Genomic DNA, 69,093 nt, shown 5'->3' on the forward strand with positions numbered 1-69,093 from the left:
AGGATACACCAGGGCCCAGCCGGACCCGCACTGCCAGGCGGCTCTGCAAATGACTCAGGGTCCATGGAGTGTTCAGGGTCCCCGGGCACAGCTGCCCTCAAATACCTGCACCAAGCCATCGCCACCTTCGCCAAGAGCCATCCCGGTGCCTCCTGGCACTCTTCCTGCCTGCTGATGGGGTTAGGAAGAGACGTCCCCAGCGGGGTGTTTGCCAGGGGTCCGGGGTGTCAGGAAACAGGGTGTTGGCCATTCTCTGTGTCCAGATGCCTGCACACACCTGCCCTCTAGGGCTCTGCAACGATCATACACCCTTATCCCACCACCTAGATACTTAAGAACTGCACAGGGGAAACTGAGGCACCCCTACACTATTCAGAGGAAACATGAACAGTCCCGCTTCGTCACACGGGGCAGCCAGCTGGTGCCTGCAGCCTATCCCAACCCAGCCCCAGGGGCCTCCTCCTTTCTGCTGCCTGGGCTCTGCTGGGCCCCGTGCAAGGGGCAAGCGCCATCTTCACCTGGCAGCACACGCTGAGCATAGCTGGTGTGACCACTGTGCAGGGATGGGCGTAGAGGGCAGAGACCTGGGCATGCAGTGACCCTCCCCCGCCTACTCAGGGGCAAGGGGAGGGACTCTGCCACACAGCGACCCCCCCCCACCTGCTAAGGGAGGGCCCTTTCCAGCGGAGGCTCAGACACGCCCATGTCTGGTGCCCACATCAGCCCATGTTGCACCCCTGCGATTAGCAAGAGTGCAGGTCTCTGATACACCCAGCCCATGCCAGCGGTGTGCAGAGCTGGGACCTGAGCCCACGCATCCCACTGTGCCAGGGTCCAAGCTCCCCGGGGCTGGGGCTTCTGATCCCAGGGAGAGAGGAGACCAGTGTGTGCTTCAGCAATGGGGCCCGGCCTCTCCTGCTGCCTGGGGCTCGGTTTAAACAAACACTGAGCAGAGAACAATGCAACGCTGCCAGCCAGCTTGGGACACTCTCCTCTCCCGCCGGGGCGTGGTCAGGCAGGGTGCTGGGCTCCTCCACCGCACCACAGGTGCAGGGCATCAGAGCCAGGCCCCCTTTAGCACTGAGCCCCAGACCCTCCTCAGAGACAGAGCCCCTGCAGAGACCGGAATGACTCCCCTGCCTCACCTGGGCCTGCGGGCACCCAGCGCGATGGGGGTATCTGTGCTCAGGGATGGTGGGGGCCTGGGCAAGGGTGGAACTTGTGGGCAGTGGTATTTCTGGGAGTAGCTGGGCAGAGTGGCTGAGAAGGACCAGTGGGCCCCGCAGCTCATCCCTTGGCTGTGAGTCAGACCCTCTGAGGCCAGCCTGGCAAGGGTGGACCTGCTGCCTGGCCCTGGCAGTGCCCAGCCGTGGGGCCGGTGCAGCCCAGCCCTCTGGATGTGGCCCTTGCAGGTGCCAGAGTCGTCTCCATCCCTGTGGTCTGAGGCCTGGGGAGTCCTTTCCCCATGTGGTCAGGGCCCCTGAAGCCCAAGCAAGTGCGAGCCCCCCTCCTGGCAGAAGGGAAGGTGAGGCAAAGCCAGACGTACAGGGGTCAGGACAGCTTGGACGCCTGGAGTCCAGACGGGTCCCCGTGGAACGAGGGAATGAGCAGCAGGTGTCACCTCTCCCTGCAAACGGCTCCTGTGCACACAGAGGCAGGTGGGCACCAAGCCAGCGTGGCTACGTGTGCCCCGGCTGGGCCTGAGATCCAGCCCCGGGGAGAATCACACAGGCAGCGCCCAGCAGGGGAGGGAATGACCAGTCCTGCTCCTGGGGGAACCTGGGCTGCCGGCAGCATCCCTTGGGTGCTCCTGCTGAGCCAGAATCCAGCCCCGTGCAGAGCTCCACAGCCAGGCCGGCCCAGAAAGCCAGCCCTGCCGCCTTTGGGGCCATGCCAGGCTGCTGACAGTGTGGGGCCCCAGGGCATGAGAGGCAGGGCGGGTAACAATGGGAGGGGTTTGGGTTTCCTCATTCCTTTGGCACTGGGTGCTGCTCGCCCTGGCTGGCTCCGTCCTTGGCCCCCTGCTCCCCTGGCTGTTGGCTTGCCCCCAGGAGCAGAACTGCGCGTTCCGCAGGCAGGGCCACCGGCTGTCCCGGGCGGAGGGGCAGGGCAGTGAGTTCCGGGAGTGAGGCACGTGAGGTGTCCTGTGTCGCTGACCAAGCCTGAGACTGGGGCCCAGACCCAGCCCAGCGGGGCCAGCAAAGAGCAGCTCAGGCTCTGCCAAGGCAGGAGTGCGTCTGCCCGCCCCAGGCCCTGGCCGTGGGGAGTCACGCAGCCAGGCAGCGTGCCAGGCCCCGTGGGGCAGGCTGTTCACAAGGAGCTGGAGTTGGGCTGGAAGCTGCAGGGCTGGGTTTTCTGCTGCATTACTTCAGGGCCACTCCACTCGATGGAGCTCCATGGCCCCACTTGGGACTGCTGCAAATGAAGTGCATTTGCCCGAGGGGTGCAAAGAGCCTATGCCGAGGCCGTCCCAGCCCTCGCTGCCCCAGTGTCTTACAACAGAGAGTCGATGCCGGGAACAGCTCCGCCCTCCGACCGTTACTGCCCAGGGGCCGGACAGAGGTTACAGCGCAGGAGGGGGCTGGACAAACTCAGTGCGTGGGGAAGAGCAAGATGCCCAACTGCAACTGCCCTGTCCTAGCCTGGCATGACCAGGAGGGTGACACGGGGCACATTCTCAGCCCCAGCCCTGGATTGTGCACACCGAGCTGCAACTGAGTGTAGCTGTATATTGAGCGTGTACCCATTTTGCAAGACAAACAGCCATTTGCACGGTGCAGATTGCTGGTGAGCACAGGTTTGGACACGTGCAATGTCTGTGGTGAGGCAGGGGTGCAGGACTGGAGCCAACGGGCGAGGCAGGTGTACGGTGGAAACGTGGGCGCAGGATCAGAGCTGGCCAGGTACCTGGCCCAAAGAGCTGGAGAAGATGCAGACACGACCACCAGAGCTGCAGGACGAGGCTGTTTTATTGGGGTCAGGGAGAGACTGGAGTCTGGATGTGCTGGTCCACGAGAGCCCTGGGCAGGGAGCTGGAGAGCAGGGCAGCTCCATGCTGGGGCACTGGGAGTCATGTGCAGAGCGACAGGTGTGTCAGAGAGCTGCTCCCCCTTTGCCTGGTGATGGGCAGATCTAGGAGGCATCTGCAAAGGGAAGGTCAAGCAATGAGGAGGCAGGGAGCGGGCTGTGAGCAGGACTCCTGCCCACCCCAGCACTGGGTGCAGTGATGGTGCCAACAGTGAATCGCCTCTTGGGCACTGCCAGCCCCTGCTGGCCTGCAGGCTGTGTCCTGGGACCCCTGACGAGCCCTACGCAGCGTAGGGAATCTGTATGGAGAGCCCTGCTGGAAGCCTGGGGCCGGCGGACATCTCGGGAGGGTGAGGCTGGCTCGCGGTATCAGCCCTGCTCACAGTGACACTCTGGGCTAGGTCGGGATTGGGGAGATCCTCTCCTCTCCTGGCTCTAGAACGCCCCAGGGACAGGCTGGGCCCACAGGGCAAATGACACTGACTACCTGAGGGGGAGAAGTAGCAGATCTCCCTCCAGGTCTGGCTGTCTGCCCATCCTCGTGGCATCTGGGCTTCTCATATAGCTGTGCAGTGGGAAAGGAGGTCCCACAGTGCCTGGGAGCACTGGCCATGAGACCCTTGCACGGGAGATAGGGCGCGGGGTGCCCTGTCACCTACCTTCCCTGTAAGCGTCCCACCGTGCAGCAGCTCAGGGAACCCATGCCAGGGAACTTCCACAACTGGGGAGGGGCACCCCTCCCCCAGCCCCATCCTAGCCCAGCCACCAAGCTGCCGTGGCCCGGACACCCCTCCCCCAGCCCGCCACGGCCGGGGTGCCCAGACCAGCCAGGGCGCCCCTCCCCCAGGCCAAACCCAGCCCCAGCCCTGGCCCGGACCTGCTGGGGGAGGGGCGCCTATCCTGCGGCCCCAGCCCTGGAGCTGCCACGGCGGAGAAAGGGACCTCTCCCCCCAGCCCAGGTGCTGCTGTGGGGAGAGAGAGCTGGGGGGGCGGGGAGTCCTCTTTCCCCGCCGTAGCCCCAGAGTACCCTCCTGCACCCCAAACCCCTCATCCCCAGCCCCACCCCAGAGCCCACACCCCCAGCCAGAGCACGCACCCCCCCACCCCAACCCTCTGCCCCAGCCCTGAGTCCCCGCCCACACTTCGAACCCCTCAGCCCCACCCACGCCACATGAATTTTGTTCTGTGCACCAACCTGGAGGTGATGTGTCACATAACAAAATTCATTCTGCACATGGGTGGGAAACATTAGAGGGAACACTGCCTGCCACCCCACTCCACGCTGCCACTCCGTCCAGGAGCACACAGGACTGCTGTGCTGTCCACCCCGTGCCCCCGGAGCACACACAGGGATGCTGGACTATCTACCCCGTGCCCCCGGAGCACACACAGGGATGCTGGCTATCTATCCCAGGCTCCAGGAGCACCCATGGGGATTACTCCTGAGGGCATTCTGCACCAAAAAATTAAAAATTCTGCGCCAAAAAAATAAAAAATTCTGCAAGTTTTATTTGTCAATCAATAAATGCAGAGGCTCCAGCATGGCAGTGAGGAGCACAAGCCACTGGCTGAAAGAAGGTGGGAGATCACCCCACCCCCAGGACATGGACTCAGCAGTGAGGCTGTCCCTGACCCTGACACAGCACAAGGCCTGGACCGTCCCCAGAAACACCCTGGAGCCTTGCCCTTCTGCGCCAGGTGCACCAGGTGTGGGGCAGGTAGGCTCAACCAGGGAGAGGATCAGTGTGGGGGGATCCAAGTGTGGGGTGAGAGGGTTCTGTGTGGGAAAATCTGGAGGCAGGCAGCTCAGTGGGGGGTCTTGATGTGGGGGGATCTGGATGCACACAGGCTCGTTGTGGGGTTTCCGGGTGCACGGGCAATCGGACTCTGCAGGGGCTTCCAGGTGAAGGTGGTTGGGGCTCAGCAGGGGGTCTGGGTGCTGGGGGACTGGAGCTCGGTGAGGGTCTGGGTGCAGCTAGCTGGGGGTCAGTGGCGTGGGGGTCTGGATGTGGGAGGTGAAGGTGGTGCAGGGGGTGGGGTATCAGGGTGGGGATTTGAGTGCAGGGAGCTCAGTGGGGGTGGTCTGGCTGCAGGGGTGGGGGTCTGGAGGCAGGGAGGCTCCAGATGCAGGGATTGAGGTTCGGTGGGGTGGGGTTCACGTATGGGGAGGGCTAGGGGAGTTCTGGATGTACCAGGTGAGGCTTGGCAGAGGTGTCTGGGTATGGAAGGTCCAGATGCACAGCGGTTGGGTGGATGGGGGAGCAGTCCCCATACAGTAACCCCCTCCCTCCACATCTGAGGAGCAATGGGGGCAGGAAGCAGGGGAGAATGCTGAGCTTCCTGCAGCTGGGGGAGGTTTCTGGGGTTGGGTCTGACACAGCCCCAGACACTCTTGCAGGGGAAGAGGAAGTCCTGTCCTCTCCTGCCTCCAGCCCAGCCGGGACGAGCAGCTGATCCCAGCTCAGGGTAGGAGCCACTGGCTGGGGTGTCCCCACCCCGTGGCGATTTACCTCTCCCTGGCTGCTCTGGGTGCCTGACATGATGTACCTGTGCTGTTCGGGAGTGGTGCATGGCTGCTCCTGCAGCTTTCCTGAGCTTCCCTGACAGAAAGTCATTTTTCTGCAGGGAACCAAAGAAAAATCTGCAGGGGGCATGAATTCTGCATCCATGCAGTGGCGCAGAATTCCCCCAGGAGTAGGGGATGCTCTGCTATCTAATCCTGTGCCCCAGGAGCACACGCGGGGATGCTGGGCTGTCTGCCCCACGCCCCAGGGGCACACACTGGGATGCTGGGCTGTCTGCCCCATGCCCCAGGGGCACACGCGGGGATGCTGGGCTGTCTGCCCCACGCCCCAGGGGCACACACCGGGATGCTGGGCTGTCTGCCCCATGCCCCAGGGGCACACGCCGGGATGCTGGGCTGTCTGCCCCACGCCCCAGGGGCACACACCGGGATGCTGGGCTGTCTGCCCCATGCCCCAGGGGCACACGCGGGGATGCTGGGCTGTCTGCCCCACGCCCCAGGGGCACACACTGGGATGCTGGGCTGTCTGCCCCGCGCCCCAGGGGCACACGCGGGGATGCTGGGCTGTCTGCCCCACGCCCCAGGGGCACACACCGGGATGCTGGGCTGTCTGCCCCATGCCCCAGGGGCACACGCGGGGATGCTGGGCTGTCTGCCCCACGCCCCAGGGGCACACACCGGGATGCTGGGCTGTCTGCCCCGCGCCCCAGGGGCACACGCGGGGATGCTGGGCTGTTTACCCCGCGCCCCAGGGGCACACGCCGGGATGCTGGGCTGTTTACCCCACGCTCACCTTTAAACATTTGGGCGGACACACGCCTGTTTGCGACAGCCGTTCATGCAGCACTTCATGATCCCTGGGCACTGCGAGTCCACTTTGCATTGGTTCCTGCACAGACCCAGTAAGGGGATTCCACCTGGCACCACTGGGCATGAGCCAGGTTTCACTGAAAGGGCGGGAGACAGTATGAGTTTCGCGTGCGGGTCCCCGGCCCATGGGCTCAGCAGACACACCCACCAGGGGGGTCAGGATTGGGAGCAGCGCTCGCTGCTCTGAAAGGAAAGTGTCTGCACCCAAGGGGCACAGCCTGGCTCCGGGGCTCTGTGTGAAGGAGACGAAGGGCCTCACTTTCCAATCGGCCTCCCTCTGTGCCCCTGCGTTGGCTGTGGGCAGCCCAGCGCCTGTGCGCACATCGTGTGCGTAGGGCCGGGTATGGAGATCTCAGGGCCTGTCTACACTCAAAACCCTGCAGCGATGCAGCTGTACCGCCGGAGTGACGATGCCTAGCCACACGGCCAGCAGGGGCGCGCCGGTTGCTGTAGCTCTTCAGCTCTCCGAGAGACCGAGCACTCTCCCGTCGACCTAGCGCTGTCTACACCAGGGCTAGGTCTAGCTGCTGCTTTCACACCCTGAGAGCTGTAGCCGGACCAAGGGGAATGCCTCGTGGAGAGCAGGCCTCTGAGAAGGCGACGGGCCAGACAGCACCTTGGAGGGCTGCAAAGGGCTGGGCTGCTCCAGTCCCTGTGAGGCCCAGAGGAGAGGCAGAGGCCTGCAGGGGATGAGGGAGGAGCAGGCCAGGAGCTGGGTGCAGGGGAGCAGACTGGCTGGGAACGGGGGTGCAGATAAATGAGGCTGAATCCCCCACTGAGACCCTGCCCCAGCCTGGACAATAATACCTCTCCACAAGAGAGCCACTTCCTGCAGGGAAATGGGGTGCGGCAGCCCCCTGCTCTGGGGGGACAGGGCACTCCCAGCACAGTGGGACTCCATGCTGAGCAGCAGCCCCCAGATACGCACCCACATGGACTGCACCCGGCACAGCCCGCGCTCAGAGCAGCTCCACTGACCCCATCAGCAGGGGGGCAGCTGCTCCGGAGGCTCCCCGGCAATGGCCTGGGGACCAAGGGGATGCACAATGCCCCCTGGAGGGCTGGCCTGTCTCTGTGCCCCTGCAGCAAAGCCATTTCTGCTCAGGATTTCCCCGGCTGATGAGCTGGAGGGGCCCCGTCCCCACAACTCTCCCCAGAACTGGTACAAACAGGCCCTGAGCGTCAGAGCCTGCAGGGCAGCCAAGGGTAGAATTTGCTGTGACCCCGGTGCTCCCCCAGGCCCAGTCTGACTGCGGAGTCACCGACTCCAGACACGCACCGAGCACCTCAGGGGGCTATTACCCGCTATGGCTCTGGAGGCTGGCCCCGACCCCCTCACTGTCACTGAGGGGCTGCAGGCATCAGTGGCGCTCCCAGCAAATTCCAGGAGGGCGTCACACGGCACGTCATTCTCTGGGACCGGCGCCCTGAAGGCCGTACCAGAGCTGGCTCCTAAACTGAGCTGCCCCCCACTGGGAGGCCCGGCTGGGACCTGGGCATGTGCGGGCATGGCTGTGTGCAGAAGGGGACTGGACCCGAGCCAGCTCATCCTTTCTGGCATCGTTCAGTCCCTGACAGAAACAGTAGCTCCAGGACACCTGGTTCCAGGCTGTATCAGCCGCTGGGTGCTTTGTAGGCAGAGACAGGTTGGGGACCCAGTGTGAGGAACTGCGGGGCCACCTCGGCTGTGGGCTGTCAGGGTGGTCGAATATTAGCGAGGGACCTGGGCAGGCTGGGAGGGATAATGTCCAGTCTAGGGCTTCTCCAGACAATAGACTGATCATGGAATCATAGAATATCAGGGTTGGAAGGGACCTCAGGAGGTCATCTAGTCCAACCCCCTGCTCAAAGCAGGACCAACCCCCAACTAAATCATCCCAGCCAGGGCTTTGTCAAGCTTGACCTTAACAAAAATTATCTAAGGAAGATATCTAAGGAAGGAGATTCCACCACCTCCCTAGGTAACACATTCCAGTGTTTCACCACTCTCCTAGTGAAATAGTGTTTCCTAATATCCAACCTAAACCTCCCCCACTGCAACTTGAGATCATTGCTCCTTGTTCTGTCATCTGCCACCACTGAGAACAGCCTAGCTCCATCCTCTTTGGAACCCCCCTTCAGGTAACTGAAGGCTGCTATCAAATCCCCCCTCATTCTTCTCTTCCGCAGACTAAATAACCCCAGTTCCCTCAGCCTCTCCTCATAAGTCATGTGCCCCAGCCCCCTAATCATTTTCGTTGCCCTCCGCTGGACTCTCTCCAATTTGTCCACATCCCTTCTGCAGTGGGGGGACCAAAACTGGATGCAGTACTCCAGGTGTGGCCTCACCAGTGCCGAATAGAGGGGAATAATCACGTCCCTCGATCTGCTGGCAATGCTCCTAGTAATACAGCCCAATATGTTGTTGGCCTTCTTGGCAACAAGGGCACACTGCTGACTCATATCCAGCTTCTCGTCCGCTGCAATCCCCAGGTCCTTTTCTGCAGACCAGTCCCACTTCTGTTGGTTAGAAGGTGTGACGAAGTAGGACTGTTCTTAATGTTTCCTCTGAATATTGTGGAGGTGCCTCAGTTTCCCCTATGCAGTTCTTAAGTATCTAGGGGGTGGGATAAGGGCGTATGATCGTTGCAGAGCCCTAGAGGGCAGGTGTGGGCAGGGGTCTGGACACAGAGAATGGCCGACACCCTGTTTCCTGGCAACTGATGGCCTGGGCCCTACTCCCCCCCCCCCAAGGTGAGAGCTAAAGGGTTGGAGAACAAAGGAATCCGGTGACCTCCTGGCCCGGGAAATGGACAAAGCCCAGAGGAGGAGGGGCTGGAGGGAGTTTCAGTTGGGGGCTGGCTGGGACATGGAGTGAAGGGCAGACGTGGTTGTCTGGCTCACTGCCCCCCAAAATGGACCCAGCTGAGGGGTCCGGTTCTCTGCACCTACAAGCTCTGTGTTAGACTGTGTTCCTGTTGTCTAATAAACCTCTGTTTTACTGGCTGGCTGAGAGTCACGTCTGACTGCGGAGTTGGGGAGCAGGACCCTCTGGCTTCCCCAGGACCCTGCCTGGGCGGACTCGCTGTGGGAAGTGCACGGAGGGGCAGAGGATGCTGAATGCTCCGAGGTCAGACCCAGGAAGGTGGAAGCTGGGTGAGCTGTGTGTCCTGCAGACAGGCTGCTCACAGAAAGGAGACTTCCCCAGAGTCCTGCCTGGCTTCGCAGGGCGCAGCTCCAGAGCATCGCCCGGGGACTCCGTGACAGGGTCCGGTATGGGAAGCTGTTAAAGCCTGTCAGCTCTGGGTTCCAGGCGGTCAGGCCTGGTGGTTGGAGCCAGGTGTGGAGTTGGAACGGGGCTGAGGGCAGTACTGAAACTGGGGTCCAGGGGCAGGCTATGGGTCAGAGTCGGTCAGTCTGCAGATAAGTCAAATCAGGACTGACGCTGGCGTCCGGATGCAGGCCGAAGGTCAAAGGCTGCTTGGAGTGAGTGCGAGGGCTTGGGGGTCAGGCGGTGGGTGGAGCGGGTCCAGTCAGAGCTGGGCCAGGACAAGGCTGGAGGGGCTGGAAGAGGCAATCAAGGCTGGGCAGGACCCGGCACCGCGGGAGCCTGCGAGGCAGCTGGGGGTCTGGCCGGGCAGGGCTGTTGCACAGACGGAGAGTTCTCCGGCGGGGTGAGTGGGACACCTGTGTCTGGCGGTCACATGCCCCAGCCGGGCCCCAGGGTGAATCATGGCACCTGTTGAGGCTCTTGCGCCCGCCCACCTCTAACGGCCCCTTCCCCAGCCTAAGGGGCGGAGCTACGGGACCCGGGTCTCAACTGCATTCGGGGCACAACCAATGGAAAAACAGGGACAGGAGTGAGGGTCACAGGGTCAAAATCAGGGAGCCAGAGCGGGAGACCGAGCAGAGACCCCCGGACAGCGCCCACTGCTCCTCGAAGGCATCTGGGAAGCCAGTGGACGCGGCCCAGAGGGACTCTGCCCGGAGCCGTGACCTGAGGAAAAGGACGTTCAGATGCAGAGTCTATGGCTGGCGGGGGCTATATGTGCTGGGTCTCCCCCCGCCCAGGAAAGGGACTCCTGTCCCCGCCTGCTGAGAGCCCACTCCATGTCCCTGTTGGCCCCTCGGCAGGACTCCCCGCCTCTCTGGGGATTATCCCCAGGCAGAAGGTTTCTCTAGCACTGCAAGTAGCTTGAGTGTTCCCTTTCTTACAGACTCATAGACTTTAATGTCAGAAGGGACAATCCTGATCCCTCTCTGCTCATGGCAATTCCTCGCCTTCAGGCATTGCTCTCCTGGCCTTGCCACCTCTCTTCTCTCACCCACTCCAGCAGCTGCCTCTGTAGCTGTTCTTGGGCCGTAGTTTATTTTCGGCCCACCAGCATTGTGTGTCCCCAGCCTGGAGATGGGACCGAGTCTCACAGAGGTGCAGCGAGCAATGCACATGGGCTGGGGGAGAAGGGACTCCTGGTTTCCCGGAGCCCAAACACGTCCCCGCCGGCCTCCCTTTGGCTGGGAGGAGGCTGCACGGTTTGCTGGGGTACTCTGAAGGGGCTGGGGGTTGGAGGAACAGATATAAGCAGCTCTTGACTCTCTTTCGCCTGCTATGGCGACTGACAGGCAGAGCACAAGGGCTTCCTGCCTCCCCGCGGGGTGTGGGGCGTGGGGCTGCCTGCCTGCCACAGCTTCCAGAGCAAGTGGGGCAAAGAGCAGCTGCCCTGTGCCCACTGGATCTGAACAGTCAGCCTGGCACATTGCGTGTTGGGATCTGTAGGGCCTGACTGGGGGTCTCAGACTAGTTTAACAGCACTGTAACTCCACGCACCTCACTGGGCCCCTCCTGTCCCCCTGCTGCACAGGCTTGTAGGTGACAGAAGAGCTAGCCAGAGCTCAGGCTGCAGTCTGCTTCCCAGCCAAACCGGGCTCAAAACTGAGCGAAGTCTGGGCAACTTCTGCTCAGAATAACTGCAAATCCCCGGGGGCCAGGAGGGGGATTGGGAGCATGGGGCCATGCATCTCTGCACAGGAGAATACAAACTGCCTTCAGACATGCCTGTCTGCCTGAGTCTGAGCCCCACCCAGGGCCCCACCTAATAAGAACATCAGAATGGCCACAGTGGGTCAGACCAATGTCCATCTAGCCCATTATCCTGGCTTCTGACAATGGCCAGTGCCAGATACTTCAGAGGCAGTGAACAGAACAGGGCAATTATCGAGTGATCCACCCCCTGTCATCTACTCCCAGGTTCTGGGAGTCAGGGGTTTAGGGACATAGAATCATAGAATAGAATCATAGAATATCAGGGTTGGAAAGGACCTCAGGAGGTCATCTAGTCCAACCCCTTGCTCAAAGCAGGACCAATCCCCAATTAAATCATCCCAGCCAGGGCTTTGTCAAGCCTGACCTTAAAAACTTCTAAGGAAGGAGATTCCACCACCTCCCTGGGTAACGCATTCCAGTGTTTCACCACCCTCCTAGTGAAAAAGTTTTTCCTAATATCCAACCTAAATCTCCCCCACTGCAACTTGAGACCATTACTCCTTGTCCTGTCCTCTTCTACCACTGAGAATAGTCTAGAACCATCCTCTCTGGAACCACCTCTCAGGTAGTTGAAAACAGCTATCAAATCCCCCCTCATTCTTCTCTTCTGCAGACTAAACAATCCCAGTTCCCTCAGCCTCTCCTCATAAGTCATGTGTTCCAGACGCCTAATCATTTTTGTTGCCCTTCGCTGGACTCTCTCCAATTTATCCACATCCTTCTTGTAGTGTGGGGCCCAAAACTGGACACAGTACTCCAGATGAGGCCTCACCAATGTCGAATAGAGGGGGACGATCACGTCCCTCGATCTGCTGGCAATGCCCCTACTTATACATCCCAAAATGCCATTGGCCTTCTTGGCAACAAGGGCACACTGCTGACTCATATCCAGCTTCTCGTCCACTGTCACCCCTGGGTCCTTTTCCGCAGAACTGCTGCCTAGCCATTCGGTCCCTAGTCTGTAGCTGTGCATTGGGTTCTTCCGTCCTAAGTGCAGGACCCTGCACTTATCCTTATTGAACCTCATCAGATTTCTTTTGGCCCAATCCTCCAATTTGTCTAGATCCCTCTGTATCCTATCCCTGCCCTCCAGCGTATCTACCACTCCTCCCAGTTTAGTATCATCCGCAAATTTGCTGAGAGTGCAATCCACACCATCCTCCAGATCATTAATGAAGATATTGAACAAAACCAGCCCCAGGACCGACCCCTGGGGCACTCCACTTGACACCGGCTGCCAACAAGACATGGAGCCATTGATCACTACCTGTTGAGCCCGACAATCTAGCCAACATCCAGAGCATGGGGTTGCGTCCTTGACCATTGTGACATTATGAGTGTAATATATCTCACTGAAAGGTGACAGGGCCAGAAAGAGTTAATTAACTCACAGACTGACCTGACCTATGGCCAAACTTTAAAGACTGGTTAGGAAGAGATGGAAATGGAGAGAGCTTTGAAATGCAAGTCTGCATTGTTAGAGGTAGAAGGGGAGATGTTTGCTCAGGTCTTGTGATGTCAGCAAACAAGTCTTGTCGATGGCTATAGCTTTGATTCAAAGATCAGTAAAGGACTATTAATATTTAGGAAAACACTGGAGTGAAATAGTACTGTTGTCTATATGTCACTGGGAAGGTTCTGATAGCCGGTATCTGAACTGTTGAATGGATAAATTACCCTGTGCTAATTGCCAGGATGTTTGGAAGAAGGAAAGTTAAGCCGATTGTTTTCTCAGGCCAAAAGGCTGCAGGAAATGTATAAAAACCTTGGGACATGATCCCTCTTCATCTCAGATCTGCTTTGGGTTTCAAGAAGGGGAAACCCTGAGCCCTAAGGATTGAGATCCCCAGTCACTGACTGGAGTCACCCTGAACATGGACATTGGACTATAACCTATGGGCTATTCCTAAAAGGAATTTTGTCCACGACAAGCTCAGCTCTGCTCTGTATCTGAACCTCAAGAATTGAACTCAAGTCTGTCTGTATATTGATCTTTTAACCAGCACGCTCTCTCTTTTCTTTTTTAATAAATTTTAGTTTAGTTAATAAGAATTGACTATAAGCGTGTATTTGGGGTAAGATCTGAGTTATTATTTGACCTGCGTCTGGGGCTTGGTCCTTTGGGGTCAGGAGAACCTTTTCTTTTCTATGATGAAATAAGATTTTCAGAATTTATCATTCTATGTTTGACAGGTGTGTCTGGATGGAGCCAGAGGCTGGGCACTTTAAGAGAACTGCGTTGTTTGGACGTCTGAGTACCCAGGGAGGGGCTATAGAAGCTGTTTTGTGCTGGTTTGGTAAATCTAAGTACTGGAATATCCACCAGCATTTGGGGTTTGTCTGCCCCGTTCTGTTTGCAGTTCACCCTGATTGAGTGACCTCAGCAGGCTCCCACGGGCAGCCCCGTCACAACCATCTTGACTAATATTGATGGACCTAACGTCCAGGAACGTATCTAATTCTTTGTTGAACCCAGTTATGCTTTTGGCCTCCATAACATCCCCTGGCAACGAGTTCCACAGGGTGACTGTGCGTTGGGTGAAGACATACTTCCTTTTGTTTGTTTTAAACCTGCTGCCTATTCATTTCATTGGGTGATCCTGGTTCTTGTGTTATATGTAAAGGTAAATAACACTTCACTTCCTCCACTCCAGCCATGATTTTATAGATCTCTGTCACATCCCCCCACAGTCGTCTCTTCTCCAAGCTGGACAGTGCCAGTCTTTTTAATCTCTCATAAATCGAAGCTGTTCCAGTCAGGCGGAAGCTGAATTGAAGCTGTTCTATACCCCCAATCTTTTTTTTGCTGTTTTCTGAACCTTTTCCAGTTTTAATATCTCTTTGGTAAGATGGAGGCAACCAGAACCGCACGCAGTATTCAAGGTGTGGGCATACCACGGACTTATATAGTGGCATCATGATATTTACTTTCTTATTATCTATCCCTTTCCTAATGGTTCCTAACACTGTTCGCTTTTTTGACTGCCGCTGCACATCGGGTGGTAACAGCTAATTTAGACCCCATCGTTTTTATGTAGAGTAGGGATGATGTTTTCCAATGCGCCTTACTTTGGATTTATCAACATTAAATTTCATCTGCCACTTTTTGTAAGATCCCTTGGTAACTCTTCGCAGTCTGCTTTCGACTTCACGCTCCTCAGTAATTTTGTATCATCTACAAATTTTGCCACCTCACTGTTTACCCCTTTTTCCAGATCATTTATGAACATGATGAACAGCACCGGTCCCAGTACAGATCCCTGGGGGACCCCACTATTTATCTCTCTCCACTGTGAAAACTGACCATTGATTCCTACCCTTTGTTTCCTATCTTTAACGAGTTACTTATCCCATGACAGCTTACTTTGCTTAAGAGCCTTTGGTGAGGGACATTTGTCAAAGGCTTTCTGAAAGTCCAAATACATTATATCCACTGGATCATCCTTTTCCACTTGTTTGTTGACCCCCTCAAATAATTGTAACAGATTGGTGAGGCATGGTTTCCTCTTACAAAATCCGTGTTGACTCTTCCTCACGAAATCTTGTTCATTTGTGTGTCTGATAATTCTGTTCTTTACTATAGTTTCAACCAATTTGCCTGGTACTGAAGTTAGGCTTACAGGCCTGTAATTGCCGGGTGTTACATTTGCTACCTGGTGCAGCTCCAACCCGGAGCCCCAGCTCAGGAACTGGGCAGCACCCAGCGCAGCCACACCCGGGCCCTCAGCTCAGGAACTGGGCAGCACCCGGCGCAGCCCCCACCCGGGCCCTCAGCTCAGGAACTGTGCAGCGCCCGGCGCAGCCCCCACTTGGGGCCCCAGCTCAGGAACTGTGCAGCGCCCGGCGCAGCCCCCACTTGGGGCCCCAGCTCAGGAACTGTGCAGCACCCGGCGCAGCCCCCACTTGGGGCCCCAGCTCAGGAACTGTGCAGCGCCCGGCACAGCCCCCACTTGGGGTCCCAGCTCAGGAACTGTGCAGCGCCCAGCACAGCCCCCACCCGGGCCCCCAGCTCAGGAACTACAGTGCCCGGCCTGGTGGGGGCCCTCCCCCCACCTGGGACCTGCAGGCACCGCCACTTAGCACAGGTGCTGACCAGACGCCCAGCACGGTGGAGCTGAGCTGCACACAGCAATCCCTGCGTGTTGGAGAGACGTCCCGCAGCTCCCTTCACACACCCCGGCCTGTGCCACCTGCTACTTCAGCACGACCCGGCCACTCAACACACCTGGCAGTGTCAGGTGGAGCCCAGGTCAAAGTGCTCCCAGCCAGTTGCCCCTGGGCAGGGCAGTGGCGGGGACAGTGGGCCGGGCGACCCACAGGAGCGCTAAGGGGGCGCGTTACCGTTGGGGATCTGACAGGACCAGCCGCAGCCTGTCTGGCAGCACTTGAGGTTCTCCTCGCAGTCGCTGTCGGTCTGGCATTCCTCCGTGCAGTTAGCCGCCTCCACCACTGTGTCTGGGCACACGCCCTCTTTCTCTGAAACAGGAAAGGCCAGGGTCACGCTGGTCCCAGGGAGAGGGCCAGGCTGTGGGCCCAGAGTCCCCGAGGACCAGAGCCCATGGACATTGTTCATGGTGAGAGCTCTGGAGCACCCGAAAGCTAGAGCGTGTGGGGCCAGGTCCTGGCTCCATCCTGGTTCTTGATGCACCAGACCCCCTCCCCCCCCGGGGTCCCTCCAGCCAAAGCGCTGCGTACATAGGACCGGTGCCCTCGGCGGGGACATGGGCTGGGGCGTGGCGTTCCTACTCACTTGTAACGTTGTGGCCAGATGCAGACGACAGCTCGGCCCAGAGAGCCAAGAGCCCCACGAGGAGGACGATGCTGCTGGACTTCACCATGGTGCTGTGGGGAGCCAGCTCCGACTGTCCAGACCTACCCAGGCTGGGCTTTAAGCTTTCCCACAGGTGGGGCTGCAGCCAGGGAGGGAGGGGACTGGTTCCCAGGTGATTTATAGGGAAGGGGAGAGTTGCGCTCCCTCTTCATTCCATTGCACAATCCGCGGGTATCAGGTATCTGCTCTGGCCCGCCTGCGAACCAGGAAGTGAGAGCTCGGAAGGGACCCAGCATCTTCTGTACACAGTGGGCAGGCTGACAGCAAGTTGCTGCAGCTCCTGGGCAGCCCCCTGTGGCCACCGCCGGCCCCAGACAGGTGGAGGCCAGGGCAATTCAAGAACTTGCTTCTCATGCAGGTTTCCTGGGAGCAGCTGGGGTTTGCAGCTCCCCAGGGGTGTTTCTGTGGGTGACACATCTCAGGGGCTGCTGCATCCTGGTGAGCGGGAGAATCACAGGCTGAACATGCTCCGTGCGTCGCCGAGCGTGGCTCTGAATAGCTGTGCCCTCGTGGCCCATCGGGGCAGATGGCTCAGTGTCTGAGAGCTGGGGCAGTGGGAGCAGCCTGGGTCCCCCCAAACTGCAGCAGGTTGGACACAGAAACCCAAGGACTGTGGTTTCATAGAGTCACAGAACTTAAGGCAAAAAGAGACCCTTAGATCATCCAGTCTGGCCTCCTGTAACTCACAGGCCACCGAATTTCTCCTGGCCCTCTGGTACTGAGCCCAATCACCTGTGTTTGACTAAAGCACCTCCCAGAAAGGCTCCAGCCTGCATTGGAAGCATCAAGAGAAGGAGACTTCACATTTCCTGGGGGAGTTTGGTCCAGTGGCTGATCCTGCACTGTTAACAGTTTGTGCCCTCTGCCTGACTGGAACGAGTCCGGGTCTAGCTTCCAGCCACTGGCTCCTGTCCTGCCTTTCCCCTGCAATACCTGGGAGTTTCTCTCCATGGAGGGAGGTAACTGAGGACACTGTTGAATGGCGTCGGGCCTAGAACTGATCCCTTAGCAACCCCCTTAGAAACGCCCCCCTGCACTGACGCTTCCCTGGTTGGGTTGTGGCAGGGGTGCATTGACCCCCGACGGCTTGCGGAAATCACTCCCCCACAGCTCCACTGTGCAGCCTCCGGGGTGGAAAGCAGCTGCCACTGTGCTAGCAACACTCCCGCCTCCTGTTTGGGAGGGGACAGGAGGAATCCGCTCTGCGGCTGAGACTGCAAAACCTGTACGAGCTAAAGGCGTGACGGGGCGCAAGAGAGCTGACATGATCGCAGGCCCTCGGAGAACACGGTGATGGACTCACCCGCCAAGAGCTCAGCGCAGCTCCCGCTGTCCCAGCTCAGGGGAAGTGGGGCAGTTTATCTGAACCAAAAGCCTGTGAACACTGGGCTGGGAGTAGCAGCCGCTGCACCCATCCCTGTAGCCACCCAGAAGCAGCGTCCTTTCACAGACCTGAATGAATTCAGCTTTTCAGTGCTCTCAAGAGGGAAGGGAGGGTGTTGTCACCCCATGTTATGGAGCGTGGCAGGTGAATGTCCATGTCTTCTTATCCCCATGTCTCAGGTGGGGAAACTGAGGCACAGCCAGAGACTGACTTGCTCCAGGCAACATTGGACACGGAAGCAGCATCTGCTGCAGGCAGACGTGTCCGTGTCACAGGGACATGGCACAGGCTTTGGGCACACGTCTAGGCTCTGGGCGAGCTCTCGAGGCTCTGAGGTCACACGGAGTTTGGCAGCACTGTCCCTGTGCATACTGCCAAGTAATTTTAAGTCCAGAGTCAACAATGAGGCAAGGTGTGGAGCAGCTGTAAATCAGTGGGCTGTTTGCTCTCGCACACACTGCTCGGGGAGTGAGGGAGCGTTTATGGAATAACAAAGCCAGGGTTGACACCCAGAAGCACCGCAGGAGAGGGTGAGGAGAGGGCGCTTTCACATAACCTGCACCGTACCGGGACTCCGTCAGAGCAGAGGGAAGGGGAGGACAAAGCAGGGATGAACCCCATAAATCCTTCCCCATGGCCCCATGGGGAGGGGCAGCAGCCAAGTGGTGATCCATGTGTGGGGAGCATGCCAGCGGAGGCATGCTCCCAGATTACCTAGGTGTGCAATTGAGTATCTGATCTACACACAGTCCCAGCGATGTCATGCACAGGCCGGAGACCTACATGCCCAGCTGGGGTAGCTGATTGCGGCGCTGAGGCGCACAGATTGCATGTCTTTGTCTGATGTCTGGAGCAAGCGTCAACACCAGGCAACGGTGAGGTCCTTACACCAGGACTTGGGCCGTGGGGAAGAGCGACGCCTCAGCACCATTCAGCTGCATCATGCAGATCCCCACGGCTTCACGCCTGCAATAGGGTAACACTGTCCAGCCCTCGTACCCCACAGCAGCCAATGACAGTTACCTTGGACGATGTAATGCTTCTAGCTTTGGTTTCTATTGGCTGGGTGCTGTCGTCACTCAATAGCCTTGCTCGAGAGCTGCGTGGATGGTGCTCCGGTTTCTCTAGCTTGGAGCAGACTCTGGTTCTACTGGTGAAGCTGAAGCAAGGGCTCTCTCTGAACTAGCCAAGTGGTGCCCGTTCACGTCCCCCTCCAGGCACAACAGCACCTGGGGCTGGACTGGAGCACAGCAGCTCCTGGAGGGCTCTCCGCATCCCCATGCTGGGGAGGATGGCGGGGGGCCCGTTTCCACCAGAGGGACTGGTGTAGGTACATGGACATCACCCTGTGGCATCTGGGGGAGCCTAAGGTGACCTGAGACAATCCCCAGGAGTGGCAGGCAGGCAGGTTGTCAGTTCTTGTGGCAGGGAGCAGCTTGTGTTCTGTTTGTACAGCGCCTAGCGCCGCGGGGCTGTGGCCCATGATAGGGGCTCCGAGGTGCTCTGACCATACAGATATCAGATAATACCAGGCAACATGCTAAATGGTGTTTCCTCTTCCACCGCAGCCAGGAAATCCTGGAAGCATCATTGTTTGGCTGCCCGCCTGCCAAGGTCCCCGTGTGCTGCCCACACATGGGACACAGGAACTGACCAGTTACAAGTTGCCAGCATCAAACCCCTCCCCATGGCTGACTCAGGCCTGTTAGATGGGTTTGGGAGAGTTGGCTTCGGGAGGGCTGAAGACAGCCACAGAGAGCCCCGCTGAGCAAGGGGGCTGCACCCCTAGCCCTAATCAGACTTCCCCTTGCGAAGGAGAACCCGCTGTCCCATCTGCCTTGGCAGGAGAGAGTCCAAGCTGGCCCTGCGAGGCCCATGGCCTCGGTGCTAAGGGCTTGGGAGATCAACAGCAGAACCTCAAAGTGTCTCCAAGGGGATCGGAGCCAATTGCCCTCTGCCCGGCTCAGCCCGCGGGACACAGCTGTCTGCTCAAGAAGCACTTGGAACCGTACTGACGGCTGAGCTCTAAAGAGAGAGAAATTGGCCCCTCTGCTTCCCCTTGGCTGTTGGGAGCAGCCCGTGTTCTAGCTACTGGCCAGCATCCGCTAAACTGCCTCCCTCCCCTTGGCCGGCCCGGAGGGGTGAGTCCTGTCAGCTACCGACACGTCGTCTTTACCGGTTTGCCTGGCGTGGTGGATTGCGTCCTGGCTCTTCTCCTCCCTTCGGCTCAGAAGGACTCTGGCCTGGAGGCTTTTCCTCGCTCTGGAGGCAGTCAGAGACCCAGCCTTGCTGCTATTTCTGTTACCATAGCGCCCGGGAGCCCCAGGGTGTCCGGTGCTGTTCAAACACAGAACAGGCCAGGCCCTGCCCCAAAGAGCTGACCGCCTCCGTATGAGACAGGAGACAACGGGTGGTGCAAGGGGAGAGCACAAGGAAACAAGGAGACAACAGTGATCTGCATGGTCAGCCATGGTACCCGATGGGGCACATGTGCTGGACATCAGCACCCACACTTCACAGCAGAGCAGAGGCACCGAGGAGGGGGTAATGTCCCTGTGAGTAACGCCTGTTGCTGTTACAGAGAGGTTCGCCCTGGGCGAATCGGCCCCTCATCATCTCACCGCACTCGAGCACCCTCAGGCCTGCAATGCCTGGTCCAGATACGTGGGATCTTCCACCTTACGGAGCCCAGGAGAGTGGAGTAACCTGGACTCATAACTCCAGGCACAGCCAGCCTGAGAGCAGTGCTGCTGGGGCGTTGTCTGATGGTACTGATGTACCCGCAGCAAATCTATCCTCCCCTTCCTGTTTCGGGCTTCCCCTCTGTTCCCCTTGTGTCACAGGGTCCGGGGATGCAATGCTCTGGAACTGCGCCCTACGAAGCCAGTCAGGACCCTGGTGAGGTCTCCTCTCTGGGAGCAGCCTGTCTTCAGGACACACAGCTCACACAGCTTCCACCTTCCTGGGTCTGACCTCGGAGCATTCAGCCTCCTCTGCCCCTCCGTGCGCTTCCCACAGCGAGTCCGCCCAGGTGGGGTCTTGGGGAAGCCAGAGGGTCCTGCACCCAACTCCGCAGTCAGATGTGACTCTCAGCCAGCCAGTAAAACAGAGGTTTATTAGACGACAGGAACATGGTCTAACACAAAGCTTGTAGGTACAGAGAACAGGGCCCCTGTCACAGAGTCTGGGGGAGTCCAGGCCCTGCACCCCTCTTCCTGGGAATCATGGTGACTCTCAACCAGCCAGTAAAACAGAAGGTTTATTGGACAATAGGAACACGGTCTAAAACAGAGCTTGTGGGTACAACCAGGACCCCTCAGTCAAGTCCTTCTGGGGGACAGGGAGCTTAGACCCCAGCCCTGGGGTTCCCTGCGTTCCTCCACCCAGCAACAAACTGAAACTAAACCCCCCCCAGCAGGCTCCCTTCTGCAGCCTCTGTTCACATTCCTCCGCAGAGGTGTTACCTTCCCCGCCCCCTCCTGGCTCAGGTTACAGGCTCTCAGGTCTCCCACTGAAACTCCCCTGCCACATTCCCAGATCAACACTCCCCCCTCCCTGCTGCGTCCCATCTCTCCCCCCTTCGAGACTGAACTCAGCAGGGTCACTCTGACCAGTGACCTGGGAAAGTTTGGGGCCCCCTCTCCGGGACAGCACATCCACTATCAGGTTGGCACTTCCCTTCACGCGGACCACGTTCATGTCGTAATCCTGCAGGAGCAGGCTCCACCTCAGGAATTTGGCGTTGGCTCCTCTCATCTGGTGCAGCCAGGTCAGGGGAGAGTGGTCGGTGTATACGGTGAAGTGTCGCCCGAAGAGATAGGGCTCTAGTTTCTTGAGGGCCCACACCATGGCCAGGCACTCCCTTCTCGATGGCCGCGTAGTGTTGCTCCCGGGGTAGCAACTTCTTGCTCAGGTACACGATGGGGTGTCTCTCCCCCTTTTCATCCTCCTGCCCAGTCCCGTGTCTGAGGCGTCGGTGAACACCATAAAGGGCTTGTCAAAGTCTGGGTTTGCCAGAACTGGGCCACTGACCAGAGCCTCCTTCAGCGCCCGGAAAGCCACCTGGCACTGCTCGGTCCAGACCACCTTGTCTGGCTTCCCCTTCTTGCATAGCTCATTGATGAGGCCGGCTATGGCGCTAAAGTGGGGCACAAACCTTCAATAGTATCCTGCCAACCCAATAAAGTCGAAACCTGCTTTCTGATGTGGGGAGCAGGCCAGTCTCTGATCACCTCCACCTTAGCTGGTTCCAGCTTTAGGCGGCCGCTCCCCACCCGATGGCCCAGGTAAGATACTTCAGCCATCCCCACCTTGCACTTCTCTGCTTTTACAGTCAGCCCAGCCCCCTGGAGTCGGTCTAGCACTTGTCTAACCTGGGACACATGGTCCTCCCAGGTCTGGCTAAAGACACAGATGTCATCAATATATGCCACAGCAAATCTCTCCATCTCCCTCAGTAGCTGGTCCACCAGGTGCTGGAAGGTGGCCGGCGCTCCCTTGAGGCCGAAAGGCAGGGTCAGGAACTCGTAGAGCCCCAGAGGGGTGATAAAGGCAGATTTCAGCCTGGCATCTGCATCCAGCGGCACTTGCCAGTAGCCCTTTGTAAGATCCATGGTGGTAAGGTAGCGAGCTCCTCCCAATTTGTGTAGGAGCTCATCAGGCCTGGGCATGGGGTAGGCATCCGATACACTGATGGCATTGAAAGATTCCGATAGTTCACACAGAACCGGATCAACCTGCCCTTTTTGGGGACCAGCACCACCGGCAAGGCCCAAGGGCTGGCAGATGGCTGGATCACCGCCAAAGCCAGCATGTCCCTGACCTCTCTTTCCAGGTCCTGAGCAGTTTTCCCTGTGACTCGGAACGGGGAGCATCTTATCGGCGGGTGCGATCATGTCTGCACCCGGTGGACAGTCAGATTAGTGAGTCCAGGCTGGTTGGAAAACAGCTGTGGGTCCAGATGCAGCACCCCCCTGACCTCAGCTTGCTGGGCAGGGGTTAGGTGATCCGAGAGGGGAATTGTTTCCAGGGGGGAACCAGCTCTGGTCCCAGGGAATAGATCTACTAAAGGGTCATCTCCCTGCTCCTCCCACTGTCCACACATGGCCAACACCACATTCCCCCTGGCATAATATGGCTTCATCATATTCACATGGTACACCCGGCGGTGGTGCGCCCAGTTCGACAGCTCCGCCACATAGTTTACCTCATTGAGCTGCTTGACGACCTTGAAAGGGCCCTCCCAGGCGGCCTGTAGTTTGTTCTTTCTCACGGGGATGAGAACCATCACCGGATCCCCGGTGGCGTAGGCACGGGCCCGCGCCGTGCGGTCATACCAGACCTTCTGCTTCTTCTGGGCTCTGGCCAGATTCTCCCTGGCCAGGCCCATGAGTTCAGCAAGTCTCTCTCAGAAGATCAGGACATACTCCACCACTGACTCTCCATCGGGAGTGGCCTTCCCCTCCCATTCGTCTCTCATCAGGTCCAGGGGGCCCCTCACCCTTCTGCCATATAACAGTTCAAATGGCAAGAATCCGGTAGACTCAACCCCTCCCCCAGGCCTAGGTAGGAAGGGTCTTGGGATGTCCTCGGCAGCAGTATGGCCCCTCCCAGCCCGGTCAGGCCCCAGGGCCCACGCTGCGTCCGCCGGGCGGCTTACCTCAGGGACAGGGATCGGGTCATCCAAGCGATCGCTCTCCTCCAACTGGGCAATCAGCTGTTCCTTGGTGAACCTCCCGATGCGCAGCCCCCTCTGCCTGCACAGCTCCACCAGGTCGCTCTTAAGGCGTTTAGCGTACATCTCACTGCTGGCCACTCGCAGGCCTGGGCAGCTTTCCACGGTTTCCAGGGAAAATCCCTTGTGTGCCAGTCCTTCTTGAGGTCACCACCTCTTTGCCAGGGTCAAGCTGCAGACTCCTCCGCCCCTGGGACCGCTCACTGCAATCCCCCGGGGGACCCTGTTACTGCAAAAGTCCTTCTCTCTGATCACACACTCCCAGGCGTTAACCGCCCCCTGAAACCGTCTCTCTCTGAATCTTCAGCACGCCTGGTCCCCGTCAATCCCCCTTCGTTTTACTGCTTCCCAGTCACTTACTGCAGGAAGCGCCATCCACAGGGTGCAGTAGATCCCACCTCTGCCACCAGTTGGCACAGAGTGTGGGCGAGTCTGGGCCCTGCACCCCTCTTCCTGGGATTCACTGTGACTCTCAGCCAGCCAGTAAAACAGGTTTATTGGACAATAGGAACACAGTCTAAAACAGAGCTTGTAGGTACAACCAGGACCCCTCAGTCAACTCCTTCTTGGGGGCAGGGAGCTTAGACCCCAGCCCTGGGGTTCCCTGCTTTCCTCCACCCAGCCCCAAACTGAAACCAAAACCCCTCCAGCAGGCTCTCTCCTGCAGCCTTTGTCCAGTTTCCTGGGCAGAGGTGCTACCTTCCCCATCCTGCCCCCCCCCACCGGCTCAGGTGACAGGCTCTCAGGTATCCCATCCTCAGTGAAACTCCCCTGCCACTTTCCCAGGTCACCACTCCCCCTCCCTGCTGCATCACCACCACCCCGCTCCCTACTGCATCACAACCCCTCAGCTGGGTCCATTTTGGGAGGCAGTGAGCCAGACTAGCATGTCTGCACTTCACTCCTCATCCCCAGCCAGCCCAAACTGACTCCCCTTCCAGCCCCTCCTCTTCTGGGCTTTGTCCCTTTCCCGGGCCAGGACCTCACCAGATTCCTTTGTTCTCCAACCCTTTAGCTCTCACCTTGCAGGGGGGAAGGGCCAGGCCATCAGTTGCGAGGAGACAGAGTGTCAGCCATTTATGTACGCTGGCCCTTTGCTCTGCAACAATTACACCCCCTTATCCCACCACCTAGAGACTTAAGAAATGCCTTGGGGAAACTGGGGCACCCCTACAGTATTCAGACGAAACATTAAGAACAGTCCCACTTCGTCCATCTGTCCCCCCTTCGAGACCAAACTTAGCGGGGTCACTTTAGCTGGTGACCTGGGGAAGTTCGAAGCCACCAACGTTCGCATGGATGCCCCAGCATCTCTCCCATTCCTTGGTGGGAGTTACACCAGGACCTTCCAGTTTTACGCCCTTCCTTGGGTTGGGTATGCTTGATGGCACTTGCTGGCGGCATGTGGGAAGGTTTATGCGGCCCGCGCCCTTTTTCCACCCCAAAACCCCTGGGGTTCAAACTGAGATCGGGTCTTCTCCCAGCGCTCCAGTCTGGAGCCAACTAGGGGGGGAGCTTTTCTTGACCTGCTGCTCACAAACCGGGAAGAATTAGTAGGGGAAGCAAAAGTGGATGGGAATCTGGGAGGCAGTGACCATGAGTTGGTTGAGTTCAGGATCCTGACACAGGGAAGAAAGGTAAGCAGCAGGATACGGACCCTGGACTTCAGGAAAGCAGACTTCGACTCCCTCAGGGAACGGATGGGTAGGATCCCCTGGGGGACTAACATGAAGGGGAAAGGGGTCCAGGAGAGCTGGCTGTATTTCAAGGAATCCCTGTTGAGGTTACAGGGACAAACCATCCAGATGTGTCGAAAGAATAGTAAATATGGCAAGCGACCAGCTTGGCTTAAAGGTGAAATCCTAGCGGATCTTAAGCATAAAAAAGAAGCTTACAAGAAGTGGAAGGTTGGACATATGACCAGGGAAGAGTATAAAAATATTGCTCGGGCATGTAGGAATGAAATTAGGAGGGCCAAATCGCACCTGGAGCTGCAGCTAGCGAGAGATGTTAAGAGTAACAAGAAGGGTTTCTTCAGGTATGTTGGCAACAAGAAGAAAGCCAAGGAAAGTGTGGGCCCCTTAATGAATGAGGGAGGCAACCTAGTGACAGAGGATGTGGAAAAAGCTAATGTACTCAATGCTTTTTTTTGCCTCTGTCTTCACGAACAAGGTCAGCTCCCAGACTGCTGCGCTGGGCATCACAACATGGGGAATAGATGGCCAGCCCTCTGTGGAGAAAGAGGTGGTTAGGGACTATTTAGAAAAGCTGGACGTGCACAAGTCCATGGGGCCGGACGAGTTGCATCCGAGAGTGCTAAAGGAACTGGCGGCTGTGATTGCAGAGCCATTGGCCTTTATCTTTGAAAACTCGTGGCGAACGGGGGAAGTCCCGGATGACTGGAAAAAAGCTAATGTAGTGCCAATCTTTAAAAAAGGGAAGAAGGAGGATCCTGGGAACTACAGGCCAGTCAGCCTCACTTCAGTCCCCGGAAAAATCATGGAGCAGGTCTTCAAGGAATCAATCCTGAAGCACTTACATGAGAGGAAAGTGATCAGGAACAGTCAGCATGGATTCACCAAGGGAAGGTCATGCCTGACTAATCTAATCGCTTTCTATGATGAGATTACTGGTTCTGTGGATGAAGGGAAAGCAGTGGATGTATTCTATCTTGACTTTAGCAAAGCTTTTGACACGGTCTCCCACAGTATTCTTGTCAGCAAGTTAAAGAAGTATGGGCTGGATGAATGCACCATAAGGTGGGTAGAAAGTTGGCTAGATTGTCGGGCTCAACGGGTAGTGATCAATGGCTCCATGTCTAGTTGGCAGCCGGTGTCAAGTGGAGTGCCCCAGGGGTCGGTCCTGGGGCCGGTTTTGTTCAATATCTTCATAAACGATCTGGAGGATGGTGTGGATTGCACTCTCAGCAAATTTGCGGATGATACTAAACTGGGAGGAGTGGTAGACACGCTGGAGGGCAGGGATAGGATACAGAGGGACCTAGACAAATTGGAGGATTGGGCCAAAAGAAATCTGATGAGGTTCAATAAGGATAAGTGCAGGGTCCTGCACTTAGGACGGAAGATCCCAATGCACAGCTACAGACTAGGGACCGAATGGCTAGGCAGCAGTTCTGCGGAAAAGGACCTAGGGGTGACAGTGGACGAGAAGCTGGATATGAGTCGACAGTGTGCCCTTGTTGCCAAGAAGGCCAATGGCATTTTGGGATGTATAAGTAGGGGCATAGCGAGCAGATCGAGGGACGTGATCGTCCCCCTCTATTCGACATTGGTGAGGCCTCATCTGGAATACTGTGTCCAGTTTTGGGCCCCACACTACAAGAAGGATGTGGATAAATTGGAAAGAGTCCAGCGAAGGGCAACAAAAATGATTAGGGGTCTGGAACACATGACTTATGAGGAGAGGCTGAGGGAACTGGGATTGTTTAGTCTGCAGAAGAGAAGAATGAGGGGGGATTTGATAGCTGCTTTCAACTACCTGAGAGGTGGTTCCAGAGAGGATGGTTCTAGACTATTCTCAGTGGTAGAAGAGGTCAGGACAAGGAGTAATGGTCTGAAGTTGCAGTGTGGGAGGTTTAGGTTGGATATTAGGAAAAACTTTTTCACTAGGAGGGTGGTGAAACACTGGAATGCGTTGCCTGGGGAGGTGGTGGAATCTCCTTCCTTAGAAGTTTTTAAGGTCAGGCTTGACAAAGCCCTGGCTGGGATGATTTAGTGGGGGATTGGTCCTGCTTTGAGCAGGGGGTTGGACTAGATGTCCTCCTGAGGTCCCTTCCAACCCTGATATTCTATGATTCTATGATTCTATGATTCTATGGAGGGCTGTGATTTGGGCTGTGTTGATTAAGAGCCCCCATCTTGACCTTGGCCGCCCTCTGACCAGGTGTCTCTGTCTCCCACTGCTCGGCATCATCCCCTTTCATTGGATGCAGCCACGTCAGGGCAGAGGAGTCAGGATACACTGCAAAGTGCCGCCCCAATAGATTCGGCTGCAGCTTTTTAAGGGCCTGCCCCATGGCCAGGCATTTCTTCTTTATGGCCACGTAGTTCTGCTCCCGGGCAGCAGCTTCTTGCTTGGGCACCCAATGGGGTGTCTCCCCCCCCTTCGCATCAACCGGCATCAGCACCGTGCCCAGCCCTGCGTCTGAGGCGTCGGTGACACTGAAAAGGGCTTGGCACTGTCCGGGTTTACCAGATTTACCAGGCCCTGATTAGAGTCTCCTTCACCGCAGAGAGCCCTCTGGCACTACTCAGTCCAGACCAGCTTGCCTGGCTTCTCCTTCTTACATAGCTCAGTGATGGGAGTAGCTATGAGCTAAAGTGGGGTAAAGTCCCAGTCATACCCCGCCATCCAGATAAAGGTCTGGACCTGTTTCTTGGTCTGGACAACGGGCCAATCTCTGACCCTCTTCACCAGCCCGTTGGACTGAGGATGATATGCAGAGGTCCAGGGCCAGACCCCACATTTCTCCCACAAGCCTCGGAGTCGGACTGACATGAAATTTGACCCCTGGTCTGTAAGGATCTTGCTGGGGACCCCCTCTCTGCTGAAGATGGTCAGCAGCGTGTCTGCCTCGGCGGAGGGCAGATCCCCCACCCCTAGGTAGCGGTTGGCAAAATCCATCACCACCAGGATGCATTTCTTCCCTGACCCGGCCGCCTTGCTGAGGGGCCCCACTATGTCCAGAGCCCCCTTCCCTGCCGTGGGATCAGTTCCCAGCAGCACCTCTGGACCAGCAAACCTGTTTGGTAGCCGTCCTGCCCTGCCTGTGGATCCCCCCCTCAGCTGGGGTCTCAGCTCCCCCCCTACTCAGCGCTGCCCTTGCTGTCCCAGTGGGGCAGGCAGCAAGCTCTCTGCTCTCCTTACAGAATCAGAGCCAGCGGGAGCCCCCTCTCCGGTGTGCAGGGGGGCAGGGAGCATCTCTCTGTCCCACCCAGCCCCAGAGGTCTGGTTACAGGCAGGCAGGTAGCCTGAGCCTAGCAGCTCCCTCCCCCTGCCAGCCAGGTCATCTGCATTCTCACTGACCATTTCCCTCTCCGCCAATTGGTTCCCCTGGGTTCAAATTCAAACCCTTGGCTGTTACAGGAGCAGGGCCTGGATCCTGTCCCAAAGAGACACAGTCACCCCACAACAGGATCTCACAGCTGATATCCTGGAGAACCCCAACAACCAGCCAGCCCCACCCCTCCTGGGTTAGCACAGGGATCTGGGCCATAGGCAGGGCGGGGGGCTTCGTCCCTGGGACCCTCACCCAGCTCACACAGCCCCTCAGCATCTGAGGCTGCACCACACGGGGCCTGACAACAGTTCTCTCTGTCCCAGGATCTCGCCACCCCAGGAATGTCTCCCCATTGACCATCACCTTCCGCTCCCACTGGAGGTCTGAGGGGCCTGGCCTCAGGAAAATCCACACAGACATATAGGTTGGGGTCAGGAGTGGGAGCCTGTCCACCTCCCCACCTATCTGGCTGACGGAGTCTATGGTCTTGGGACCCAGCAAGGAGCTAGACACCGGGGCTTTTCCACAGGGTCCCTCTGGTTCAAATCTCCAGCCTGCTCAAAGGCAGTGAGGTGGCATCCACATCCCGCCCCTCCTTAACCAGGGGCAGCAATGTAGTCTCGAGGTTCCCGGCGGAACTGGCCCCCCAGGGTCTATCCCCACTCACCCCGGGGAGGTCCCCTAGGCCTCTCCGCTCCCCCACCGCCAGTTCATGCTGCTGCTGCTTCTGCAGCTCTTTCTCGGGCTCTCGCTGTCTCTCACGGTCCTCTCGCTCCTTCGGGCTCAGCTCCAATCCCGTCCGTGTCTGATCCCCCGATGGGGAACCCGATCGTGAAGATCCTCGTCTGGTCGGGGACAGGAGTCTTGGGGATGCCTGGCTCCCACTCCAGCTGCTCCCAGATCCTGCTATAGCCCCATTTGGGTCAGGAATCTGCTCCTTAGAGTGGTCATCCTCCTCCAGCTGCACGATTAACTCTGCTTTGGTGAACTTTCCAATGCTCAACCCACCCTCTCTTTCTGCACAGGGTTACAATGTCCTTCTTAAGGAGACGGTGACAGGCCATCACTCCGCTCTTCCCAAGTTGTTGTGGACTCACAGGCCTGTGTGCTCTTAGCTCCCCACGGTTTCCAGGGAGAACCCCTAGTGTGCCAGCCCTTCTCGAGGTCACCCCCTCTTTGCCAGGGTCGAGCTGCAGACTCCTCCGCCCCGGGACCACTCGCTGCAATCCCCAGGGGAACCCTGTTACTGCAAAAGTCCTTCTCTCTCCCAGGGCCAAGCCGCAGGCTCCTCCGCCTCTGAGACTGCTCACCGCAGTCCCCAGGGGGATCCCATTACTGCACAGTCCTTCTCGCTGGTCACACACTCCCAGGGGTTAACCGCCCCCCGAAAATGCTCCTCTCTGAGCCTTCAGCACGCCTGGTCCTCATCAATCCTCCTTCGTTTTACTGCTCCCCAGACACTTATTGCAGGAAGCGCCGTCCACAGGGTGCAGTACATCCCACCGCTGCCACCACTTGTCACGGAGTCCCCAGGCGATGCTCTGCAACTGCTCCCTACGAAACCAAGCAGGACTCTGATGAGGTCTCCTCTCTGGGAGCAGACTGTCTGCAGGGCAAGAAGCTCACTTGGCTTCTGCCATCCTGGGTCTGACCTCGGAGCATTCAGCATCTTCTGCCCCTCCGTACGCTTCCCGCAGCGAGTCTGCCCAGGTGGGCTCCTTGGGAAGCCAGAGGGTCCTGCCCCCCAAGTCTGCAGTCAGACGTGACTCTCAGCCAGCCAGTAAAACAGAGGTTTATTAGATGACAGGAACACAGTCTAAAACAGAGCTTGTAGGTACAGAGAAAAGGACCCCTCAGCCGGGTCCATTTTGGGGGTCAGTGAGCCAGACAACCCCGTCTGCCCTTCACTCCATGTCCCCAGCCAGCCCCAAACTGAAACTCTCTCCACCCCCTCCTCCTTCTCTGGCTTTGTCCCTTTCCAGGCCAGGAGGTCACCGGATTCCTTTGTTCTCCAACTCTTTAGCTCTCACCTTGCAGGGGGGAAGGCCCAGGCCATCAGTTGCCAGGAAACAGAGTGTCGGCCATTTATGTACCCTGGCCCTTTGCTCTGCAACAATTGCACTCCCTTATCCCACCACCTAGAGACTTAAGAAATGCATAAGGGAAACTGAGGCACCCCTACAGTATTCAGAGGAAACATTAAGAACAGTCCGACTTCGTCACACCTTGTAAGTAAGGTGTACTTTAGTTGTTGGTTCATCTGTTCCGGAGATGTCAGGCAGCGATCACTGTGCTGAAATCAGAGCATGTGTCCAAGGTATCAGGCTGCTCATGGGGATAAGGACTGGGTTGGGGATAGCTGAAACTGCCCAGGGCAGTAAGGGGAGGCACCCCCAGTTAGCTGCTTAGGACCCAGCTGATGACACGCCCTGTGGCCAAAGCAAAGGGGCACCGGGTACGTGTACCTGTTGATGGTTAGCTGGCCTTGGCGGTATGGCAACCCGAAACCCCCCTGACCTTTATAACAAGCCATCTGAAGGCCCAAGGTGGCAGGGAGCCCAGAGATGTGCTCCACAGCAGAAGGTAACAGGTAAACCAGAGTGCAGGCTGGAGCGAGGCCCCTGCGTTCTGTGATCTCTGTGCCGGTAGATGGATTAACGGCCCGCGGGACAGAATGGCTTCACTCTCTAGAGCTGCCCTGTGGCACCGATGGAGAATTGGCTGCACCCAGAGACACCAAATGACCTTTCCATTCTCCTGCCCTGCGAGTTGAAGGGGTCTGTTCCCAGCTGGGAGTGCCATCTCACCCTCACCGGAGTCACTGGCAGGTTTGCACACCGTGACTCCTGGGAGATTAACTGCTAAAAGACCTGTTCTGGTTGGAGCCGCCTCCAGCCAGCCAGAGTGCCTGAGGGGGAATTAACTCACTGGCACCAGCTTGGAGAAAGGAGCCTGTCCTTGCATGCTTGGATTCGGTCCAGAGTCTCGGCATTTATACCTGGGAGCTGGAAAGAATCTGACTCTCTATCTACGTGTGATGTTTCCCCAGATGCTCACGTTCCGCCCGTGGGGCTGGGGTGTCACTGCAGGACCAGGCTGCTTCCTGGCCAGGATGCCATCTCCTCCTTTGCTCTGTAGCATGAGCAGGGCAAGTGGGGAGGGCAGACCCAGTCCCAGCCCGCACGGTGCTCCCGGTGAGATGTTATCAACGGGGAAAGCACCAGCTCCCATGAGCCCATGCGGGAAGCAGCCAGGGGCTCCCCCCACTGCAGGGCCGTCATGACAACACAGTGAGGTTGTTCGGGCTCTGCAGGCCTGGAGAGGATGGGGCCCGTTGCCAGCCCAGCTGTCTTGCCATCCCTGGGGGCACCCCTGGATTTAGGGGGATGGGGCCCTGTAGGCAAGTCTGGTCCCTTGCGAGGAGCAGTGGGGTTAGCTGGTGGAAACCCCCCCTGCAGGGAGAGTGGTAAATGATTACAAGCTGTGGCTTGTCTAATTGCTACTGTTCCCAGGGAGGCGACCCCAGGCGACCTCTCTCCTGTTCCACAGTATTTCTCAGCTGCTCCAGGTTCTCTACCCTTGTCCCCGTTGGAGAGCGCGGAGGGGGGATGCCCTTGGCTTCTTTTGTTTCAGTTTTTGCCCCCATCTCTGGCCCTTTCCTTTTGCTCTCCCAGCAGGGGAGGCTCTGAGATGTGGGGAGAATGGAGGGCCCTGCCCAGAGCCAGATACGCTTCCGGGTGTGGCCTGGCTCGAGCCCGCAGCGCTGAGTCTCACAATGTCTTGCCCCTTTGACAGAAAGGGCAGACCCTAACCCCAGCCCAAGGGAGGTAGGGAAGCACACTTCCTTAGCCCTCCCCCTGAGTGCTGTCCTAGGCAGGAAGGGGCTGCTCGCAAACCCCTCCAGCGGGGCCTGGCGGGACCGGAGGCTCGGTCAGTGAAGTCTTGCTGGAGGGCGGGAGAGCTGCTCCCGATGGTAGGGTTTGCGTTCCAAGCTCCCCCGTCTCAGTGCAGCCCTAGGGAGACCCCTGCCAAAGCACGGCATTGCCGATGGCTTCCCGCAGGGCTGGCAGGTGGAATCCATGGCTCCGTGCCCCGAATGCATGGCCAACACTTCCCTCCACCCCACTTGATAGTTCCTGCCCCCTATTCCCTAGCTCAGCCGCGATCACCCGACCTGTCTCCCAGCTGCTCCTGGGGACCCTGGCCCAGCCCCGGGCCAGCTCTGAGCCGGACTCTGTGCTGGGAGCCATAGAACAGGGAAGTGTCAGACTCAGCCCCAGCATCACCTGGAAGACGTGAGCTCTGGGCAGGGCAGTGATCTCTGCCTGGAGTCCCAGGCTGGCATGCCCAGCACCCCAGCTCAGCTGCAGCAGGGCCATGCCCCCACACTCAGGATCAATGCACCAGGGTATAGCGCTGCCTTAGACCAGTGCCTGCCCACCCACCCCTCCATCTGCTCCCAGTGCCCAGCCCCTGACCTCCTACCCTGAGCTCACCCACGTCCGGCCCCGAGCTCTCAGAGCCAGTCCCTGGCTTCTCTGCCAGGCATACGGGTGCCAGGGGGAGTGGGCTGGGAGAGGGTGCCATGCCCGGCTGCTGCTGTCTGCACTCACCCTGGGGCTGGGGCCTGCGTTGTCCAGCCGCGGGCGACAGCTCGGTCCAGAGGGCCAGGAGCCCCACAAGGAGGAGGATGGTCCCTGGCTTCATGGTGCCGCTGGTGTGAGTGCCCAGCGCTGAGCCCAGCCGGATTTATACTCGCCGGGGGCCGGCTGGGTCAGCAGGGGGCAGGGCTGGCTCTTGGAGGCCTTTGGGTGCTGAGAAGTGTCCTTTCATTTCACTGTTGGCCAGAGGCCAGTGCTGGCCTGGCCCTGCCCCAGGCAGTGTCATGATCCGAGAAATCATTTACCACGGCACCGTTCCAGCCGGGCCAGGGAGTCTGCGGGGGGGTGTGCAGGGTGGGGGGGGGGGCTGGAGTAACCCAGCTCAGTAAAGAAACGTGTGCCCAAGGGCTGCCTGAGACACCCCAGCCCTGGCACTCTGGGAAACGCTCGGTCCCTCTGGGGAGCCTCACTGGCTCCTCCCTGTCCCAAAGAGCTTGCCCCTCACCAGCTTAACATGGGGGCCGGGCAAGAGCAGAGACTCGAGCCAGGCTAGTCAGGGAGCCCAGAGCAGCTCAGCGGGCAGTGCCAGGGACTCGCCAACACACACTCACTCCAGGGGAGAGAAGGACTTTTGCAGTAACAGGGTTCCCCTGGGGATTGCAGCGAGCGGTCCAAGGGGCAGAGGAGTCTGCCGCTTGACCCTGGCAAAGAGGTGGTGACCTCGAGAAGGGCTGGCACACGAGGGGTTCTCCCTGGAAACCGTGGGGAGCTGAGAGCACACAGGCCTGTGAGTCCACAGCAACTTGGGAAGAGCGGAGTGATGGCTTGTCACCGTCTCCTTAAGAAGGACATTGTAACCCTGTGCAGAAAGAGAGGTTGAGCGTTGGAAAGTTCACCAAAGCAGAGTTAATCGTGCAGCTGGAGGAGGATGACCACTCTAAGGAGCAGATTCCTGACCCAAATGGGGCTATAGCAGGATCTGGGAGCAGCTGGAGTGGGAGCCAGGCATCCCCAAGACTCCTGTCCCCGACCAGACAAGGGTCTTCTCGATCGGGTTCCCCATCCGGGGATCGGAGATGGATGGGATTGGAGCTGAGTCTGAGAGAGCAAGAGGACTGTGAGAGACAGCGAGAGCCCGAGAAAGAGCTGCAGAAGCAGCACCAGCATGAACTGGCGGTGGGGGAGCGGAGAGGCCTAGGGGACCTCCCCGGGGTGAGTGGGGATAGACCCCGGGGGGCCAGTTCCACAGGGAACCTCGAGACTACATTGCTGCCCCTGGTTGAGGGGGTGTGTGTGTGTGGATGCCACCTCACTGCCTTTGAGCAGGCTGGAGATTTGAACCAGGGGGACCCTGCGGAAAAGCCCCGGTGTCTAGCTCCCTTGCTGGGTCCCAAGGCCATAGACTCCGTCAGCCAGATGGGTGGGGAGGGGGACAGGCTCCCACTCCTGGTCCCAACCTGTATGTCTGTGTGGAGTTTCCTGGGGTCAGGCCCCTCAGTCCTCCAGTGGGAGCGGAAGGTGATGGTCAATGGGGAGACATTCCTGGGGTGGCGAGATCCTGGGACAGAGAGAACTGTTATTGTCAGGCTGTCACGGGGTCCCCGGGCGATGCTCTGGAACTGCTTCCTACAAAGCCAGGCAGGACTCTGGGGAAGTCTCCTTTCTGTGAGCAGCCTGTCTGCAGGACACACAGCTCACACGGCTTCCACCTTCCTGGGTCTGAGCTCGGAGCATTCAGCCTCCTTTGCCCCTCCGCGCGCTTCCCACAGCGAGTCCGCTCAGGCGGGGCTCCTGGGGAAGCCAGAGGGTCCTGCACCCCAACTTCGCAGTCAGACGGGACTCTCAGCCAGCCAGTAAAACAGAAGGTTTATTAGACGACAGGAACATGGTCTAACACAGAGCTTGCAGAGAACCGGACCCCTCAGCTGGGTCCATTTTGGGGAGGGGCAGTGAGCCAGACAACCACTTCTGCCCTTCACTCCATGTCCCCAGCCAGCCTCAAACTGAAGCTCCCCCCAGCCCCTCCTCCTCTGGGCTTTGTCCCTTTCCCGGGCCAGGAGGTCCCCTGATTCCTTTGTTCTCCAACACTTTAGCTCTCACCTCACAGGGGGGAAGGGCCCAGGCCATCAGTTGCCAGGCCCCTGGTGGTGCAGCTGTGATGAAGTGGGATTGTTCTTAATGTTTCCTCTGAATAGTGTTGGGGGTGCCTCAGTTTCCCCTACGCAGTTCTTAAGTGTCTAGGGGGTGGGGTAAGGGTGTATGATCATTGCAGAGTATCTAGAAGTATCTCACCCTGCAAGGTGAGAGCTAAAGGGTTGGAGAAGAACAACCCTGAGCGGACTCGCTGTGGGAAGCGCAGAAAGGGGCAGAGGAGGCTGAATGCTCCGAGGTCAGACCCAGGAAAGTGGAAGCCGTGTGAACTGTGGGTCCTGAAGACAGGCTGCTCACTTCCCCAGAGTCCTGACCAGCTTCATGGGGAGCAGATCCAGAGCATCGCCCGGGGACTCTGTGACAGCAGCCTCAGAGGCTGAGGGGCTGTGTGAGCTGGGTGAAGGTCCCAAGGATGAAGCCCCTCGCCCTGCCTATGGCCCAGATTCCTGTGCAGACACAGGAGGGGTGGGGCTGGCTGGTTGTTGGGGTTCTCCAGGATATCAGCTGCAAGACCCTGTTGTGGGGTGACTGTGTCTCTTTGGGACAGGATCCAGGCCCTGCTCCTGTAACAGCCAAGGGTTTGAATTTGAATCCAGGGAACCAATCGGGGGAGAGGGAAATGGTCAGTGAAAATGTAAAAAGAAAAGGAGTACTTGTGGCACCTTAGAGACTAACCAATTTATTTGAGCATGAGCTTTCGTGAGCTACAGCTCACTTCATCAGCTGCATACCGTGGAAACTGCAGCAGACTTTATATATACACAGAGAATATGAAACAATACCTCCTCCCACCCCACTGTCCTGCTGGTAATAGCTTATCTAAAGTAATCATCAGGTTAGGCCATTTCCAGCACAAATCCAGGTTTTCTCACCCTCCACCCCCCCACACAAATTCACTCTCCTGCTGGTGATAGCCCATCCATCAGGTTAGGCCATTTCCAGCACAAATCCAGGTTTTCTCACCCTCCACCCCCCCACACAAATTCACTCTCCTGCTGGTGATAGCCCAGTGATAGTGAAAATGTAGATAACCTGGCTGGCAGGGGGGAGGAGCTGCTCAGCTCAGGCTACCTGCCTGCCTGTAACCAGACCCCTGGGGCTGGGTGGGACAGAGAGATGCTCCCCACCCCCTTGCACACCAGAGAGGGGGCTCACGCTGGCTCTGATGCAGTGATGAAAGCAGCGAGCTCGCTGCCTACCCCACTGGGAAAAGCAAGGTCAGCGCTGAGCACAGGGGGAGCTGAGACCCCAGCTGAGGGGGGGGAGACACAGGCAGGGCAGGGGATCTGTTGGAAGTGGCAAGGTGCTTGGTAAGGAAAGTCTGGATGAGCCTAGGCAGCCTTGTGAGCTGATGGCTGTGTCTAGTCAGCAGGGTGGGAAGGCGAGGAGAGTGGAAGCTGAGTGTCCCTGGACCTTACCTGTTAGCTGGGTGGAGAATTGTGACAGGGAAGGAAACGTGCCTGTGTCTGTCAGGAGTATTGACTTGCCTATGGAGGGAGCTACCCCGGTCTCCAGGCAGTTGTCTGTGAACAGCCCTGTGTGCTGGGACCAGGGGAAAGAGATCCCAAGCTGTGTGTCTGGGAAAGGAGAAAGTGTGTCCGGCTCTTCTTTGTCTGTGGAGCAGACAGAAGGGGCCTTTCAGCCTGTGATGGTTGAGGGTCGTGCAGTTGTCTCAGAGCTGGTTCTGGATTCAGCTAAAGCCCAGGAACGGAAGGGTCCTAAGTTTGTGTCTGCTCGGGAAAATGGCCCTGTAACTAGGTCGCATCCAGTTAGTGTCTATGTAAAATCCCCGAGACCAGACAATTCTGGTGCTTGTATTTTGCCTGTTGCTAGTGTGTTGTTGGAAAGGGTGTCGCAACTCTGTCTGATCAGGGTGAGATCCTAGCCAGGGCACAAGGAGAGCAGGAAGGTGATTTGATTGTGTTACCTACGGAGGGTGTGGAAACCTGTCGCAAGAAGGAAAAGATTCCTGAACTTGTTTGTAGCAAAGGGAAGGAGAATGCTTCTAACCTTTTATCTAGGAAGTCTGTAAGTTTGCCTGAAAGGGGATTGTGTAGGAATCCGCTGGATGGGCCAGAGGTGATTCTGGATGTAAGGGAGACCCAGAAAGAGTCTGTTGTTGCTCAGGACAGTGTTCCTCTAGAGCAAGCCCTAGGTGAAGAGGGTAAGGGCAGAATTTCTGTGAGGGGTGAATTGTTGCATAGAAAAGCCCCTCGGGAAAGGAATCCTCATGGAGTCTTTGCAAGCAGTTTACTGCAACTGAAGGGTGTGAAAGTGATTTAATCAGGAAAGTTTCAGTTCCTAACAGCCAGAAATTTTCCGTTGTGAATGGATCCACTGACTTTCCTGTTGAAGGATCCAGTGTGGATAGCGTTGAGAAGGTCTCAGATGGAGTGAAAGCTTTTCAGAAAGTTAAACAGTCCGATAACCAAGTCGCTGTGTTTGGCCAGCTTGTTGGGGAGACAAGGTTGTTGAGAAAGGGATGTCTCCATGCTAGTTCTGTAAGTGAACAGTATGTGGCCCAGGTCAAGATGGGAGCTTTTAACCAAGAGAGCCCGAATTGCAGGCCTCCAGACTGGAGCGCTGGGAGAAGACCCAATCCCAGTTTGACCCCCGGGGGTTTCGGGGTGGCAAAAGGGCACGGGCCGCATAAACCTTCCCACATGCGGCATATGAGTGCTATCGACCACCCCTGACCTAAGGGAGGGCGTGAAACTGGAAGGGCCTGGTGTAACTCCCACCAAGGAATGGGAGAGATGCTGGGACATCCATGGGAATGTTGGTGGCTTCGAACTTCCCCAGGTCACGGGCTAAAGTGACCTCACTCAGTTTGGTCACGAAGCAGGGAGAGATGTGATGAAGTGGGACTGTTCTTAATGTTTCCTCTGAATAGTGTGGGAGTGCCTCAGTTTCCCCTATGCAGTTCTTAAGTGTCTAGGTGGTGGGGTAAAGGTGTATAATCATTGCAGAGTCCTAGAGGGCAGGTGTGTGCAGGGGTCTGGACACAGAGAATGGCCGACACCCTTTTTCCTGGCAACTGATGGCCTGGGCCCTTCCCCCCTGCAAGGTGAGAGCTAAAGGGTTGGAGAACAAAGGAATCCCGTGACCTCCTGGCCCGGGGAAAGGGACAAAGCCAAGAGGAGCGGGGGCTGGAGAGAGTTTCAGTTTGGGGCTGGCTGGGACATGGAGTGAAGTGGAGAAGTGGTTGTCTGGCTCACTGCCCCCCAAAATGGACCCAGCTGAGGGGTCCTGTTCTCTGCACCTACAAGCTCTGTTTTAGACCATGTTCCTGTCGTCTAATAAACTTTCTGTTTTATTGGCTGGCTGAGAGTCACATCTGACTGCGAAGTTGTGGGGCAGAACCCTCTGGCTTCCCCAGGAGCCCGCCTGAGCGGACTCGCTGTGGGAAGCGCACGGAGGGGCAGAGGATGCTGAATGCTCTGAGCCCAGGAAGGTGGAAGCTGGGTGAGCTGTGTGTCCTGCAGACAGGCTGCTCACAGAAAGGAGACTTTCCCAGAGTCCTGACTGGCTTCATAGGGCACAGTTCCAGAGCATCGCCCGGGGACTCCGTGACAAGAGGTTGCTTCAGCTCAGGTGGCAGGGGGCTGTGCTTGGGGAGCAGGAGGCTGGCGTTCTCGCCCTCCCACGGTGGAGCTCGGTGAGACAGTGTGACATGGCAGCCACGCTGCCCCGTTCACCACCCGCCCAGGAAAGAGCCATGAGCATGACGCTCTTGCACCTGCTAGCTTTAAAGGCATTCGTGTCAATTCCTCTCCCCCAGGAGCATCAGCCTGGGTTTGCTGGAGGGTGAGGGGCACTCAGCGTCCGTGGCCAATCGTGCCTGGGCCTTTCTGCTCCAACTGCCAGCAGGGGGCAAATCAGTGCCGGGATGGGGCTGTGTTCTATCAGGTTGGTTCATGTGGGCCACCGGGCCGGATCAGCACCCTCCCCGAGCTGGAGTAACGCACATAGCAGCTGTGTGGTTCAGTTCGATTCCACTTTGGAGTCCTTTTTGCCCAGTCTGAGCTGGCTGGCTGGAGCCTCTCCGGGAGAGTTTAGGGAGGCCCTGTGGTATCTCAGCAGTTCCCCGCGGGGCCAATCGTCCCCCAGGATCTGGAGCTACAGCCAGCTTCAGATAGTCCAGGTCACATAAGTTCCCCTGGAGAATCATCACCCACTGTCCTAGGCTTTTGATCTCTCTGATCCTCTCTGGAAACTGTCTGTCCTGGCATAGGCGTTAACCGGCCCTTCCAGGCCTTTGAAGTGCTGTCCCATGCCTGGGGGTTTGGAATCAAGGAACAAGAGCTTCTCCATCAAAGCACCATGCCGTCTGCTCCCCAGCTAGGGGGGCACCATCTCGGTGTGCCCATGCGCACGTGGCAAAGGGCAAAGCTAGATGTGGCCCCTTGTGTCCCACGGAGCAGGATGCGGCTTCTGGCCGCCTGGCCGGCTCATTTCTCCCTGCAGCGGAGATGCTCGGCTCAGCTTTGCTGAGGGCTTTGGGGGCAGCGTGGTCACCCATCTCGGGAGGCAGGGAATGACCTCGGGCTGGGGGGCACTTCGGAGCCCATGGCTGACGGGACGTTTGTCACTGACTCCAGCTGGGCCTGGATTTGGCTCCTCCGCCATGTGTGTTGAGGATGACCGCCCCTCCTTGTCCTGCAGCCACCAGCAGCACAGCGGACATGCTTTAGCAGCGCTCACGGTGCCTTGTGCTTTCTGGGACATCTTAACTCTGTCTGTCGGTCTGACCACTGCGCTCAGCTCCCATCCTGCAGACACGAATGCACGTGCTGCCTGGTGCACACGGGAGCAGTCCCACAGGCGTCACCACCCCAGAACATCTGTCCTGGCCAACCTCTGGCTGTGTCATTAGCCCTCCCCACCGAGTCACAAAGGGGCAGCTGTTTATCGAGGGGAATAAAGCTGCTGATGGAAGCGGGGATGCAGCAGGAGCTAGACCCATCATCCACCAGTCGCTGGAGTGAAACCAGCCTCTGCGAGGTGCTGGTCCGGTACTGTGGCGATGGGAGAGGTGTGAAATTTCGGGGCGATAGCAAGGATGTTAGCCCGTGTGCTGAACGGGAGGGTCTCTCTGGATAACCCCAAGCACGGCACGGGCACAGGCTTCCCTTGCAATACAAACCTCAGCCGAGGCAAGTGACTTTTTGATGAGTCTGAGGTGACAGGCTCCCATCTGCCTCCCTGCCCAGGGCGGGCTGTCTTCACATGTCAGCCAGCAAACATGCTTCTCCCTAGCATCACGGCCAGCCCAGAGCACCGGGGCCATTAAACCGAGAAGACAATAATCGTAACACCCAACGGGCAGGGCGGGCCCCCAGTAAAGCAGCCACGTGTACATTGTCTGTGACGCAGCCGGATGAGCATTTCTCCCCCACCCCTGCACGGCTGTTGCCCAGCGAGCAGGGTAGGGCGAAGGGCCGGGAGGGGCTGCGCCAGGCTGGCCTTGTGCTGGGTGTTGCCCGGGCGGGCGCAGGTGGCTGCAGGCTGTGAATCCGGAACACGGGAGTGATGCTCCTCTCCCGTCTCTAGCCTGGCTCAGCCACACTGTCAGCGAGCAGGGTCTGCGAGGGGTCGTCACCTGCTGCGAAGCCAGGCGCCCCGGCAGATTCCCTCTGGGTCCCCATGCAGCAGTCACGCGGGGGAAGCTCCCTGAAAGGCGCAAGCGGCTGTAGGAAAAGCAGCACCAGAGTCTTCCAGCCAGTAATTGGGAGCATCAGAGATGGGGGCACCTCCCGCTGGCAGCGAGGGCTCAGCCCGCGGGGAGCTGGGCCGCAGAGGGCAATGCTGCAGCCTTCCAGGATCTGCGTGCTAGCTCCAGAGGAGGGCCGGCAGGACCCGCATCTCGGGCAGAAGGAGGGGCCATCAGGGAGCTCAGCTGGGCAGGGCCCAAGCACCTCCAGGCAGAGCGATTTTGCTGGATGGAGCTGATGTGGGGACCGGGCGCTGCTGAGCGGAAAGCACCAGCCTGAAAGCTGAGCTCTGGGGCCCACATGCTAAAGGCAGGGAGCCTGCACGTGCCCCAAGGGAGCCCTGCTCAGCAGAGCGGAGAATGCTCAAGCCCGCGTGTGGCAAAGCCCAGAGCCCGGTGGGAATGTGGGGAGCAGGAGGGATAGGAGATGGGACAAGGACGTCCTCCCAGCACTGTGCAGAGAACTGGGTCATTGCACTCAGGTGGCAGCTGCCTGGGGCACTGCACTGGTTGGATGACAGAGGGTGTCTCTGTATTGCATGGGGGGCTGGTGCAGTCCCAAGGGGCCGCATGTTTGTTGGTGCCCCAGTGGGCAGCTCAGAGCTGCTCCTTACCCTGCTGGGCTGGAGTGAGGAGCAGGGTTTGCAGAGTGAAGAGGGTCCCCTCTGCATTTTGACAGGGAGGTTCTGGAGGGAAAGGTGACGGGATGCTGCTCTCCCTGAGCGGCACCTCCTTGTGTCTGAGAGCGTTTCCCTGAGCGATGCGCCAGGCCGTGCCCACGCTCGTCCCAGCACGGGCCTGGCCTCCTCGCCAAGTGACTGCAGCCCAGGTCCATCCTGCTCCTCTCTGCCAAGCGGCAGCCACGTGAAAGTCTCCCTCAGCCTGTGCCAACTCCCCATGCACATGTGGCAGGGGCGTGCTAGCGAACCGTGGCCAAGCCACTGCCCGGGGCCTCTGCTGCTGGATGCAACTGTCTCCGATCTGCAGCACTGCCAAGGGCTCTTGCGCCTCTGCGTTTCGTTACCAATGGTACAAAACTGCTCAAGGTAGCTAAGTCCCAGGCAGACTGCGAAGAGCTACAAAGGGACCTCACAAAACTGGGCGACTGGGCAGCAGAATGGCAGATGAAATTCAGTGCTGATAAATGCAAAGTAATGCACTTTGGAAAACATTATCCCACCTGTACATATAAAATGATGGGGTCTAAATTAGCTGTTACCACTCGAGAACGAGATCTTGGCGTCATTGTGGAGAGTTCTCTAAAAACATCCACTCAATGTGCAGCGGCAGCCAAAAAACTGAACAGAATGCTGGGAATCATTAAGAAAAGGGATAGATAATAAGACAGAAAATATCATGTTGCCTCTCTATAAATCCATGGTACGCCACATCTTGAATACTGTGTGCTGATGTGGTCGCCCCATCTCAAAAAAGAGATATTGGAATTGGAAAAGGTTCAGAAAAGGGCAACAAAATTGATTAGGGGTATGGAACGGCTTCCGCATGAGGAGAGATTAATAAAACTGGGACTTTTCAGCTTGGTAAAGAGATGACTCAGGGAGGAGATGATAGAGGTCTATAAAATCTTGAGTGGGGCGGAGAAAGTAAATAAGGAAGTGTTATTTACTCCTTCTCATAACACAAGAACTAGGGGTCACCAAATGAAATTAACAGGCAGCAAGTGTAAAACAAACAAAAGGAAGTATTTTTTCACACAACGCACAGTCATCTTGTGAAACTCCTTGCCAGAGGATGTTGTGAAGGCCAAGGCCATGACAGGGTTCAATAAAGAACTAGGTAAGTTCCTGGAGGACAGGTCCATCAATGACTATTAGCCAGGATGGGCAGGGATGGTGTCCCTACCTCTGTTTGCCAGAAGCTGGGAATGGGCCACAGGGGATGGATCACTTGATGATTCCCTGTTCTATTCATTCCCTCTGGGGCACCTGGCCCTGGCCGCGGTTGGCAGACAGGACACTGGGCTAGATGGGCCTTTGGCTGACCCAGTCTGGCCGTTCTGATGTTCGTATGGGTGAGTCGTCTCTGGCAGGGCTGGCTCGGCAGCACCCAGAGAGGAGGTGGCTGTGCTGGGGCTGAGGGCATCCCAATGCCCCTTGCAGCGTGAAGGGTGGATGCTGGCACTGAGGGGCAGGGCTGGCCACAGGCTCAGGAGCAGCTGTGTGCTGTGCCAAGGCAGTGACCCGTCGTGTTCCAGGCACAGTACAGCCTGTGAGGAGAGTCGCTCTGCACCGAGCCCAGCCGTCCCCGCACTGAGATAGCAATGGCTGACTGAGCACAGGCCTCGTTAGTAATTAGCTCTTCTCATGTTCAAAGCTCCTTTTGAGCACTAACGAGGAGATGTGGAGCCATTGCACCGGGGTGGCACCTGCCATGGCCAGTGCACTGGGCAAACAGTCACCCTGGCATGGAACATTCTCTCGGGGAAACTGAGACTCTCAGAGGGGAAGGGTCTTGCCCAAGGCTCTCGAGTGAGTCAGAGCAGAGCAGAGCGGGGAGTACAACCCAGGCACTCCAGGACGCCCGGCCCCCTGCTCTATGGGCAAGACAAGGCTGTTAAATTGGCTCGCCTGTCCCACTCCCCTCCAAGCCAGCTGAGTGGTAATGAGATGCAAACATCTTTATAACCCTTCCCTGCACCTGAGCTGTTTGGTGTGAGCCACAGGTGGCTCAGGGACTGATGGAGGAGCTCGACCCCTGCACCAGACTCAGCACATGGGTTGGGTGGCTCTGGAGGGGCCACTCAGGGTCTTGCTGGGCCCTGAGGCTGTCGGTCAGGTGAGGGGACGTCTCCTGCAGGCTGACAGGGCTTCTGGAGCCTGGGGGATTTGACCCCACAGCTGGACTTGCTCATTCCCTCTGGCATTGCCAGGACACTGGGACCTGCTGCGTCTGGGCTGGTTCTTCAGACCAAGCACCAAACCCTATTTAGCAGCCCCATGCGCCGAATGAGAGGGAAGATGCTTCTCTGCCAGGCGGCGGGCTCCTGGCAGCCCCTGGCCTTGCGTTGGGATGGCTGTGGCAATGCCTGTGGCTGCTAAGCATTTGTGGAAGCCCCGTATTGCCTCTCGGGCGGGGCTGTGTTCAGAGGCAGAGAGCAGGCAGGAGGCTGCTGGCCGGGGTGTCTCTGGCTGCGGGAGGGGGAGTCTGACTGGCCTATGCAGGACACCAGCGAATGAGCCTGGACCCATCCCTGAAGGGAATCCTCTGGGCAAGCGTCCTGAGGCTGATACCCCAGCACCATGCGCTCGCCCGTCCAGTGCTGCAGGCCAGGTTTGCCCTCCATACTCCCTCCTGTTACAGGTTTGCCGTTGGCATTATTTTCCCCGGATGGATTAGCTGCATTTGTCCAGGTCCCACCCATGTTTCCTGCTTCTCTCCTGCCCTCCCCGCTGGGGCTTGCAGCTCCCCACGTTTAGCATCAGCTGGCAGTTCACTTGCGTGCTACCCCGTCAGTATCCCAGCCAGCCTGGACTGCCGTTCCGGGGCCCAGGTAGGAGGCACTGTTGCATGCTGCCCGGTGGCAGGGGTGGGGGGGTAGACAGAGCGACTGAAGTCCCTTCATGCCCAGCTGGAGGAGTGAGCACGTTGGCACGGAATGGCTTGGTCTTTAGAACATAGCGCATGGTTCGCTTAACTGCCAGCTGCTTGCAGGGGTTTCTCTTTGTATGGGCACCCAGATACCCTATTGCTGGGTGCCTGTAAGGGGGTATATAACTCTGTCCTGGTCTGGAAGGGGTTAACTGGAAGCCAGGGGCTCAGGTGCTCCTCTGTGGGTGTACGGGTGGGGAGGTTAGGCCTGGGTTCAGCATTTAAAATCGGAGGAAGCCCACGGGTGGGAGGAGGAAGGGGCATGGAGCAGAGTGAGCTGGAGACTGCCTGAGCCCTTGGGTGAGGGGTGGAGCGTGCCAGCCCCTGGGCTGTGGGGCCAACTGAGGCTAGACAGCCGGGCAGTCTGCAACTGCGGCGGCCCCCTGCCATCAGGTGGTGACCGGCCAAAGGTTTGGTTGTTTTGTCATTTCTGCTGAACTTGGGTAAATGATGCTGTGGCCCTGGATGGGACTGACCCCTGTGGAGTGGCCTGGCCAGAGGGCCAGGGACTCCGACGCTGGGCAGGCCAAAGGGCCGTGGGGGAAACTGAGACAGAGCTGCTGCATTGCTACGTCCGCCACAAGGGGGCGTGCTGGAGCTGCACCTTTGCTGCTGTGCCCTAGAACGAGCAGGAGGGTGAGAGAGAGGCATGTTGTTCTACAAGGGACTGGCGTTGGATTGAGCCCTGGGTTAGCTCTGGGGGCCCTGGGGCTGGTCTCAGATCGGGTCAGCCCTGGAGCACGTTGCTCTCTGAGTGAATTTTCTCCCTTTGAGAGCTGCAGCTCCAAACAGGAACATCAGCGCAGGCCTGGCCTGGCCCAGCTGGGGGTCTCATGATGGGGGTCCTGGGAGCTGCGAGAGGTGCGCGGGGCACCAGCCCAGGCTGCAAGCTGGGGGGGATAAAGCAGAGGTGGGTTAATGAATCACACGTTTATTAAGAGAGAAAAGGTTCTTTGCAAAACACAGTGGCCTGAGCTGGCCAGAGAGGAACACACCCCAAGGCTGCAGGAACAGCCCCTGGCTCCCTGGCCAGGGGCCCCAAATTCAGGACACAAAGCAGTCCCTCAGGAGGGCACCCCCAAAACAGTTAATGGCGGGCAGGGGGTGCTTGGGAGAGTAAGCTACCAGAATGGAAGAGCGACTGGGCCAAGGAGCATCTTCCCCAGCCCTTGTAGCAGGTGGATCCCAGGGCACCAGCACTCACAGGCCTGGGGAGGGAACACAAGCCCTGGAGAGAAGGAGGGGACATGAGTTAGAGACTTGAATGAGCCTGAGTTCTATATAATGGCCCCGGCCCCCACGCTGTGTTCTGCTCCGTTCCACGCCCACTACTGCAGTGTCCGACCATCCCGCAGGACTGAGCTAGGAGACATGACAAAGTGTGCGTTCAGTGGCGTGCCTCTGGGGATTCACTGCCTGGGCTCCCCAGAAACCCAAGCCACCTGCTTTCTCCCCAGATTATAAACAAGACAACTGTTGTCCTTCTAAATCACATCTAACAGGCTAAGCTGTATTGTCCCAGATACTGCACACCTCTCTGCCCTGTGAATCAAACTCTCTCTCTGTACATTTCAGAGGAGCAGCCGTCTTAGTCTATATCCGTAAAAAGAACAGGAGGACTTGCGGCACCTTAGAGACTAACCCATTTATTTGAGCATAAGCTTTTGTGAGCTACAGCTGCATCCAGTGAAGTGAGCTGTAGCTCACGAAAGCTCATGCTCAAATAAATTTGTTAGTCTCTAAGGTGCCACAAGTCCTTCTTTTCTTTCTCTGTAGATTGTCTCTTGTTCTATTGTAAGCCCGAAATTGTGAAAGGCAAGTCTGCACTCAAACAACATCTGGAGTGTATCCACCACATTTACAAGATGTTAATGGATTTTGCTTGTTTTCATGGTAGAGGACGGCTGCACTCTCGAAGGCAGAGGCACTGGATAGCTCGAGAAGGAACCTGAACAATCTAATCACCAAACCAGGGTACAGCTTTGAATTATTAAAAGAAATTGCTTAAAAGGGGGGAAATTTCAATGAATAACATGAGCTAATTCTGAACTACAGCCCTTGAAATGAACCAAACCTCAAAAGCCTCTGCTGAAAAAGATATATGACGAGACAACTGGCTCTGTGGATGAGGGGAAAGCAGTGGACGTGTTATTCCTTGACTTTAGCAAAGCTTTTGACACGGTCTCCCACAGTATTTTTGCCAGCAAGTTAAAGAAGTATGGGCTGGATGAATGGACTATAAGGTGGATAGAAAGCTGGCTAGATTGTCGGGCTCAACGGGTAGTGATCAATGGCTCCATGTCTAGTTGGCAGGCGGTATCAAGCGGAGTGCCCCAAGGGTCGGTCCTGGGGCCGGTTTTGTTCAATATCTTCATTAATTATCTGGAGGATGGCGTGGATTGCACCCTCAGCAAGTTTGCAGATGACACTAAACTGGGAGGAGCAGTAGATATGCTGGAGGGTAGGGATAGGATACACAGGGCCCTAGACAAATTAGAGGATTGGGCCAAAAGAAATCTGATGAGGTTCAACAAGGACACGTGCAGAGCCCTGCACTTAGGACGGAAGAATCCCATGCACCGCTACAGACTAGGGACCGAATGGCTAGGCAGCAGTTCTGCGGAAAAGGACCTAGGGGTGACAGTGGATGAGAAGCTGGATATGAGTCAGCAGTGTGCCCTTGTTGTCAAGAAGGCCAATGGCATTTTGGGATGTATAAGTAGGGGCATTGCCAGCAGATCGAGGGACGTGATTGTTCCCCTCTATTCAACATTGGTGAGGCCTCATCTGGAGTACTGTGTCCAGTTTTGGGCCCCACACTACAAGAAGGATGTGGAAAAATTGGAAAGAGTCCAGCGGAGGGCAACAAAAATGATTAGGGGACTGGAACACATGACTTATGAGGAGAGGCTGAGGGAACTGGGATTGTTTAGTCTGCGGAAGGGAAGAATGAGGGGGGATTTGATAGCTGCTTTCCACTACCTGAAAGGGGGTTCCAGAGAGGATGAATCTAGACTGTTCTCAGTGGTAGCAGATTACAGAACGAGGAGTAATGGTCTCAAGTTGCAGTGGGGGAGGTTTAGGTTGGATATTAGGAAAAAAATGTTCACTAGGAGGGTGGTGAAACACTGAAATGGGTTATCTAGGGAGATGGTGGAATCTCCTTCCTTAGAGGTTTTTAAGGTCAGGCTTGACAAAGCCCTGGCTGGGTTGATTTAACTGGGAATTGGTCCTGCTTCGAGCAGGGGGTTGGACTAGATAACCTCCTGAGGTCCCTTCCAACCCTGATATTCTATGATTCTATGAAAGGGACTGAATAAATCTGTTCTACACCAGAGTCATCTAGTGGGTACAGAGGGAAGCAGCAGAGAACTGGAGAGCTGAAATCTGATCACCCAGATGGCAAGTGGGCACTAGCCATCAGAGGGGGCCTGGCTTCCCCTCCCCCAACAAGCCCTGGAGTCAGGGTATGTTAAGCTGAGGTCGCCACTGGGCTCGGGAAGTATCTGCAGAAGCCCGAGTGGGACCAACAGCTGCCTGGAGCAGCTGTGTGGGAAGGACTCTTCTCCCAGCCCCGGGTTAAGAGAATAAGAAGTGAGATTTAGGTTGGGTTTCCCCTATAGTCTCTAACATCAGAACTGCAGGTTTCTTGCTAAAGCCTGGGCTGCACTCAAAAGTCAAATGGACCCTGCTCTGTCACTCCGGGTGTGAAAAACCCGCACCCCTGAGCAGCGTAAAGTGACCTAACCACGGTGCAGACAGCGCCAGGTCACTGGGAGAATTCCTCCCTCGACCTAGCCACGGCCTCGCGGGGCGGTGGATTCCCTGCCCTGTGGGAGACCCCTGCCCTCGGTGTAGGTAGCGTCTGAGCTGAAACGCTGCAGCGGCTCACATGCAGACAAGCCCGAAGTCTATGCTCCCTAGTGAGACCGCAGGTAACCTGTGATAGATGTTAACTAATGCTGTATGCAAGCGCACCAAGCAAACGGGCCTAAGAGATTTGAACCATAGCTTTAAGCAATTGCTTTTGATATTCTAAACTCGCCCCTTTTGGACCCATTCATTCTAATAGCAGGGACCAGACTCTTCAAAGTGCCTGAAAGAGCAGTGCCTCCTTAGTCCACGGAGAAACACTGGCCGGGCGATGAGTGTGTTAGACCCTACCGAACTGGCAGTCATGTGTCAGTGCAACAAGAAATCTCAGTGATTTGCATTGTTCTTTGGTGCACTTGTTGAGCCTCAAGCCTACGCTCTGACAATTGCTTGCACGACTGTATTTGTGTTCAGCACAGGCCCAGAGCTTTGTGCCCGCACGTGATTGGTGAGCTGTCGATGGCGAACTGGTGCCAGTCTGTCGGACGGTTAAGAATAACTCAGTGCCTTGGTGTGAGAAATCCTGCCCAAGTTAAATGGTGAATTTAAATTAGTAAGCTCCCTGGACTCCCTAAAAGGGGGTTCTCCTACTAGAGCCTGTGCGAATATCCCCCATCACACGGACCCTATTGGCAAGCCTAGTTTGTTAGATTTCAGCTTTAAAAAATCTAACCAGCCCCTCGGAAAACTCCTAAGGTGCCCCCCGTTCAAGCTTGTCACTGGAGGTGCTGAGTGACGGGCTCACTGTGCCTGGGCCCTGCGTCTCATCTCTGCTCTGCACTGCTGCTCCCTAGAGATGCTCTGAATTCCAGGGTCACCACGAGAGCGCGAGCAGCTGCCGGCCCAGGGAACCCAGAGCTGGTGCAAGTGGAGCCCAGCTGGTCTCACTAGGAACGCCCCGGCCAAGGCTACAGCCTGTAACTGCCCACAGATGGGCCCAGCCAGGAGAGAGGAATCCACTTCTGGCTTCAGCTAAGACACTCAGCCCTGGGCAAATTGGCAGGTCCTGGTTTCTCAATGAGTGATCCCGACTCCTCCCATTGTCCATTAGCCCTGGAGGTGGAGTTGTGGGGTCCTGTGATTGGAACATCCCCAGTGTCCGAGCCTGGGGCAGGGCTCCGAGCAAAGCGATTCCCCTAATCCTACCTCACATTACTGTCGTGCAGACGTGGCCACATCCGTTGCTGCAGCACTTCTGCCTCCTGCGGCACTGCGCATCAGAACTGCACAATTCCACACAAATGCTGACGCCAGCTGGCCTTGGACAAATGCCGGGTCTCCCTGCAGCACAGAACAATCTCCTGGCAGTCACACCCCCTGGAGACACCAGCTCAACCCTACCCGCTCCACGTGAGGACGCAGGGTGGGTGTGAGCCAGGGTGTGAGTGGGAGGGAAGTGGGTCGGGCTAGGGATGAAGAGATACCCTGCCGCCTGCCCCCGGCCTCGTGAGCTGGGAGCTCACCATAGGGGAGAGGAAAGAAACCACCCCATCCAGTCTGAGTAGAGACTCTGAGGCCGGTGGCTGGGGGCAGCGGGATCATCCAGGGCTGGTTAATGGGGCTGGGGTCCTGTCCCTTCCCTGCGTGACCCTGACCTCTCCTCCCTGCTCATCCCCCCAAGGTGCTGGGAGCGTCCGAGTCCAGGGCAGAGTCTGACGTGAACCTGGGTCTGACCTCACCTCGCAGTCGGGTTATTGGTGTCATGCAGACGTGGCCACACCCATTGCTGCAGCACTTTCGTCCTGGAGGACAGGAATCGTCCCCCCGGCATCTCTCCACACAGATCCCTGGGCCTCGGATGTTGGGGCAGGCTCCAGGTCGCACTGCAATGCAGAATAGGCACACGGCAGTCAGGCAGTATCGTCCTAAAGCTGCCCTGACTCTGTCCCCGCCTCGCTGCATAGCTGCTGCCTAGGACAGGCCCCTGCCTGCTGGCTTCCTGCTCCGCACTTAGAGACCTGGTACCCAGAGCTTCCCGCCGCTATGCGGACTCCGCTGCCCGCTCGTCCCTTCACCCTGGTCGAGGGCCCCAGCCTGCTGCTGAGCCTGGAACGGGTGAGGAGACCTGCTCGCCAAACACCCGCATGCTGCATGCAGCCAGCAGGACTCACCTGGCCCCACCGAGGAGGTGGGGCGCCTGCTGGCTTCTGGGAGAGGAGAGTCACAGAGCCCAGTGGCAACAGAGCCCTGCCCTGAGCCCTTCTCCTCCCAGCTGCACTAGCGGGGGCCAAGGCCAGGAGTACCAGCTGCTTGCCCAGGGCAGGCTCCCGTCGTACCTACGAACAGAGCAAGACAGGAGGGGACGCTGCCACCATGGCCTGAGCTGGGCTGGCAGGCGGCTCCTCTCTGCTGACCTGAGCTGCTCTCTCTACTCACCTTGAGCAGCGGCAGGCAGCAGCTGGGCCCAGACGGCCAGGAGCCCCAGGAGGAGGACGATGGCCCCTGACTTCATGGTGCTGCCGGGAGCCGGGTCTGAGTGCCCAGGGCTGAGCCGGGCTGGGATTTAAACCCTGGCGCAGGCGGGGCTGGGTGGGAGAGGGAGGGGCTGGCTTGCAGCTGAGCAACAGGGACCTAACTTCCTCCTGACTCCATTTCACAGGAGAACTTGTGCCATAGCCCTGAGGGCCTGTCCTGTCCCTCTGGGCAGGGCCGGGCTGTTGAGAAATCCCCTTGGAAGGCGGAGAGCCCAAAGCTGTATGTGGGGAGATGTTGCCTGCGCCGTGTGGGATGGGGCTCCCCTAGAGAGGGTGGCAGGAGCAGCTCAGGGGGGTCCCACCATGTTCTGCTCACCCCCCAAGCAAGGGTAACTGTTTCTGTGGGGTGGGCTGGTGCCTAGATGGGCAGCTCACAGATCCACAGGCTATGTCCACCCTTGGAGCTCAGGGGGAATTGCCAGCTCCGGCAGACATGCTCTCATCCAGCTAGTGAGCTAAGAACGGGAATGTCGCCGGGGCAGCGGGGCCATGGTGGGTGGCGGCATGAGGCGAACTGCCTGGAGGACATACCCCTGGGGTTCGTCCATACTCGGGATGCCTAACCCATGCCCTGCTCGCCGCTGACTTCGGCTACACTCCCTGTTGAGTGCACGAGCTGGATGAGAGCTAGTGTGGGACTCACGGCCCTGGCTCCAAGTGTGGACAGAGCCACAGAGTGTCAGGCCAGAGGGGCCATTAGCTCATCAAGTCCGACCTCCTGCAGGGCACAGGCCAGACCATTTCCCTCCCCAGGCTGTGAGCCCAGGGATTGTGTTTGGCTAAAGGGCTGGCGCCGAATGCCATGCGTGGCAGTGGTGGGCGGCTGGGGGGAGTGACCGGGGGGCAGTGGCCATGGGGTACCTGGGAATCAGGATTCTCTCTCTCTTTGTTCCTGCCACTGGGATGTCGTTAGGACGGAAGCCCTGAGATAGCGTCCCTGCCCCCATCCTGCTGTCATTAGCAATCAGAGAACAGTCCTGCCCTGGCAGATCCAGCCACAACACCCGACGCCCAACGGGGCTCTTCAGCGGGGATCCCACAGGCCAGCTGCACTCTGCAGGAGAGAGTCTCTAGCTGCTGCTAAATGTCAGGCCCCTTTGGTCGATGTTTTGACCCTGCTCCGAGCTGCGGCCCAGGGTGAGCTGATCCCCTGGCCGGCTGGGGAGGAGTGTGAGGCCCAGTGAGGAACAGCTCCTGGTGAAACGGCCCGAGTGACTGGTGGAGAAAATGGACCAGGAGCGGGGAGCAGAGTGTGCGTCAGGAGAAGAGGGTCTGGCACGTTCCGCACGTGTCTGTTCTCAGGAGCACGAGGACTCCAGCCCAGACTCCTGGGAACTCAGACCAGAGCCCCCCTACCCCCAAGTGTCCCAGCAGGAACATCCTGACTGATCCTCCCCCGGATGCTCCTAGGCGTAGTTTGACTCTGTGCGTGGGGGGCTCCCGCCAGGCCAATGGGGCCGCGCATTCTGAGGGAGGCAAATTCTGCGCCTGCCTGAGACTTGCAGGGCTGGGCCCGCCGTGGGGTCACCGCTGGCCCGTGGGGCTGGGCGCCTGCCCTGGTGTTTGTTTGGGTCTTCCACAGGGACCCGGGGGGGGGGATTTTATCAGGGCCGGGGGTGGCTAATGCACAGGAGCCCCCAGCCGGGGGGGGCCTTGGAAGCCATGGCTGGAAATCACTCTGTCTCCAGGGGCTTGGGCAGGACTGGGCCTCCCCACTCCAGCCCGTGGGTTTCCTGATGACTCCCTGTGTGCTCATGTGCTGAGGCATGGGCGGTGGGCAGGTAGCAGGGGTGTCGTAGGAGAGCTCGGGCTCCTGGTGAGGGCCAGGACAGGGCTCTCGGGCTCCACCAGCCATTGCCTTGCCTGGGTGGGTGGGTCAGGGAAGTCTCAAGCGCTGTTCAGCTCTGCTGCAGCCCCGGGGCTGTGATGGTGGCTGCGGAGTGTTCGGGGCACTAAGCTCAGCTGTTCAGCCCTGGCGTGAGGGAGGGGGTTGGCCGTCCCATGTCAGCCACACCCTGAAAACTCTCCCGCTGCTCAGCAGCGCCTGTTCTCGAGGGCGTCACACGGAGGGATGCTGGGAGCAGCAGCCCCACCGGGAGGCCAATGCATTCACTTTGCCGTACAGTTACGCAGGGTGCCCTGCTACACATGTGCCCCATCACTGGCAGGATCTGGGCCTGGGATATAAGCATGGTGGGGCAGGGAATGTGTCTTTAAAGAAGTGTTTTTACATCCCTAGTGCAGTGGGGCTGGGATTGCTGACTGGCTCGCTCAGGTACTGGTCCAAGATAAAAGACCTATTTTGATTTAACTTGCCCCTGTGGGGTTTTTTACAGGGTGACTCCCACTGCAGCTGCGTTTGCAAACCTGGAAGTGGTGCTGGGGACAGGGTAGCTGCTTCATGCCCTGTCTCCTCCGCTCCATTTCCCCTTGCCCCCCACCCCTTTGTTCAGCCAGGCTGAGGTTTGACGACCACCCTGCACTCCGGGCCACCCTCCAGCTGCTCAGAGCTGCTGGCAAGGCTGGGGCTGGCTGGCGGCTCACTGGCTATGGCCTCCCCTGCCATCGGGCAATGCCCTGACCTGCTGCTTCTCTACAAAGAGCAGCAGCTTTTCCTGCAGGGCCTCAGTACCAAAAAGAGGAAGAAGATCCCCAAGCGCTCGGCTTCTAGGAACATGAAGCAGTGGAAATGGCAGCTGCCACCAAAGTAGCAGCCAGCAGCGGGGGCTGCAGCCGGACGACTGAGGGTAAGGGGAGGTGGGGCGTGACTCAAGCTCTTCGGGGGGCAGCCTAAGCTTTAAATTGCACCCTCCTCCCACTATCGACATCTACGGTTGGGTGACAATGCCCCCTCAAGCCCCCCCATCTCATAAAAAATACAGCCAAGTGCTGAGAAGGTTTGGTGTTTTGTAAACCCCACTAGACACCTAGCTGCATCTTTGGGTGTGTAAAAGGTTTTGAAACTCTGTCCTTAAGGCACTGGTGTGGGGTCAGACAGGAAGTTCCTGGGGGGAGCAGAACCCAGGTCTCTCAGGGCCAGCTCCCTGTCCAGAAGACCAGCCGCTCTCTCTGCTGTATGGTGCAAAAAGAGAGGACTCTGATAGCTGGGAGCAAAACCAAGCTGGCCAGTTCTCGGAGACTCCAGCACACGGTCCCAGGCAGCTAGGAAGGAGGTCATGGCTGACAGCATGAAAAGCAGCACAGAGATCAGGAAAGCTGGAGAATGAGAGTCAGATGAGAGGAGATGACTTAACTCCCCAGAGGTGGCAGGTTTGGCCTGAGGCTGGGCTGTACAGCAATGGCTACTGGGCAATTTTACATTTTAACTGAAAACCATTTTGTTCAGTCATTTTTTGTCCTGAGTTTGAGAAAAGGAAGGAATGAGAAAGTGTCATATAAGGTATCCGATGTGTTTATGCCTCAATTTCTTTGGGTTTCAATTGTACCCAGGCCAATTCCAGAACAAAGAACAGAAACTGCATCCACAGAGTCCATAAAGCTGACAATTATTGTCATGATTTGTATTATTCACTGAGCACCATCGGTGTGCTCAGCACTGTTCAGAATATGCCAAAAAATCCAGTCCCTGAGCCAATGCATATACGATGTGCAACTCTCGATAAGATGGCTCAGATATTTAAGGATGAAGTGTATAGTTATTGAGCACTTGTTAACATCTGTGAGTGGAGGCTCTGATGGCAACAAAAGTTTTCCTGGATTAAGCACTAGAAGATTTAACCCGCCAACTTTCTTTCAAGAAGAAGCGCTGCCCAGAGCTCCTGTGCCTGCATATTTTCCTTTCCTGCCGGCAGTGGCCCTGGTAGACCTCAGAAGATTCAATTCTTTCTCAACTTTAAAAAGCAGAATTTTCTTGGTGTTTGGTTTTAAATATTCTCCTGTGAGACCTGCAACTCAGTCACTGTAGTGTTGTGTTTAAGAGCCTTCGGTGAGAGACATCCCTTAAGGGAGGATCTAATCATGGAGATTCTCTATGTCCTAGTGAGGAGGAGAGGATGGAAGATGATAAAATACAGGTAGGATCTGATGAGAAACAGTCAAATGAAAAAAAGTCGCATTCAATTACATCATGTAATGGCAGACAGCTAAAAAGTGATATGTTTTTAAAGGGCTTATATACAAATGCTAGAAGTCTAAACAATAAGATGGGTGAACTAGAGTGCCTCGTATTAAATGAGGCTATTGACGTAATTGGCATCACAGAAACTTGATGGAATGAGGATAATCAATGGGACACAGTAATACCAGGGTACAAAATCTATCAGAAGGGCAGAACAGGTCGTGCTGGTGCGGGAGTGGCACTATATGTGAAAGAGAGCATAGAATCAAACGAAATAAAAATCTTAAATGAACCAAACTGTACCACAGAATCTCTATGGATAATAACTCCATGCCCTAAGAAGAAGAATATAGTGGTAGGGATATATTACCGACCACCTGACCAGGATGGTGATAGTGATTGTGAAATGCTCAGGGAGATTAGAGAGGCTATTAAAATAAAACACTCAATAATAATAATGGGGGATTTCAACTATCCCCATATTGACTGGGTACATATCACCTCAGGACGGGATAAACTGTTCACCCTTTGTAACACTGATAGAGATTTTAGTTGGGGGCTGAACCTCTCCAACGCATCAACAACGCATCATCAACGCATCATCAAGGATCTACAACCTATCCTGAAGGACGACCCATCACTCTCACAGATCTTGGGAGACAGGCCAGTCCTTGCCTACAGACAGCCCCCCAACCTGAAGCAAATACTCACCGGCAACCACACACCACACAACAGAAGCACTAACCCAGGAACCTATCCTTGCAACAAAGCCTGTTGCCAACTGTGTCCACATATCTATTCAGGGGACACCATCACAGGGTCTAATAACATCAGCCACACTATCAGAGGCTCATTCACCTGCACATCTACCAATGTGATATATGCCATCATGTGCCAGCAATGCCCCTCTGCCATGTACATTGGTCAAACTGGACAGCCTCTACGTAAAAGAATAAATGGACACAAATCAGACGTCAAGAATTATAACATTCATAAACCCGTCGGAGAACACTTCGATCTCTCTGGTCACTCGATTACAGACCTAAAAGTCGCAATATTACAACAAAAAGACTTCAAAAACAGACTCCAATGAGAGACTGCTGAATTGGAATTAATTTGCAAACTGGATACAATTAACTTAGGATTGAATAGAGACTGGGAGTGGTTGAGTCATTACACAAAATAAAACTATTTCCCCATGTTTATTCCTCCCCAGCACTGTTCCTCAGACGTTCTTGTCAACTTCTGGAAATGGCCCACCTTGATTATGACTACAAAAGGTTTTCCCGCCCCTCCTGCTGGTAATAGCTCACCTTACCTGATCACTCTCATTACAGTGTGTATGGTAACACCCATTGTTTCATGTTCTCTGTGTATATAAATCTCCCCACTGTATTTTCCACTGAATGCATCCGATGAAGTGAGCTGTAGCTCACAAAAGCTTACGCTCAAATAAATTGGTTAGTCTCTAAGGTGCCACAAGTTCTCCTGTTCTTTTTGTAAATGTGAAATTGCAGAACTACTAACTGTCGTCTGTAACCTATCATTTTAATCAGCTTCTGTACCAAAAGACTGGAGGACAGCTAATGTGATGACAATTTTTAAAAAGGGCTCCAGAGGTGACCCCGGCAATTACAGGCCTGTAAACCTGACTTCAGTACTGGGCAAACTGGTTGAGACTATAGTAAAGAACAAAATTGTCAGACACATGGTTTTCGTAAAGGGAAATCCTGCCTCACCAATCTACTGGAATTCTTTGAGGGGGTAGTAACGATGCTGGTTCTGGCGGGACCCCACGGAGAGTGCCAATTCAGGACAAATTGCGTCAAGCAGGGCAGTTACCGCCCAAGGCTGGGGTCTTTCCACCTCTAAGGCAAACCAAACTAGCCAGACAGAGAGGACTTTGGTTTTACCCCACTGGCTAACCACAAGTCACACAAGCAATTCCCTTAGACACTCCAGTTTTCCAGTATCTCCACCAGTGCCCCTTGTTCTGGGGACAGATGGTTATGAAAACCAATACCCCAGTAAAAGAAAAAAGGTTCCCCCAATCCCAAAGGACCCAGACCCAGAGCCAGGTCAATATACAAATCAGATCTTACCCACAAATCACACTGCTGCCAATCCCATAGAATCTAAAATCTAAAGGTTCATTCATAAAAAGAAAAAGATAGAGATTGGAGCTAGAATGTGTTAAATGGAATCAATGACATACAGCGATGGCAAAGTCCTTGGTTCAGGCTTGCAGCAGTGATGGAATAAACGGCAGGTTCAAATCAAGTCTCTGGAGAACATCCCCAGCTGGGGTGGGTCATTCAGTCCTTGGTTCAAAGCTTCAGTGTAGCCAAGGTTTCAGAGTAGGAGCCGTGTTAGTCTGTATCCACAAAAAGAAAAGGAGGACTTGTGTTAGCTTCTAGGATGCCACAATTACTCCTTTTCTTTTTTCAGGGTAGCAAAGTCCCTCCAGAGGTAGGAAGCAGGATTGAAGACAAGATGGAGGAGCTGCCTCAGCTTTGTATAGTCTCTTGCCATATGGTCTGTCTTCCTTTGTCCCAAAGACAAGCTGCCCAGCACGTGGCCTGGAAACACCTCAGAGTTCTGTCCATAGGCAGGTCCCTGCACACCTGGCTGAGTCCCAAGGCATGTCTGCCTTCTCTCACTGGGTCAGTTGTATAGAGGATGGTCCTTAGTGGGCCAACCAGCAGGCTAGGCGGAGCTGACACCAACTTGTCTGGGGTGTCGCCCAGAAGTACAGCACATGTTTGAACTACAGACAGTACAGAGCCAATACTTATAACTTTAAATACAAAAAAGATGCATGCATCTAGACAGCATCATCCTAACCAGCCAACCATCGCCTTGTCTTAGACACTTTATTTGACCCCCTTCATACAAGATTTGGTGCCACTACAGGACCTTGGTTGCAACAACGTTCTATATGGTCCCAGTTCAAGTCAATAACGTCACAGAGGTCAACAAGCATGTAGACAAAGGGGAATGCAGTGGATACAGTGCATTTAGATTTTCAGAAAGCCTTTGACAAGGTCCCTCACCAAAGGCTCTTAAGAAAAGTGAGCTGTCATGGATTAAAAGATAGGAAACAAAGGGTAGGAATGAATGGTCAGTTTTCAGAATGGAGAGAGGTAAATAGTGGTGTCCCCCAGGGGTCTGTTCTGGGACCAGTCCTATTCAACATATTCATAAATGATCTGGAAAAAGGGGTAAACAGTGTGGTGGCAAAATTCCCAGATGTTACAAAACTACTCAAGACAGTTAAGTCCCAGGCAGACTGCAAAGAGCTACAAAAGGATCTCTCAAAACTGGGTGACTGGGCAACAAAATGGCAGATGAAATTCAATGTTGATAAATGCAAAATAATGCACATTGGAAAACATCATCCCAACTACACATATCAAATGATGGGGTCTAAATTAGCTGTTACCATTCGAGAACGAGATCTTGGAGTCACTGCGGAGAGTTCTCTGAAAACATCCACTCAATGTGCAGTGGCCGTCACAAAAGTGAACAGAATGTTGTGAATCATTAAGACCAGGATAGATGATAGGACAGAAAATACCATATTGCCTCTATATAAATCCATGGTACACCCCCATCTTGAATACTGCGTGCAAATGTGGTCTCCCCATCTCAAAAAAGATATATTGGTATTGGAAAAGGTTCAGAAAAGGGCAACAAAATTGATTAGGGGTATGGAATGGCTTCTGAATTAGGAGAGATTAATAAGACTGGGACTTTTCAGCTTGGAAAAGAGGCGACTAAGGGGGAGATATGATAGAGGTCTATAAAATCATGACAGGTGTGGAGAAAGTAAATAAGGAAGTGTTATTTACTCCTTCTCATAACACAAGAACTAGGGGCTGTGACAATGCCACGCAGCAGGGAGGGGTGAAGTGTTGACCTGGGAATGTGCCCTGGGGATGTGAGACCTGAGAGCCTGTCACCTGAGCCAGGAGCGGGAGGGGGAGGTAACACCTCTGCCCAGGAATGTGAAGACAGGCTGCAGAAGGGAACCTGCTGGGGGGGGTTAGTTTCAGTTTGGGGCTGGGTGGAGGAACACAGGGAACCCCAGGGCTGGGGTCTAAGCTCCCTGCTCCCCCAGAAGGACTTGACTGAGGGGTCCTGGTTGTACCCACAAGCTCTGTTTTGGACTGTGTTCCTGTTGTCCAATAAACCTTCTGTTTTACTGGCTGGCTGAGAGTCTCAGTGAATCTCAGGAAGAGGGGTGCAGGGCCTGGACTCCCCCACACTCCGTGACAGGGGGTCACCAAATGAAATTAATAGACAGCAGGCTTAAAATAAACAAAAGGAAGTATGTCTTCACACAGCACACAGTCGACCTGTGGAACTTGTTGCCAGAGGATGTTGTGAAGGCCAAGATTATACCAGGGTTCCAAAACGAACTAGATAAGTTCCTGGAGGACAGGTCCATGAATGTCTATTAGCCAGGACGGGCAGGGATGGTGTCCTGAGCCTCTGTTTGCTAGAAGCTGGGAATGAGCGACAGGGGATGGATCACTTGATGATTCCCTATTCTGTTCATTCCCTCTGGGGCACCTGGCATTGGCCGCGGTCGGCAGACAGGACACGGGGCTAGGTTGGCCTTTGGTCTGACCCAGTCTGGCCGTTCTGATGATCTTATGTAACGAGCCTTTTAACAGAAGGGAAAGCAGTGTTGCCAGCTCTCATGTTTTAGTCATGAGTCTCATGATAATTATTGGTTTCAGAGTAACAGCCGTGTTAGTCTGTATTCGCAAAAAGAAAAGGAGTACTTGTGGCACCTTAGAGACTAACCAATTTATTTGAGCATGAGCTTTCGTGAGCTACAGCTCACTTCATCAGATGCATACCGTGGAAACTGCTGATTACTTTAGATAAGCTATTACCAGCAGGACAGTGGGGTGGGAGGAGGTATTGTTTCATATTCTCTGTGTATATATGAAGTCTGCTGCAGTTTCCACGGTATGCATCTGATGAAGTGAGCTGTAGCTCACGAAAGCTCATGCTCAAATAAATTGGTTAGTCTCTAAGGTGCCACAAGTACTCCTTTTCTTTTTATGATAATTATTGGTTTCCTTAAAGGCCCAGCTCCTGGAGTCAAATGGATCTGTGATGATTTCTGCCTTCATTCATAAAGAAAAATGAAGTTTCTAGCCCTCGTGGCTGTGGAGAAAGCTTCAAATTGTGACCCCAGGGCACCCTACAGGCTCAAAAAGCAGAAGGCAAATGAAAAGAACCCCACATCTGGTATATTTACATCATCTCAGGATTTTAAAGGCAATCTCATGATTATTGAACATGTGGGGTTGGCAATACTGTGAAAGTGACTTGAAAGTGTCAGTTTCATTCCTGTTTAAGGTTCATTTCTAGTCTAAATTTGTAGTGAGGTAACACCCCTTGAGCCCCAGGCAGATGCAGTATAAACTCATGGGGGCTTGCCCTAGCAGGATATTTCCAAAATTAAATGATCTATTCCATGCTTGGGTGAACTGCAAAATAGTGATCGAAAGTCCTCTAGATTTTTCTACAATTGTTTCAATTGTTGTATTCAAGAGTTAGTAACAAATAGATACATATACATTAAAATGTTGAACCTAACCAGTGTCCCTTCAGTGACTTGACACAAGATGAGAGAACATGTTAGTATTAGAACTGAGTGGGTCTAATATTTATTTAAGTCTCTTTTATATAGGAATTAGATACAGTGCTCCTGTCCTCTGATTTCCCAGTTATTATCTGCCAAAAAACCCCCAAACCCTGTTGAGTTTACAGGTGACTAAGTAGCCCCTGGAATCAGGGTTAAAGCTGCCCTCCCCCCACATCTGAAATAGCGCCCTTGGCTGCAGGGGCTCCTGGGAGCATTGGGTCCCAGTCCCGTCGGCAGGTTAAAGGAGAGCCAGGGGTTGCCCAGGATCCCATACACTCCACTTGGGGAGCTGATAAATCACCTCTGCCCAGTGATGTCTCCCATGTCTCTCAAAAATCCCAGTGAAGGGCTAATGTGCTGCCTTGGGAAAGTGCCAGGGTGAGTGACTGTTACACACTCCCTGCGTCCTGCCTGCTGGCTGATGCTGTGACGCCCGACAACCTCGGGCTGTTTGTCAGGGACAGAGTGTTTGCCTCCACCAAACACACCTGGGCTGGGCTACTCCCCGGGCTACTCCCCTACAGAGAGGGAGAGAACACACACAGGCTGCAGTTCGCCCTGCTAGTTAAAGCCAGAGACTTTCAGCTCCTCTGCCTCTCACCGCCTGCTGGAACGCAGAACCGCTGTATATATCCTTGAGGTATCATACAACACCTCGCCCCTTTTCCCCTACCTGTCCTCCCGGATTACCACATCCCTCTGTACCAATATTCCAGCCATGAGATTTAGCCTCCCAAGTTGCAATTATGCCTACTGAGTAATAATTTTGCTTATGTGATAATCCTTCCAATTCAGCCTGTTTATTCCACACACTCCTTGTATTTGTGCACAGACATCTAAGATATCGAGCAGATTGCTCCACTGTTTGTGGCTCCTATGACCCCGTTGTAATAAATCTCCCCTGCCCCGTGATGTCCCTGCAGCTCATAAAAATACCTGGAAAGCACAAATGTGCTGCTCTGGGAAAGCAATGGCGTGATGGACATTCACACGGTCCCCCAGCCCACGTCCTCCTGCCAGGACCCCCGCTGGGTGATGCTGTGCTGCTGGGAGGGCTGTTGTCAGGGCCAGAGGGTTTGCTCCTACCAGGGTCATCACACCCTCAGGGGAACGTGCATGAGCCACTCATACGGGGTCAACAACCCTAAAGGGGACATGTGAGTACTGCTTCTCTGGGGTCATCACAGCCTAATGGGGAGGTGGTGGTGGGAGCCCCGAGATCCCCCCTCGCACCCTCCTCTGGTCACGTCCCAGAGACGAGGGTCAGGGGCACAGAGACATTCAGCTCCCATCATTAGACATCAGCTGAGGGAACCTGCTGCGGGGGGCGACTAGTGAGATGGACGGGGCGTGATCCACAGCACACGACACAGGCATGGATAGCCCAGGCCTTTGGGGAGTGCCTGATCCCTGCCCCCCTGAAGGAGCGTCAGAGACCCGGTGGGAGAGCGAGAAGGACGTACCGACCCCTCCCTTAGCCCCTAGCCCATGGGAGCAGAGTGCCAGGGTGTGACGAAGTGGGACTGTTCTTAATGTTTCCTCCGAATATTGTGGGGGTGCCTCAGTTTCCCCTATGCAGTTCTTAAGTATCTAGGGGGTGGGGTAAGGGTGTATAATCACTGCAGAGCCCTAGAGGGCAGGTGTGGGCAGGGGTCTGGACACAGAGAATGGCCGACACCCTGTTTCCTGGCAACTGATGGCCTGGGCCCTTCCCCCCTGCAAGGTGAGAGCTAAAGGGTTGGAGAACAAAGGAATCCGGTGACCTCCTGGCCTCCAAAAGGAACAAAGCCCAGGGGAGTAGGGGCTGGAGGGAGTTTCAGTTTGGAGCTGGCTGGGACATGGAGTGAAGTGCAGACGTGGTTGTCTGGCTCACTGCCCCCCAAAATGGACCCAGCTGAGGGGTCCGGTTCTCTGCACCTACAAGCTCTGTGTTAGACCATGTTCCTGTCGTCTAATAAACCTTCTGTTTTACTGGCTGTCTGAGAGTCACGTCTGACTGCGAAGTTTGGGTGCAGGACCCTCTGGCTTCCCCAGGAGCCCTGCCTGAGCGGACTCGCTGTGGGAAGCGCACGGAGGGGCAGAGGATGCTGAATGCTCCGAGGTCAGACCCAGGAAGGTGGAAGCGGTGTGAGCTGTTTGCCCTGCGGACAGGCTGCTCACAGAAAGGAGACTTCCCCAGAGACCTGCCTGGCTTCATGGGGAGCAGTTCCAGAGCGTCGCCCGGGGACTCCGTGACACAGGGTACCTGCCTGCCTGTAACCAGACCCCTGGGGCTCCCCGCACCCCTTGCACACCGGAGAGGGGGCTCACGCTGGCTCTGATGCAGTGAGGAAAGCAGCGAGCTCGCTGCCTACCCCCACTGGGACAGCAAGGGCAGCGCTGAGCACAGTGGGAGCTGAGACCCCAGCTGAGTGGGGGGAGACACAGGCAGGGCAGGGGATCTGTGGGGAGTGGCAAGGTGCTCGGTAAGGAAAGTCTGGATGAGCCTAGGCAGCCTTGTGAGCTGATGGCTGTGTCTAGTCAGCAGGGTGGGAAGGCGAGGAGAGTGGCAGATGAATGTCCCTGGACCTTACCTGTTACCTGGATGGAGAATTGTGACAGTGAAGGGAATGTGTCTGTGTCTGTCAGGGGTATTGACTTGCCTATGGAGGGAGCTACCCTGGTCTCCAAGCAGTTGTCTGTGAACAGCCCTGTGTGCTGGGACCAGGGGAATGAGCTCCCAAGCTGTGTGTCTGGGAAAGGAGAATGTGTCTCAGGCTCGACGTTGTCTGGAGCAGACAGAAGGGACCTTTCAGCCTGTGATGGTTGAGGGTCGTGCAGTTGTCTCAGAGTTGGTTCTGGATTCAGCTAAAGCCCAGGAAGGGAAGGGTCGGTAAATTTGTGTCTGCTCGGGAGAATGGCCCTGTAACTAGGTTGCACCCAGTTAGCGTCTATGTAAAATCCCAGAGCCCAGACAATTCTGGTGCTTGTATTTTGCCTGTTGCTAGTGTGTTGTTGAGAAAGGGTGTAGCAACTCTGTCTAATCAGGGTGAGATCCTAGCCAGGGCACAAGGAGAGCATGAAGGTGATGTGATTTTGTTACCTACTGAGGGTGTGGAAACCCATAGCAAGAAGGAAAAGATTCCTGAACTTGTGTGTGGCAAAGGGAAGGAGAATGCTTCTGACCTTTTATCTAGGAAGTCTGTGAGTTTGCCTGAAAGGGGATTGTGTAGGAATCTGCTGGATGGGCCAGAGGTAATTCTGGACATAAGGGAGAGCCAGAAAGAGTCTGTTGTTGCTCAGGAAAGTGTTCCTCTAGAGCAAGCCTTAGGTGAAGAGGGTAAGGGCAGAATTTCTGTGAAGGGTGAATTGTTGCATAGAAAAAGCCACTCCGGAAAGGAATCCTCATGGAGTCTTTGCAAGCAGTTTACTGCAACTGAAGGTTGTGAAAGTGATTTAATCAAGAAAGGTTTCAGAGTAACAGCCGTGTTAGTCTGTATTCGCAAAAAGAAAAGGAGTACTTGTGGCACCTTAGAGACTAACCAATTTATTTGAGCATGATGAAGTGAGCTGTGGCTCACGAAAGCTCATGCTCAAATAAATTGGTTAGTCTCTAAGGTGCCACAAGTACTCCTTTTCTTTAATCAAGAAAGTTTCAGTTCCTAACAGCCAGAAATTTTCCATTGTGAATGGATCCACTGACTTTCCTGTTGAAGGATCCAGTGTGGATAGCTTTGAAAAGGTCTCAGATGAAGTGAAAGCTGTTAAGAAAGTTAAACAGTCCTATAACCAAGTGGCAGTGTTTGGCCAGCTTGTTGGGGAGAAGACCCAATCCCAGTTTGACCCCCTGGGGTTTTGGGGTGGCCAAAGGGCACGGGCCGCATAAACCTTCCCACATGCGGCATGCGAGTGCTATCAACCACCCCCAACCTAAGGGAGGGCCTGAAACTGGAAGGACCTTGTGTAACTCCTACCAAGGAATGGGAGAGATGCTGGGGCATCCATGGGGAACGTTGGTGGCTTCGAACTTCCCCAGGTCACTGGCTAAAGTGACCCCACTCAATTCAATCTCAAAGAGAGGAGAGATGTGACGAAGTGGGACTGTTCTTAATATTTCCTCTGAATAATGTGGGGGTGCCTCAGTTTCCCCTATGGAGTTCTTAAGTGCCTAGGTGGTGGGTGTCACGGAGTCCCTGGGCGATGCTCTGGAACTGCTCCCCATGAAGCCAGGCAGGACTCTGGGGAAGTCGCCTTTCTGTGAGCAGTCTGTCTTCAGGACACACAGCTCACACAGCTTCCACCTTCCTGGGTCTGAGCTCGGAGCATTCAGCCTCCTCTGCCCCTCCGTGCGCTTCCCACAGCGAGTCCGCTCAGGCAGGGCTCCTGGGGAAGCCAGAGGTCCTGCACCCCAACTTCGCAGTCAGACGTGACTCTCAGCCAGCCAGTAAAACAGAAGTTTATTAGATGACAGGAACATGGTCTAAAACAGAGCTTGCAGGTGCAGAGAACAGGACCCCTCAGCTGGGTCCATTTTGGGGGGGGGCAGTGAGCCAGACAACCACGTCTGCACTTCACTCCATGCCCCAGCCAGCCCCAAACTGAAACTCCCTCCAGCCCCTCCTCCTCTGGGCTTTTTTCCTTTCCGGGGCCAGGAGGTCACCGGATTCCTTTGTTCTCCAACCCTTTAGCTCTCACCTTGCAGGGGGGAAGGGCCCAGGCCATCAGTTGCCAGGAAACAGGGTGTCGGCTATTCTCTGTGTCCAGACCCCTGCCCACACCTGCCCTCTAGGGCTGTGCAATGATCATACACCCTTATCGCACGACCTAGATACTTAAGAACTTCATAGGGGAAACTGAGGCACCCCCACACTATTCAGAGGAAACATTAAGAACAGTCCCACTTCGTCACAGTGGGATAAGGGTGTATGACCATTGCAGAGCCCAAGAGGGCAGGTGTGTGCAGGGGTCTGGACACAGAGAATGGCTGACACCCTGTTTCCTGGCAACTGATGGTCTGGGCCCTTCCTCCCCTGCAAGGTGAGAGCTAAAGAGTTGGAGAACAAAGGAATCTGGTGACCTCCTGGCCCGGGAAAGGGACAAAGTCCAGAGGAGCGGGGGGTGGGGGGGGGTGGGTGGTTGGAGGGAGTTTCAGTTTGGGGCTGGCTCGGACATGGAGTGAAGTACAGACATGGCTGTCTGGCTCACTGCCCCCCAGAATGGACCCAGCTGAGGGGTCCTGTTCTCTGCACCTACAAGCTCTGTGTTAGACCATGTTCCTGTCGTCTAATAAACCTCTGTTTTACAGGCTGGCTGAGAGTCACGTCTGACTGCGGAGTTGTGGGTCAGGACCCTCTGGCTTCCCTAGGAGCCCCGCCTCGGCGGACTCGCTGTGGGAAGCGCACGGAGGGGCAGAGGAGGCTGAATGCTCTGAGGTCAGACCCAGGAAGGTGGAAGCTGGGTGAGCTGTGTGTCCTACAGACAGGCTGCTCCCAGAGAGGAGACTTCCCCAGGGTCCTGCCTGGCTTCATGGGGAGCAGTTCCAGAGCATCGCCCGTGGACTCCGTGACATAGGGGCAGGGTTAGGTTCTGTAGAGGGGAGGGTGCATGAGTCCTGCTTTCTGGGCCATGGGGAGCTGCCAGGCCAGTGGGCCCAGCTTTAGTAATTACAGCCTGGCAGGCGTGGGCCCAGCCACTCCTCATGGGAAGCAGCAGGGGGAATGAAAATGGGTGTGTGTTCGGAGAATGGCATATCTGGCTCTGGGGCAACCAGCTCGTTGCCATGAGGTGAGAGCGTCCCAGTCCGCACAGCTCCAGGGGCCGGCGCACGAGAGGTTCACTCCAGGGAAGCCCAGTGATCAGTGGCCTCTTGGCTCAGCTGTTTGTCCTGATGCCCCAGCCAGGGCATGGAGTCCCCTGGAAACATGAGCTCACCTCTGCAGCCTGTTATTACATTTCCACCATCCTCACATCAGGGACTTTCCCAACTCTCGCAGTTCCCTGCTGCTTCCCTGTTCCCTTTGGGAGGGGCAGAAACCGGGGCAGCTCTCTTGTGTAATGTCCCCTCCTGTGGCCGCAGTACCAGGCTGGCATGATCGTATATAAGCTGCTGCAGCTCGGCGCTGGGTATCCTGGCATAGCAGCACCATGAAATCAGGCCTCCTCCTCCTGGGGCTCCTCACCCTCTGGGCTGATCCGCCGTCTGCCTCTGGGCAGCTCCATCAAGGTGAGGGCTGTGATGCAGCAGGGAGGGGGGAGTGTTGACCTGGGAATGTGGCAGGGGAGTTTCAATGGGAATGTTTTCAATGAGAGCCTGTAACCTGAGCCAGGAGGGGGATGGGGAGGTAACACCTCTACCCGGGAATGTGAAGACAGGCTGCAGCAGGGAGCCTGCTGGGTGGGTTTAGTTGTCACTTTGGTGCTGGGTGGAGGAACGCAGGGAACCCCAGGGCGGGGGTCTAAGCTCCCTGCTCCCCCAGAAGGACTTGACTGAGGGGTCCTGGTTGTACCTACAAGCTCTGTTTTAGACTGTGTTCCTATTGTCCAATAAACCTTCTGTTTTACTGCCTGGCTGAGAGTCTCAGTGAATCCCAGGAAGAGGGGTGCAGGGCCCAGACTCCCCCACACTCCATGACAACTGATGGCAGCGGTGGGATCAACTGCACCCCGTGGGTGGCGCGTCCTGCAGTAAGTGACTGGGGAACAGTAAAACGAAGTGGGATTGACGGGGACCAGGCGTGCTGAAGATTCAGAGAGAGATGGTTTCAGGGGGCGGTTAACCCCTGGGAGTGTGTGACCAGAGAGAAGGACTTTTGCAGTAACAGGGTCCCCCGGGGGATTGCAGTGAGCAGTCCCAGGGGCGGAGGAGTCTGCAGCTCGACCCTGGCAAAGAGGTGGTGACCTCAAGAAGGACTGGCACACGAGGGGTTTTTCCTGGAAACCGTGGAAAGCTGCCCAGCCTGCGAGTGGCCAGCAGGGAGATGTACGCTAAACGCCTGAAGAGCGACCTGGTGGAGCTGTGCAGGCAGAGGGGGCTGCGCATCGGGAGCTCCACCAAGGAACAGCTGATTGCCCAGTTGGAGGAGAGGGATCGCTTGGATGACCCGATCCCTGCCCCTGAGGGAAGCTGCCCGGCGGACAAAGTGTGGGCCCTGGGGCCTGACCGGGCTGGGAGGGGTCAGACTGCTGCCGAGGACATCCCGAGACCCTTTCTACCTATGCCTAGGGGAGGGCTTGGGGGAAGCCCAGCGAATACTGAGGGCACCCTGACCCCAGCAGCCAGCAGGGATTCTCCCGGCGGAGCTCCCCATCCCTGGAGCAGATGCGGCTGGAATGGGAGAAGGAGATGAAAATGAGGGAGCTGGAGGATCATGAAAAACAACGTCAACATGAGCAGGAGGAGAAGGAGAAACAACATCAGCATGAGCAGGAGGAGAAGGAGAGGGAACATCAGGAGAAGGAGCGGGACCGTCAGGAGAAGGAGAGGGACCGTAAGGAGAAGGAGCGGGAACGTCAGGAGAAGGAGAGGGAACTCAGGAGAAGGAGAAACAAAGACAGCATGAACTGGAGCTGGCCAGGCTGAGGAGCAGTGGGGCCCCGGCTGCGGTGAGTGTGGGGGGAACCAAGACTGCAAGGAGTTTGATAAGTGCTTCCTGGCCCAGCGGAAGGAGTGGGAGGACATAGATAGCTTCCTGACGGCCTTTGAGAATGCCTGCGAGCTGCACAGAGTTGACCCTGCAGACAGGCTCCAGTTTCTCACCTCCTCACTGGACCCCAAAGCCGTGGAGGTGTACAACCGAATGACGGGGCGGAGGCAGGGGACTATGAACTGTTCAAACAGGCCCTGCTCCGTGAGTTTGGGCTGACCCCCGAGATGTACCGGAGAAGGTTCCGGAGTCAGCGTAAAACGCCTGAGGTCACCTACCTACAACTGGTCAACCGGCTGCAGGGATATGCCCTCAAGTGGACAGCTGGGGCCCGAGCTAAAGAGGACCTGCTTGACGTAATCGTACTGGAGCAACTGTATGAACAGTGCCCTTCCGACTTGAGGCTGTGGTTGGTGGACAAAAAGCTAGAGAACCCGCAGCACGCAGGGCAGCTGGCCGACGAGTTTGTGAACAGTCGGGCAGGGGGTAGCAGGGAGGAGTCCCGAAAGAACAGGCCCCCTCCGATGCAGAGAGAGAGTCACCATGGGACGTCCCAGCGGGGAAATGTGGAGGACTCCCTCCCAAGGGGGACGCCTGGCGTCGGGCCCCTCCAACCCGCTCGAGGGGACCAACGTGACCTGAGCTGCTATCACTGTGGCCAGAGAGGCCACGTACGGACCCAGTGCCCCAGGCTCAGGGACAGACTGAGCAGACCCAACCTACCCAGGGTTAACTGGGTAGGGACCCAGCTGGACGAGGGGCAGATGACCCAGGAAAGGGGGGCCGCCAGCTTACCACCTGCGCAGGAGGGAAGAGTACCCCAGGCCAGCTCCGCCAGAGGGCTGGATGCTTGGGACTCAGGGTGCTCGGTTTACAGGGTGGGCGCGGGGCTGT

At 56.4% G+C, this 69,093-nt stretch overlaps 3 protein-coding genes across 5 annotated transcripts in view; 1 reads left to right on the forward strand and 2 right to left on the reverse strand.

The window, feature by feature from the left end:
- Positions 1–6,346: 6,346 nt before the first annotated feature.
- On the reverse strand, positions 6,347–16,282 carry LOC144273774 (WAP four-disulfide core domain protein 2-like). The gene is made up of 3 exons (XM_077832475.1): positions 16,195–16,282; positions 15,786–16,025; positions 6,347–6,498 (listed from the first exon to the last, which is right to left on the reverse strand). The coding sequence occupies exons 1-3, from the start codon at positions 16,280–16,282 to the stop codon at positions 6,347–6,349; spliced, it is 480 nt and encodes a 159-aa protein (XP_077688601.1).
- A 29,205-nt stretch (positions 16,283–45,487) lies between these two features.
- LOC144273133 (scuwaprin-a-like) lies at positions 45,488–50,816 on the reverse strand. Its single transcript, XM_077831613.1, has 4 exons — positions 50,737–50,816; positions 50,040–50,183; positions 49,507–49,641; positions 45,488–45,715 (listed from the first exon to the last, which is right to left on the reverse strand). The coding sequence occupies exons 1-3, from the start codon at positions 50,810–50,812 to the stop codon at positions 49,508–49,510; spliced, it is 354 nt and encodes a 117-aa protein (XP_077687739.1). The 5' UTR covers positions 50,813–50,816; the 3' UTR covers positions 45,488–45,715; position 49,507.
- Positions 50,817–66,639: 15,823 nt separating this feature from the next.
- LOC144273132 (uncharacterized) overlaps positions 66,640–69,093 on the forward strand; it is a 14,240-nt gene continuing 11,786 nt past the window's right edge. For all 3 annotated transcript variants that reach the window (XM_077831609.1, XM_077831610.1, XM_077831611.1), the window contains exon 1: positions 66,640–66,779. In XM_077831609.1, coding sequence (XP_077687735.1) covers positions 66,701–66,779 — 79 coding nt within the window. In that variant the 5' untranslated portion in view covers positions 66,640–66,700. The remainder of the gene's footprint in view (positions 66,780–69,093) is intronic.

This window comes from Eretmochelys imbricata, chromosome 13 (genome assembly GCF_965152235.1).
Source record: "Eretmochelys imbricata isolate rEreImb1 chromosome 13, rEreImb1.hap1, whole genome shotgun sequence".
NCBI lineage: Eukaryota > Metazoa > Chordata > Testudines > Cheloniidae > Eretmochelys > Eretmochelys imbricata.

Excerpts from the sequence above, each read along its gene's own strand:
- LOC144273774 (XM_077832475.1), bottom strand. The coding sequence starts at position 16,282 with ATGGTGAAGTCCAGCAGCATCGTCCTCCTCGTGGGGCTCTTGGCTCTC. Across the intron at positions 16,026-16,194 it reads ATCTGGCCACAACGTTACAA|CTCTCACCATGAACAATGTC; the intron begins GTGAGTAGGAAC and ends GGTGCTCCAGAG. Across the intron at positions 6,499-15,785 it reads GTCCTGTCAGATCCCCAACG|TGAAACCTGGCTCATGCCCA; the intron begins GTAACGCGCCCC and ends CCGCCCTTTCAG.
- LOC144273133 (XM_077831613.1), bottom strand. The coding sequence starts at position 50,812 with ATGAAGTCAGGGGCCATCGTCCTCCTCCTGGGGCTCCTGGCCGTCTGG. Across the intron at positions 50,184-50,736 it reads GCTGCCTGCCGCTGCTCAAG|TGCGACCTGGAGCCTGCCCC; the intron begins GTGAGTAGAGAG and ends TCTGCATTGCAG. Across the intron at positions 49,642-50,039 it reads ACCAATAACCCGACTGCGAG|GGAGACCCGGCATTTGTCCA; the intron begins GTGAGGTCAGAC and ends TCTGTGCTGCAG.